At 35.6% G+C, this 72089-nt stretch overlaps 1 long non-coding RNA gene across 1 annotated transcript; it reads left to right on the top strand.

The window, feature by feature from the left end:
• The first annotated feature begins 6252 nt into the window (after positions 1 to 6252).
• Positions 6253 to 41762, top strand: LOC147584714 (uncharacterized). The gene is made up of 4 exons (XR_015255868.1): positions 6253 to 6338; positions 7773 to 7868; positions 11999 to 12104; positions 41164 to 41762. It is a non-coding gene; the product is annotated as an uncharacterized LOC147584714 (long non-coding RNA).
• Positions 41763 to 72089: the final 30327 nt, after the last annotated feature.

The following is a 72089-nucleotide window of genomic DNA, read 5'->3' on the forward strand; positions in this document are numbered from 1 at the left end:
GATGGGTTGCATCCCCTCCAAAATACTTATGTTGAAACCCTACCCTCGGGTGTTAGGAGGGGTGGGACCTTTGGAATGTTATTAGGATCTGATCAGGTCATGCCAGTGGAGCCCTCATGAGTGGGACCAGTATCTTTATTAGAGTCACACACGAGAGAGCTTCCTTCTTCTCTCTACTCTGCCTTGTGGAGATCCTACAAGAAGTCAGCAATCTCTAACCTGGAAGAGGTTTCTCGCCAGAGCTTGACCATGCTAGCACCCTGATCGTGAACTCACAGCCTCCAGAACTGTGAGATATAAATTTCTGTTGTTAATAAGCCCCCCAGTCTATGGTATTTTTGTTAGAGCAGCTCAGTCTGACTGCAACAAATACCATTTACAGTTATCTCTAAGTGCATTTGACTTCAGGGAACGCCTATAAGACAAAATTGCCCTCAACAGTATCTCTGATGAAAAGATGTGGCCAGAATTTCAAAAAACAAAGAATCTTATCATTAATAGTGGTCCCTCCTTACATAGGGCTAACTTTGGACTCAGAGATATTTCAAAACATTTACAAAAGCTTCTTTCAAATGTTTAAATATGAAATCATGTAAGAAAATATTTTTTGTTCTAGCTATTTATCTTTTTCTTTGGATGAGGGTATATAAAGGAAAAATGAAAAGAAAAAGAAAAAGAAATAAGACCTGCAAATCCTGCTACTTCTACACTTCAAAAGACAGGTACCACACTTTACTCTCCTCTAAGGTCACAGAGATGGCCATTCGTTTATTTCAAAATCAGTTCTATGCCTCAAAACTGGTGTTTTACAATGTGGGTCCTTAGTGATACCAATTTACTGTTTTCAACTGTGGCAGAGAACTTTATCTACCTATCGCAAACTCTTTTATCCTGTTTCAATTAATAACAGACTCATTTTTAACTCAGTACTTTACCTCTCAGAATGAAAGACTGCATTTTCCAACTTCTTCCTAGGATAATTGTGGCCGTGTGTCTAATGAGATATAAATGGGAATGTAGCTCCCATTAGACAAAGGTTTAAAGGGAAATTATTCAACTGAAGAGTCCATTTTTTTCCTTCTGTTTTGCTTCCTTTGCCTACTCAGCATCAAGACTCTGAGAGCTGTATTTCCAGCAGTCATATTGGAGCACGAGGAATCTGGAAATCCAGCCATACACCAGCATTGTACATCGTGATACAACCAAGATGGGAGCTGGTATCTGTCAAACATGTTGGATATGCCATACCTCACTTGGACTCAATCTCTCAATTTCTTCTTTAATGAGAGAGAAATACATTTTTATCTTAAACTATGCTGATTCATTTGCTCTTTTTTTCTTTTCTTTCTTTTTTTTTTTTCTTTTTGCTGTGTTATTTTTAGTTAAACTGCATTCTAACAGGTACTACTATCGAGATGAATTACAGGGAATTACTCCTATACTTTTTTCAAGACTCCATTTAATCTTCATATTTTCCACAAGCCCTTGCTCGACTTCTCTGGGATTAAGTGAACCCTTCTGTAAACTCATGTAGAAGTTGCCATTTTTATTTTTTTTCAAAAAGTTTATTTACCTATTTTGAGAGACAGTGCACCCATGCAAGCGGGGGAGGGGCATAGAGAGAGGGTGAGAGAGAATCCCAAGCAGGCTCTACCCTCAGCTTGGATACTGACACGGGGCTTGATCCCACGACCATGAATCATGACCTGAACCAAAATCAAGAGCCGGCCACTTAACCAACTGAACCACCCAGGCGCCCTTAGAAGTTGCCTTTTTTAATATTTCACTTTGTGACTGTTTTTCTGATTCAGGTAAACTATTCATTGAAGGATAGCATAAAACCTGAAAGGTGAAGATATCATCATTGCACAGTTCCGTGAATTTTCAGAAAGCAAATATACTCGTGTAACTATTATCAATCCTCTAGAAGAATTTTTTGTAATCAATTTCAATATCTACATGCCACCAAAGGATAATCATTATCCTGTCTTTTAACAAAATAGATTGGTTTTGTCTGAACTTTATATAAATAGATCTATACTGTACATACTCTTTCTTAGACCTACGTTTTTTCCCTCAATATTACATAAGTGAAGCATATTTATATTTTTGAATGTTGCATTTATTTTTTTATCATTACTTTATAGTATTTTCTAGTATATTATGTTCCAGTTTATTATTTTTTAAAAAAATTTACTCTGGGGGCGCCTGGGTGGCGCAGTCAGTTAAGCGTCCGACTTCAGCCAGGTCACGATCTCGCGTTCCGGGAGTTCGAGCCCCGCGTCGGGCTCTGGGCTGATGGCTCAGAGCCTGGACCCTGTTTCTGATTCTGTGTCTCCCTCTCTCTCTGCCCCTCCCCCGTTCATGCTCTGTCTCTCTCTGTCCCAAAAAAATAAATAAACGTTAAAAAAAAAAAAAAATTTTTTTTTAAATTTACTCTGATAATCCATTGTGGTTGTTTCCAGTTTGGAGGTATTATAGTGCTGCTACTTACATTCTTTCACCAATCTTTGGCATATGTGTTAATTTTTTTTGTTGTTGTGTAGCCAGAAGTGGAATTGGGGTTCATAGGATATAGGAATGTCTATCTTTAGTAGTAATGCTAAATAGTGTTTCAAATTGGTTATGCCAATTTACACGCCTACCAGCAGTCGCTAAGTAGTCCTCTGTTACTTGTTTATCATGAAGTCCTACAGCAAGCTAACTTAGATATTATTTGTGTTTATTCCTTATTACTTAAAATGTATTGAGAAAGGGTACATCGTTTCTATTTACATGTTTCTAACCTACCACTTTTGGGGTATTCCACTGTGATGATGATAGCCACAATGTTACAGTGAAAAAAATGTATTAGTTAAACTCTTAAAGATATTTCCAAATTTCATAAGTTAAAATGAATTAGGTAATTTTCTGGATGCTCTGAGGCTATTTAGTTTGGTCTGTTATTGTCTAGCAGATATTTTATTATTTTTAAAAATTTTCTTAATGTTTAATTATTTTTGAGAGAGAGAGAGAGAGACAGAGTGTGAGCAGGGGAGGAGCAGGGAGAGAGAGGGAGACACAGAATTCAAAGCAGGCTCCAGGCTCCAAGCTGTCAGCACACAGCCTGATGCAGGGCTCAAACCCATGAATAATGAGATCATGATCCGAGCCAAAGGCAAACGTTCAGCCAACTGAGCCACCCAGGTGCCCCTGTCTAGCACATATTTTAGCTTTTTTTGTTATAAGTAAATATATTTTTACAAATAAATATACAACTTGACTAAAAGACATTTAGAGTTTAGAGAAATTTAGAGAAATTTCAGAGTACTAGATAATAGATGTTTCAACACATCATACATGCTAACTGGAAAGATGTTGCAAACACTAGGAAAGTTGGTTTGGTGAAAAGATATTTCTAAAAGTATATGCTAAAAGTAAAGGAGAATGTCCTACAACCTAAGCCACCTTTACTGAGTACAATTGTAAGTGATCTGACACTTATAAATTGTCACTGGCAACTTTCTAGGCTTTTCCTCAGCCTTTGAGAAACATGTTGGCTTTATATTACTGAGCCGTCTTTGACCTCAACACTTCTAGCTTTACATGTGTTATGAATTCATGGCTTTGTGACAAAAACATGGCCTTCTGAGGTATGTGTAGTGCTGTGTGTTAGGGAGAGGATTTGCTCTCTGGAGCAGGAAGTGTCATCTTGGGGCTAGCAGGAAGGAATACAGCTTGACAGTGGAAGTGATCAGTCATTAGTAATCAAGTATAACAGGTCCACAGTAGAGATTCATAGTAGTTCTTTGCTGGGAATTTAGAATCAAAGGCAAGGTGATCTTTGTGGAACATATCAAGGGCAATGAATATTGGAGAGAAATGAGCTATAGATGCAAAGCTGAGTTATAGCAGAGACTCCATACAAAATCCAGACCAGTGAGAAGAGATCACCTCATGAAAGAGCACCTGTGAGAGTTAAGTAGGGGGCAGTCTCAGGTCACGGGAAAATAAGCAAATATGTTTTTTGTTTGGGTGACAATATTCTGTGGAGGTAAGGAAACTTTGGGAGCCAGGAGACTGAGTCCAAATCATTTCCAGTAGATTGTATGACCCTTTGGCATAGGTATTTGACCTGGGAAAGGGAGGACAGAAGAGAAGGAAGGAAAAGTGTTGGGGGAGAGGGAAGAAGAACAAGTACATTGCTAAGTACTTCGTTTAGCAAAATGAATTTAGTATAGTTACCATCCTCACAAGATTTATCATCTAGCAGAAGAAATGGACTTTTATATAATAAACAATAATATAATGAAATGAGTTTCATATTAACATTATGAGAGGTAGCCTCATAAAAGGGAAAGAACACAATAATCAGATTCAAAGAAACCTGGAATTCAGTGCCAGGACTATGACTGTAATCAGTGTTCTTATCTGTGAAATGAAAACACTGAAAACAACTGCTATGGATTTTTGTTATGATTAAAAGTCATAATAAATTTTAGTGGCCTTGATAAAACCTAATATTATTTTATTATTGTTGTAATTATCTTGTGCCAGCTACTGGTCTAAGTTCTTTACATATATTAACTCATTTCTCTTCATAACATTCCCATGCATCAGGTATACTTATTACCTAATTTAATATAAGGGGACTGAATCACAGAGAAGTTTAGACATTTGACTGAGATCTATCTGGGAAACGGTTAAGTCATATTCAAATGCAAGTTCTAGGCATCTTAGGCAATTAATATAAAATAGCTTAACAACAACAACAAAGTCCAATGGGAACACAGATGTGTTTCCCACATTTTCTTTGTTTATGGGTATAAAAAACCCAAAGTATCATAAACCAAAAGGAGTTGGTAATTAGTGCACCAAACTCAACTCCAGAAAAGTCAGTGGTAGATATGCCCTTAAGGATGTTGGAAACTTTAATACCACCAGTTTCCCATTGTTTGCTCTTGTCTTTGCTTTCCTCTGTGCATTCATTTCTCAGCAATACTTAAACCTCAGCATTACCAGCCCAGTGCTTGTATCCTCATTGCCTTATGGCCAGAGAGGAACAAGACACTTCTTCTCCCTAAGTTGTGTTTGAACAATACCAGAAAAGGGCTCTGGTTGGCAAAGACTGGGTGAATGTGGGAGAGAAATTGTGCCTAGGAAAGAGCAGATGGGAGGAGCAACCCAAACAAGGTTACCAGGTTTACAGGTGTGAGGTACACAGCTATTGAAATTCTTGTCTCTTCTAAAGGAGGAACTGAGTAAATTTGTGTGGGGAGAGAGAAAGGGGCTGGTGATGTCTACGATGGCTTTAATTTCCTGAAAATTATGCAAGCTTCATTTTATTCTACCATGTAACTTCAAATGAATTCATTATATCCCTAATTATAGTTTTATTTGATACATTTTGGAAGCCTTCGATATATTATATATGGCATTTGATGGCAGGAATTTGACTAAAATAAAGATTTCTGCTTAGAAGATAGGCACAAAAATGTAAAATACCTTCAAAGGAAGTCTTAATTCTTCACAAAAGGTTATCCGAATGATTTCCTGAGTATTTCTATCTTTTAAAAAGGTACATATTATGTGGTAATTGTTCTTTTAACTACTGACACAATTAACGCCTAATGCATGAGAAATATAATTTATGGTTTTATTTGGCATGTACTTACGCACCTGCATAGCAATTACTGATGTGACATTTTTGTCTGCACTATAAAGCATTGCACATCCTCCCTTTCATCAGTTTAAAATTGAAGCAAAGAGGCTCGCTCCTTGGGGAGTACCTGCCCTGATCTTATCTGGTAGAATGAAAATATGATTGCCTTACTGACACTATAAATTATGCTTTCCCAACTGGAGGACCCTTCTGCAATAGTAATCTACACCATTAGTGTGACTTTTTTGCTCTATAGGAAGTTGTTTTACCTTTACAGTACTTAAATAGAAAATCTTTCTTTTTTTTTCATCTCAAATTATATGGCAATTGAACACCACAAAGAAGTATTTCCTATGAAACACACGATGTAACGTTTCTCTTTATTTTAATGATGAACATAAGGATCTGATTCAAATGGTGAGTAAGTATCAAAACTGTAAAGTTAAGCGAAACTATATCAATTTCTTCCTTTGAAATAAGTGGTTAAATGGCTCTCTTGGGTGAACTTTTTCTTTAATTTTTTCCATTTACAATGAATTGGAAACACAAATAGCCAATAACTGTCACTGCCTTGAAAGTGAAAGTGAAATCCTTGTTTGTGTGGTCTCTGTAGACATTTCATGCCAAAGGTGGTGATTTCTCCAAGGTTCTTGTTATATCCATAACCTCAAATGCTTTGGGATGAAACTCTGCTCAGGTATCTGTTTTTTTCTCTTTAACTGATAGCTTTCAACTTTTAAAATTTTATATATATATATATATATATATATATATATATATGTATATTTTTTTCTTTTTCTGTTTCTTGCCTTTCTGTAATGTCACTTGCTTTCCCTTCTATTCATTAATTTCTTTGGAACTAAAAGAGAAAAAAAGCATTTTTAAATGCACCTCAAAATACTTTCCCATCAAACTGCTCTTGAAAAACCTATTTTTCATGACACAATTGCAAAATAAACCTATGGTTAATACCTTATTTACACAAACTGAAGGCTGTTATATCTGTGTTTGGCGACCTTGAAACTATATTGTGCTCAGTGCCCTTTTTATAACCTTAATTACTGGGGAATACAGAGCTTTAAAGAAAGACTAACATTTCACTTTAACATCCACAATAATCTATTATAAAGCCAGCTAAGCCAGTCCCCAAATACAGAGAAATGTTATTACATGCTCAGCTAGCTGTCAAGGGGCCATGAGTCAGTGGCTTACAGTTATCAAAAGTAACAAGGTTGTTCAGAATTTCCTCCAACAAAGCCAGCCAGCTTATGGAAGGATTAAGCTCTCTTTGATTAGAACAACTGGAACATGTCCTACCCTTTTAATTAGCATTCCCTTTTGCTTGGTGGAGGCTGGTAATTTGACACTCACATTAGGCATCTCAAGATATGATTTGGTATTTTGTCCCACTCATGAACATTAGAGCCATGGTATATACTTCTGCATCAACTAAATTCGAGCTGCAGAAGGATTTATGTTCAAAACCCTGTAAAATCCCAAGGGCACTATGCCTTTAATAGACAAAATGTAATAACACTCCAATATAATGTGTGGCAGGAGACGCGGTTAGCCTTTAGGCATAGTATATTACCCTAAGGCCATGCTCTTTTTGCTTTCTATCTTTGGGAACAAAAAGTTTTATGTCAGCTTTATTGATACTTCACAGGTTTACATTTTAATTCATACCTTAAGGCAATTCAGTGAAGGAAGACCTCTACGTATGCTGCTGGATTACTTAGTTGGTAAGTAAATATAATTTGTCAGTGACCACACTAAATGGAACAGAGTGGAGGCTTCTAGAATGAAAAAGGGAGACGGCATCTGCTGCCACTCCTCAAGGACACATGATCTGTCTGTAAATAAATTTAGATGTAAATCTCTCCTTTCCCCAACTTCCAAGCTGACTCTACTTCCATTATTCTAGCATTTCTATGTTCTTTTATTTCCTCTACTTCCTTTTAATTTCCTTTTCCATTTTTCCTTATCTTATTTCTTTCCTCTGGTTCCTCTCTCACCCCCTTGCCACCCTTTAAGTAAGTCTTGAATAATAATGTTCCTGTTGTGAAAACTGCCTAGTGTTTTGTTTGTTTGTTTGTTTGTTTGTTTGTTTGTTTTTCTGATTGTTACCCAGAGCAAAAATGGCAGAATTCAGAAGGAATTTGTGGAAGTGGAGTTTTTGTTACTGTAATTGAAGAAAGAGTAATTCTCCCCATGTAATTGAGAAAGAGTAAGTAAAGTAAAAAAAAAAAAAAAAGTAACTCAACTGGACAAAGACAGACAACCTAATTCAATTTTTCTTTCATCTTTAGTACAGTCTTTTCTACAATTGAGTAGCTATTGCATCTCCTTTATGTCTAAGGGGACATGCGCTGTTTTAATTCTAAGCTACCCAGTTTAGATTTAAACTTCAGAATATTCTTTTTCAAGTCATTTTCAGAGAATTATGACTAAAGATTCTTGTAAATTTTTATCCTTCAAAATGTATCTAAGTATTTCTGGTGTTTATACTTGAATAGTAATCATTTCAGTCAAGCATTTATGAGGCACCATGATTGAGAGAAGCACAGAAGATATTAGAGAAACAAAATGAATTACTTGTCAAATGCAAGGGACAGATAGGACAAGGGTAATGTCTAATAAGAGGCATTTTACACAATTTGCAAATATGACCAGTTTATTTAGAAACCAGAGCCCTTCTTTATCGTTAGTTGTTTTTGTTGGGTTGTTTATGTCGTGAGGTGAGTTGGAGGGTACGTCAGGTGGGAAGAAGGAGCTCCATGAATTCTCCTAATTAAGGGTGAATGGAATTGACTATTCTTAGTACTTCTTTTTTCATTGTGAAGTAGAAGGTGAAAATCTTAAGTCAGAGTAGAGCAATGGGTTTGGAGATTTGATGAGAGCAGAGAGGTTTTGAAAAGGGTTTTGGATATAATGGCAAAGAAACTATGGAAGAGCTCCTGGGCCACACTGAGGGGCTAGTTTTTGAGTTGCGAGATCTCCCCCCACAGCTCTCAACTTACCCACTGTATGAAACAAAAGACTGATTGAAGATTAAAAAACTTCCAGGTTTATCCAGTAGAAGGAAAAGTTACTGGGGAGTTGATTAAATTAGAAATGGATCAGTTTAAGAAAACACTAGGGACAAACTCATTTTCCTATAATAAAGGCAACATCAAAAATTGTATTTTAATAGATAACCTACTTTTGATATTTGAGTAGTATATGGAGCATGATGTGTCCTCATCACAGGACAGGCATGTCTTTCTGCTGCTTTCCATGCTTTTTCCTTGGTCTTGAATTAGGGTTGACCTCAAAGAACCTTACAAATAATTCTTTGAAGTTACTAGTATATGGATTTCTCATATGTTTGTTTTGTTTTTAATTCCCACTGCAGAAAAAAAAAATGGTATAAGTCACCTACCAACAACAGTTATTCTAAAAGTTATTATGTGGATTTAGAATCACTATATGTGTGATTTCTGAAATTATTTTACAACCTCTAGGGCCACACATCTTTGAAGAATATACAATATAAGTTCTAACACATGGAAGCATTTTCCCTGGGCCAAAAAGGAAAATAAAATGCTATAGAGGACAAAGTTATTTGTTTTACACTCCAACTCCCTTATGCAACATGTTAAGCCACTTACAATGGGAACAATGGGCCAGATTAATCCTACAGATTTCATTTGTTTGGTCAAAGTAGCATTTAAAACTTTTTCAATTGGAAAAGATTCTCAATGGGCATACACTTTCCAGTTTACACATTCTTCATCTCTGTTTATATCATTTTGCACTTCAGATTCACCAGATTTATATTGCTTGCCTCTGTAGATATTTGAAATCAGAATACTGCATTCTTTCTCATTATATCATAAGAGAATAATAGAATTACATGGTGCTCTTAGCAATAGTAAGGATAGAAGAAAGCTGTTTTGTTTTAATTGAATAATAATACTGGTCATGGTTTAATAAGTACAGATGATTTACACACATTAAAAAAAAAGCCCAAAACATTCCTCACAATAACCATATAAGAAAGATGCTTTTATCTCTATTTCACAGGTGAAGAAATTGAAGTTCACTGGGGTTAGAACAACTTTCCACTGACATAGAGTTTATAAGGGACAGACCCGGATTTAAACACTTTGGAGTCTGTGTGCTTTTAGTGCTTATGACATTAATCTCATCTCTGTCACAAAACTTGGGTTTTTCAAAAGAAAATTTCTGCAATCTAATGAAAAGCACAGGCCCCAAGATTATTTTTTTTAACTTCTCATATAAGAGAAAATCAAGTCTTATTACATTCTAATAGACCTGAAAATGTTATCTTACTCAAATTTTCAGAAATCCATGGAACTTGAAGAGATTAAATAACTGGCTAAAATATATAGTACCTCAGGGTAGGAGAATTCGAACTTCAATGTAGCCAAGTTGCAAAATACACATCCCAATAAGTCCAGTAAGACAGGATAAAAGAAAGCTTACTTAGGCCTATCATCATTAAAATAAGATGTTCCATTGGCAGGTCGTCCATCAATCCACAAAGTTCCACTCTGGCCTTGTGGCATCTGTGGTACATGTATTAAGACTACAGATCAAGTGTTAATTACAGTTGGATGAAAGAAGAGGTATTAGCTAAATGTCAAATCCAACTATAACTAACCTGTTAGAAGAAAACTGCTAATCTCATAGTCATTGCGTATCTAGATAGTTTTAAGCTATCATTTTAGTTATTCTGTTAGTTTAAAAAGGCTTACCGAATCAGCAGCCTATAAGCTGACTAAGCTTAGTCTCGATGCTAGCTCGGGAAGGTCAGACATTTTGGAAGATCACATTATATGGATCTTTGTTCATATAATCTTTTTTCACATTAAATGTACTTTGTTAAAATTTTTTCTTGAGTTTGCATTTGCCTGTTATCTGGGCTCAGAAAATACAATTCTCTGTCTTCATGTTTCAGGCAAGTCTGGCTTTCTTTGTCCATTTCATGAAAATGGACATCATTAATATATGAGAGATTTATTATGAAATTTTAGATTGTTTATGAAACCATAATTATTGTTTTCTGATAGAACTTGATTGCAATTCTGGTTTAGCCACTTTTTAGGTATGTGATCATAGACAAACAGTTAACATTTCTTGGTCTTTGGACCCAAAACTGCAAAAAATAAACATGGAATATTGTGAGAGTAAATAAGATAATGAATATTAAGTCAGTAGCATAGTTGTCAGACTATATAAATAACTCAAAATAGTATCATTTCCCTATTGGCAAACTTTGCCTTCTTCACAAGGGCAAATTAAAGGTCAAGTGAGACGGTAAGAACTCATGTCCCTTCAGAAAGATGTGAAATAGGATGGAAAGGGTAGCCAACTGAATTAAAAAAAAAAAAGAGGAGAAACTAATGATTATTGAGTACCAGCTACGTGTACCGATTCTAGAGCTATACGACCATTTCGTAATCTAATCACAAGAAGGCTGTGGGGTACAACTATCATCCACAGTATACAGAGGATAAAGCTGAAACCTTCATCTCACACATAAAATTGGGAAATTTAAGCTGCAGAATTCTTAAGTCTGTGCACTTTCAGCAAAAATAGAGTTCTTTTGGGGCGCCTGGGTGGCGCAGTCGGTTAAGCGTCCGACTTCAGCCAGGTCACGATCTCGCGGTCCGTGAGTTCGAGCCCCGCATCGGGCTCTGGGCTGATGGCTCAGAGCCTGGAGCCTGTTTCCGATTCTGTGTCTCCCTCTCTCTCTGCCCCTCCCCCGTTCATGCTCTGTCTCTCTCTGTCCCAAAAATAAATAAAACGTTGAAAAAAAAAAAATTAAAAAAAAAAAAAAATAGAGTTCTTTTCCTTGTCCTTCCAGATTCATAAACATCTTCTCAATGAAAGAATGGTTGTAAAAAGAGAAAAAAGCATTTCTGTACCCCATTCCCCCCAATACAGGAATAACATACTCTTTGCTTATTCTTTTCAAAAAACTAGAGCATTCTTTTCTCTGCTTATTTATACATATATCATCAATCTAGATATGACTTTTCATTAATAGCTACTAATAGAATGACTCTCCTTAGCAGAAGTCTTTTAAGAAACTAATGCTACTTTAAACAGCAGAAAAGAAGTAAATGTTCCTACAAGAAGGAAGCTAAAGTTTAAGTGTTTCTTACAACCATCACCTCTAGGATGTATCTTTAAGAACTATAAAAGTCAGCAAAACATATTTAGCCTTGACACTGCATAAAATCAAAGACATGATATCAGCTACATCATGTAAACAGTTGGGATGCTGTCACTTCTATTCTTACAAATTGAAAAACGATCACTTTCTCCTTGACCCATATGAAAATTGAGGTTGCAGAGCAAACTGACACCCTGAAATTTGGAGAGACAGGCAAATCTTTGAAGTCACTGTCAAGATCTGCCTACCAGGAGTAGAAGCTGCTGAAGTCATGAACTGGTAAGAATGCTCAACGTTGATTTTCCATAAATGCACGAGGCTGAGTGCTTGACATTAGTTTAAGAGTGAGAAAATCCTGGGACTGCTTTGTGGGAGGTAACACACTCAAGAAACCAACCTGGTTCTCATGTACATGTTTTCCAACAGAAGGGTAAGAGTAATCATTGTGAAATATACCCTGAGCCCTCTCTCTAACAAAGGAGTCCTCTGCAAAGGAAAGAAGATTGCCTGAATAGGCATGAGAATTAAATGTAGTGTTGTGTCCTTCATCCTAGAAAAAAAAAAAAAAAAAAGGAGGTTAGGGCAAAACTAAAAATATCTGAATTAAGTAGTGACTTTAGTTAATGTGTAGTATCAATATTGGTTCATTAATTATGAGAAATGTACCATATATACAATACTAATATAAATGTTAATAATGGGGAAACTGAGTGTGGAGTACATGACATTTCTTTGTACCATCTTTGCAATTTTTCCATAAGTCCACAGCTATTCTAAAATAAAACATTGATGTAAAAAATCATTAAAGAAACATCAGGAACAGAAGTCAGATCTAGGTGGCTCAGAGGCCATGATAGTATTATTTTCCTGAAGGAACTGCTTAATTTCTATATAGATCCAAGCCCTTAACTCTTTAATAGTGGATGGTTTATTTTCTCCTTTATCTAAGAAAACTCCAGTAGTAAGAGAGAGAGAATGAAGAATATTTTCTCTTTGTCTCTTTCTTTCTCCCTCCCTTTTTAATTTTTTTTTTTAATTAATTTCATGTTGTAAAGACACTGGAATATTCGAAGCACTGACCATGTCTATCCATTCCATTGTTGCACCTTTGAGGTCAAGCAGAATGCTTCCTGCATGACAAGTATCCAAGCTTTCCTCAAATATTTGTTCCATGAAAAACTAAGTAATTATTTTTATTATTTTATTTTTTTTCGTTTATTCATTTTTTGAGAGACAGAGAGATAAAGAGAGAGAGAGAGAGAGAGAGAGAGAGAGAGAGTGTGGGGGAGGGGCAGACAGATAGAGGGATACACAGAACTAGAAGCAGGCTCCAGGGTCTGGGCTTTCAGCACAGAACCTGACGCAGCCTCGAACCCAGGAACTGAGAGATCATGACCTGAGCGAAGTTGGATGCTTAACCAACTAAGCTACCCAGGTACCGCCAAAACTAAGTACCTATTAACAAAATTAATAAAAACTAAAAAACTGAGGGTGACTATCTCTACAATAAGTGCATTGAATCTATAAAACGCATACTTTCTCCAGATAATTGTATTTGTCTTTAGGTACTTCCTTTTTCCCCCTGTTCTTTCTTTTCTTTCTTTCTTTCTTTCTTTCTTTCTTTCTTTCTTTCTTTCTTTCTTTCTTTCTTTCTTTCTTTTTCTTCCTTTTCTTTCTTTCTTTCTTTCTTTCTTTCTTTCTTTCTTTCTTTCTTTTTCTTCCTTTTCTTTCTTTCTTTCTTTCTTTCTTTCTTTCTTTCTTTTTTTTTATGTTCACTTATTTTTGAGAAAGAGAGAGAGAGCGAGTAGGGGAAGGGACAGAGAGAGAGGGAGACACAGAATCCGAAGCAGGCTCCATGCTCTGAGCTGTCAGCACAGAGCCCAACGTGGAGCTCTAACCCAAACTGTGAGATCATGACTAGTTTCATAACTAGTTACTGAAAGAATCTAAACTAGAATCGAGATATATTGACATTCAGAGATTTCCCCAGTTCTTTAACAGTATTTCTTCTTTAGAATTAGTTATATTGTATAATAAGAAAGTGGTGGTATCTAATGAAATACTTTGATACAAATTATTACGTGATAAAATAATTCAAGTATAGCTCTTGGAAAGAGACCTCAACTGACACCAGAGGCAGTTGTTAATGATATAGGACACTGATGCTAATATTAAAACATAATTATCATCAGGAGGGCTATAGAAATATTTTTCTCCTAAAATCTTTAAAAGAAAGATATCTTTTGTTTGTAGCATGATTTAGGTAAAATCATTAATATGAGTATATTGTTTGTACTTTTGTTAAAGAGAAATAAATATTATATATTTTCTGATAGAAAGTAATAAGCATTAATCATAATAATTTTAGCAGTTCAAAAAAGTGACAAACATTGAAAAATGTTTTATTAGAAATGTTTCAATTGTCTACTATACAGTATGGTATGTTCTGGCATGGAGTTAATACTAATTATTTTAGAAAAATATAAAATCCTGAGTCAAAATGAAGTAGATTGTTATAAATGAATACTGGGGATCTAAATAGTATATGGCATTAAATGCTTAATCTAAAATATCAGTTGAATTTACCTAAATGTTATCTGTAATATTTGTGTCTCCTGAGAATCTCCTATTATTGCCAGAAATTACAAAAGGGCGTAAATAAGGTGACTTTGTTTTGATGTTTTAGTCTGTGATATTTCACCTCTCAAGGCTAATGTTTTCTATCACTGTATTTAGTCATTCAGTAGCTATTAATTATGTCCCTACAACATACCACGTAATGGGTATACAAAAGTAAAAATAACTGGCAGATATCACTGACCTCGTGAATTTTAAAAGCTATGATAAGGACAAACAATAAACAATATAAAAATTTTAAATATATAGAATGTTAGATGCTGATATGTGCTAAGAAGGAAAAACAATGCAGGAAGGAGAACTGAAATTTTAGACAAGGACCCCACAGTAGCTCTGTATGAGAAAGTGCCTTTTAGAAAGAACTAATATGGAGATGAACAACTGAGGAGAAGAGAAGAGAAGAGAGAAGAAGAAAGAGAAGGGAGAGGAGGAAGGAAAAGAGAGGAGAGGAGAGGAGAGGAGAGGGGAGGGGAGGGGAGGGGAGGGGAGGGGAGGGAAGGGAAGGGAAGGGAAGGGAAGGGAAGGGAAGGGAAGAAGAGGTATGAAAGAAACTCTCAGTGGTTGGAGTGTGCATGGCTTGTTTGATATATTATGAAATAATCACAGTTTAGGGGAGTAAGCAAGAGAGACAGTAGTAGGAGATGGGATCCCAGAAGTAACAGGCAGCAGGAAAATCATGTAGGTACTCCAAAGTCATTGAAGAAATCTGTTCCTTCCTTTGAGTGATGTGGGAAGATGTGGGATGGTTTTGAGCAGAGACATAACATTAGCTATCTTATATTTAAATGGTATCACAGTGTCTGCCATTTTTAGAGGACACTGAAAAAGGCAGAAGATGAAAGACAATTTAGAAGGCTATCTCAGTAATCCACGTACGAGAAGTTGTTAGCTTGGATCAGAATATTGGCAGTTGTAATGTGAAAAGTGAGCTTATTCACTTGAAGTTCATTTGAAGAACTGTTAAGTGCTATCAGTTCCTGGGTTTGAGGAGCAAGTAAAAGGTGAGTCAAAAATGACTTAAATAGGGGCACCTGCATAGCTCAGTCAGCTAGGCGTCCGACTTGGGCTCAGGTCGTGGTCTCACAGTTTGTGGGTTCAAGCCCCGCGTTGGGGTCTGTGTGTGCTGACAGCTCAGAGCCTGGAGCCTGCTTCAGATTCTGTGTCTCCTCCTCTCTCTGCCCCTCCCATGCTCATGCTTTATCTCTCACTGTCTCTCAATAATAATAAACGTTTAAAAACATTCAAAAATGACTTAAATATTTTGGCCTACATAACTGGAAAAATAAAGTTGCCATTAGCTAAGATGTAGACTATTAGGAGGTAAGAAGAAATTAAGAATGAATATTAGAACTCAGCTTTGGACATGTTACAGTTAGCATAATTATTACACTTCTGAGTACAGGTATTAAGTAAAAGGTTTAATATATGGATTTGAAGTACAGAGTAGAGGACTGGAATAGAAATACAAATTAGAAATCAGCATATAGGTATTTTTTAAAACTGCAAAATTGGGTGAAATTACCCAAAGAGTTATATTAATATTTAAGATGAAATTCAAAGAGTAAGTCTTAGAGAAATTTAAATTGTAGATGTTGCAGTGACGGGAAGTAAGCAGCAAGAGTAAGGTTGATGGAAAACAGGTGAGTGAGATCCCCTGGAAGTAAGTGGAAAAATTATTTAAGGGAAGAGAGAGCGATCCTCTTTGTCAAAGGCTACTACTCATAGGTCAAGAAAGATAAGGGCTGAGAAACGAAAATTGGATTTAGAATCTATTAGTGAGGTCTTTGGTAACTTCAATAAGAACAGTTTCTTTGTAGTGATATGGGGGTGGGGGTGGGAACCTTATTGGAATGGGTTCATTAGAAAAAAGAGAAGAAAGAAATTAGAAGTACCAAGTAGAGACAATTCTTTCAAGGGCGTTCATAGTAAAAGGAAAGAAAATGGCATAGTAACTATAACAGAAAATGGGCTAAGATAAAGTTTGTCATTTTTGTATTTTTTTTCATGGGAGAAATAAATAACATATCTGGATACCATATTCATTTCCCCTAGCTTCTGAGACAAATAGTCACAAACAGGGTGGTCTAAAACATACAGAAATTTGTCCTCTCATGGTTCTGGAGGCCAGAAGTCTGAAATCAAGGTGTTAACAGAACTGTACTACCTTGGGAGGTTCTGGGGAAAATCCTTCCCCCACTTCTTCCAGCTTTTGGTGGCTCTAGGTGTTCCTTGGCCTCCTTGGCTCTGTTACTCCAATCTCTGCCTCCCTGGTCATATTGCCTGTTCCCATTCCTGTATCTACATCCTGTCTTCAGAAAACTTGCCATTGGATTTAGGGCATATCTGGTGAACCCATGATGCTTTCAGGTGAAGATCCCTAACTTAATTACATCAGCTTAGACTCTTTTTCCAAATAAAGTAACATTCTCAGTGTCTGGGTATTAGGATATGGACATATCTGTCTGGATGGCATCATTCAACCCACAACAGATACTGATGGAAATGGTGCATCAGGGAGGGAAAAACTGCTGATGCAGGAGATATCTGCTAAAAATTGATATTCTTGAGGAAGCAAGAGGAGATGAGAATTAGTGCATGAGTTGAGTACATGATAGTCCTCCCATTTTAATGGGAAAAATCCTAAGATATACTGGTGGATAGATAAGTAGATGGGGTGATAGCTTGTAGAACTCCTCTGAGTTCTTCAAAGCCATTGTCTTAGGTTTGTTTGTTTGTTTGTTGTTTTCCAGAAGAAGACTTGAGCTGAAGATTTTTGTGAAAGCAACTTATTAAGGAAGTATTCTCAGGAGAGACCATTAAGAGATAGCTGGGAGGAGGCCAGGGAAAGAGCGAAAGTAAAAAAAAAAAAAAAAAAAAAGAATCAATCAGTATAGTCCCATAAATATTCAGCCCGATCTTGTAGGGGAATTCTGGAGTGTAAATTAGGCCTAAGACTTGTCCTGATCAAAGGCAAGTGAGCTGGACTTTCATACAACAGTATTCATCACTGTTTAAATGATTTCCAAGGGTGGCAAATTCCCGGTACTTTTGTTACCAAACAGGCTCCATTATTCTCAGGTAGTCCTCTGGAAAAACAAAAACAAAAACAAAAACAAAAACAAAAAAACCAGGTGCTTGTTGTGTGACATGAAAGCATTCTGCAGTTAAGGGCCTACAAACAAACAAAATGGATCAGAATGTTTCTCAGAGAAGCACGACATTGTTCAATATAATCATTGACTGAGAATGAAAATGAGAAAGAAGATATTGGAAATCGAGAGAAGAGAAGAAAGAATGAAAGAGTTGTCTCAGTGGGTAGGTGTGAAACTGGACTAGGATGGTAGAGACCCTTGGAGAGACCGAAAGACATGCTACATTCAAAGTGAGACCACTCATCACAGTGTGAATTTCCTCAACCACATTCAGCATGGAGTATGGAGAAAGATGGATTTAGCTAGGGTTGTGGTTTCACCAAAAGAGGATGACAAAGACAGGAGTGATGAAGTGGATAGTATATGCGAAAGAGATTTACTGTGGAATTTAAGTTGGGTAAAGTGAGAAGACAGGCCATGTGGAGAATGAGGCATCATGAATAAGTTAGATAAGTTGACTGAGTGGGTTCAAAGTTGTTGGTGTTGGAGTGTTAGTGGAAATAATCTAGAAAGACATGAAATGGCAACAGAAGAGCTGAATATTTTAAATTGTGCTTAGAAAGGTAAAGGGGCGCCTGGGTGGCGCAGTCGGTTAAGCGTCCGACTTCAGCCAGGTCACGATCTCACGGTCCGTGAGTTCGAGCCCCGCGTCAGGCTCTGGGCTGATGGCTCGGAGCCTGGAGCCTGTTTCCGATTCTGTGTCTCCCTCTCTCTCTGCCCCTCCCCCGTTCATGCTCTGTCTCTCTCTGTCCCAAAAATAAATAAAAACTTTGAAAATGAAAAAAAAAAAAAAAAGAAAGGTATTGAGGGGCGCCAGGGTGGCTCAGTCAGTTAAGTGTCTGACTCTTGATTTTGATTTTGGCTCAGGTCATGATCTCACAGTTTGTAAGACTGAGCCCCATGTGGGGGTCTGCTCTGACAGGACAGAGCCTGCTTAGGATTCTCCCTCTCCCTTCCCCTCCCCTGCTGTCTCTCTCTCTCTCTCTCTCTCTCTCTCTCTCTCAAAATAAATAAATAAACATTAAAAAAGATAGTAAGATAATGGTAAGACAGAGTCAGAGACAGGATCAAAGAAAGAAATGGCTGAGATAGAATGGAAAACAGAGCAAGAAAAAGACAGAAGATCAAGAAATCAGGTTGTGAAGACATCAACAGGAAGATGTATGTGGATTGAAATCACCAAATATTATATAATAAGAGTAGTATTGGAGAATATGACGTTAAGCCTGGAGCTAAAATCTAGGAACGTGAGGCAGTAACTCAGTTAGCTATTCAAGAAGCTGTAATGGGAGGTGTAGTTTGATTATTTGAGGTTTAGGCTGGATATTCTGAGGAAGCAAAAACCAAAATATTCTAGATACTATAATGGAGAATAAGAACCGTAATTACTTGACCTGCAACCTAGCCTTGTGAGAGCTTTGGGAGAGTAATAAATTCTATCTTGGATAGGCTCGAGGAGAAACAGCAGCATCAGAGGGAGCCAAACTTCAGTTACTCCAAGAAGAAAAAGAGAAGGAAGAGAAGAAAAGAGGAGTTTGGTGACGATTTGCTTTGAGTTTCAGAGAATATAGAGAGCGTTTTAGGAGATCGGAGGGGCAGTTGTATAGAAATAGTAGAATTAAAGTTTGGGAGATGAAGGGAAATCTGAGGGTCTTGAGCTACTTGTGTGATGGTCATAAACAAGGAGGAGCGGCATGATTACTTTAGACAAAAGGGACACAGACAGTGATGAAGGGAGTATGAGTGCTGAGTTGGGGAAGGCTCTTAGAATAAGTAAGAGATACAGGCTTCCACTTGGCTTCTGCTAATGTTGATGTAGACAGATGTGCAAAGGAAGTATTGATTTTGCAGAGAGGTGACCCCATCTAGCATGAGGGGTCCTTTTTGATGCCTGCAGAGAGGGCTCTTACTCTGAACACTAACTCTCTCTTGGACTTGGCCATCATCTATAATTTGGAAAAATTGGATCAGATTCAACCACAGAAACTTTGTTTCCTGAGAAAATGGCACATTCTTTAATATGTCATTACAAGAGGCTACTTAAATTTTATTCTTGCTAACCAATTTCATATATATATGTATATGTATATGTATAAATATATACATATATTTATACTTAAAATATATATATTACCATGAAATTGATTGATTGTATATACTGACATTTCCAAATCCTGATTCTGAGTGTTTCTTCTATAACTAGAACATTACCCAACGTCATTAATTCCTCTAAGTACTGTAATTTGAGGAAATCATCATCTTTTCTGCTTGCTCTATTAATTTTGATTCCTCAAGTGTTAGTTCTTGTGTTGGTTGAGTTGTTTCTCAGTGCTGGCTATCGGGTATTCTCATTTTCCTAGGTGAGATTTCCATTTATTAGACTGCTTTGCCTGTAGTATCCTTTACACAGCTTGCTTGCAGGTAAAGACCTGGCAGCAGGAACTATAGCTTTCACTTGATCTGTTTTCCAGGAAAGTGACAGAGGGGTGGGAGAGGCAGTGGGCACCACAGGTTAGGACCAAATCTTCTGGGAGTGAGTACCCCATTTCTGCTCAAATTCCTAAACCCTGTTCTTTTGCCTGTAGGTGTCTGCCTCCATGGCTATTGCCTGACACAAGTCAGCAATGGACAGGGGAGATTTTTCCTGGCCACCTCTGTGGGCGTAATCAAACTAATGACAGCTTTGGCTGCCACTGCATCACCTCCTGTCTTCTTTGCAGTTTCTGTCCACTAGCCTTTACTTACAGAAGTAATACATTGGCACACATTTTAAGCTTTGGATTTCTTCTTCATATTAATTTTGCCTATTTTCTCTGTATGAATGATCATGCATAGTTTATGAGACACTAACTTCTCTTCTTGTTTCCCAACGCACTTCGGTGTTTTTGAATTTTTTTTAATTATTTTTAGAAATTTGGTGTTGGGTAGGCAGGCTTAACAAGTGCTTGCTTAATCTTTGCATACAGCTGGAGATTGTCCTTCAAGAAAAAGGGTGAGCACTTTTGTGAAGCTAGAAAGGGGAAAGGTTTTCTATACAGGGAGAAATTCTGTAACTGATGTGCACAATTTGAGCTGTTCATACAGATTTGGAGGGATCGCTATCATAACTAATTTTAAACAGAGCTTTGTAGACATCACTGTCTAACAACCTCCACCAATATTCTTTGTAGTATAATTTAGCAGAATTTCCCTTTTTTTGTAAATATTTATTAAACAAGTGCAGGATAGATAAGAAAGAAGGCATTTGTGATCATTGCCAGCCACTATGTAAGTTGCTGAGGCCATACTGAATAAAAGAAAATTGTGGTCTTTATTTTAAGTAGTTATTTTATTTTAGAAAATTTGTTTTTATTATTTTTAGAGAGATAGAGAGAAAGCAGGGGAGGGACAGAGAGGTAGACAGAATTTTAAGCAAGCTATGCGCCATCAGCATAGAGCAGGGCTCCAACTCATGAACCATGAGATCATGACCTGAGCCAAAATCAAGAGTTGAATGCTTTAACCAACTGAGCCACCCAGGTGCCCCTTAAGTAGTTGTTTTAAAAATATAAGTAATAGTAGTAAAATGTAAAATTATAGATTCAACTCTTTGTTTCTTAACCAGCATGGAGATGTGATGAAAAGCAGACTGTTCAACATTGTATGCCGTATTAATCTTAGGAAATGATTTTATTGCATAAAAGTCACACTGGGGTATGTTTCTGGTGTCTGTTACCCATCAAGGAACAGCAACAACAACAACAAAATAAGTCAGAGAAGCAAGTATATTTAAGGAGCTGTCATATGGAATAGAATTTTTAAAAAGTGGTCACCTTTCCCTAAAATAGAAGCAGACTTGAGAAAAGGATATCTCTAAGGTTTATCTGTTTATTTGCAGTGTTCTTAGAAGTCCAGACCACTTACATTCCAGAGAAGGTAATAAATATTAGATTGAAGAAGTCAACCATAGAAGTGAATGTTGTGGAGGTCAGAGCCAAGCGGAAAGGGTCTAAGTGGGAAGAACAGGATGAGAAGAAAGAAGAAAAAAAAAATCGACTGAGCACATAGTTTGTGACATGGCACTTACATATATTTTCTCATATAATTTGCACAGCATCCCTGAATAGCAGATACAACTGTTATGAGTTTGTCTTTCTAGCAATATCTCTCATTTGGCAGGCCACTTTTTAATGTTGATGACAGCTTTTCCTATATGAAGAGAAGGTATAGGGATTTTGAAAAATTCTATGACAGCAAGAAAAATTGCTTCTTTTAGAAGCTATCTACATTTTGAGCTGGTTGGCTTAGGGAAAAAATACTTCTGTGGGAGAATGTCTCTTTTTGCCTCAGAAAAATATTAATGGTTCTATTTATTTAACAAAGGCATGGTTGTGAGAACAAAGGGTAGATGGGAAATGTGTAAGCAAAAATAAGAGTTAAAATAATTTGCAAAATATGGTTACATGAGTTTTGGAAGTAGCTGCTGGTGTTGTAGGGAGGTGTAAGAAGGTAAAAAAGAAAAAGGTCCTAAAAATATGAGGGGGAACCAGGGTTCACAAAATTCTATATAAAATTGAGAGCCTTATTTTATGGAATAATGTTATCTAATATTAAATTCTCCCGTTTCATGTATTTACTATAGTTACTTTCCAGGGCATATTCTAGTTGGATGCTTATCAATCTTGTTTTTCTTCCTGGGAACACATGGTAACTACATTTTTCAGCCTTCTTTGGATGGAAGATGAGGATGGCACTGGTTGTATAATGTAGTTGCAAGTCAAATACACCCCTTCTTGTCCTGGCTATAAAGTGCCTTATGGCATCCTCCATACTTAACTTGCTTTCTTGGACAGTTGAATGCAAAGGTTCCCTGAATCGTGGATGGTGCTCCAGGGGGCAATGGAACAATGATGTAAATGGAACTTGACTTTCAGAGTTACTTCTTGGAGAGCCACTCAGAAGAGTCACCCAACTCATACAATTGTGAAGAGAACTGAGGCTTATTGTGTAAAATCACTGAGATTTGGAGGCTGTCACAACAATAAGAGTTAACGTCATAACTTACAGTTTTAATATATTTGCCATTATCCCAAGTCTTCAGTCAAATATGTTTTTCCCCAAATTCTTATTTTTGTGGTACTTCGGGGAATAGCAAAAGAAGTTGGTAGCCTGGGAATTCGATGTCGTTATCATCAGGAAAGAAAGCGGAAGTCTAAGCTGGTATACAGAGTAGTAACAAGGGACAAGTTAGCAGGAAAACAAACAAACAAAAGACAACTAAAATTTGGGACCTGTAAAGAGCCAGAAAAGAAAACAATCCTTTTTTTGCCAAACTGTATTGACAGAAGATAATCCTTAAAAGATGATAGTGAGTGGAGGTAGGGAAGGATATTTACTCCTGCTTTTAGATGGGATGAGGACTCAATCCATTTTACATCTGAGTTTTAAATCAAACTGTGACCCATGAATTCCCAAGGCATTCTGACTTTTAGATAGGCAGAAGTTTTATAGTAGCTTTTCTACCTACACTTCTGGGATCTTCATAGAAAGTGGGTTACATGATGCAACGACTTGTCTCATTTCGATCTTTATAAAGTATTCATTCCAACATGCCACACTCCATGTGACTCAGAACTTTTACTAAGATGTCAGACTCCTAAGGTTTCAAGGTTTATCTTTTGTGTGAGGCATGAGAGCTAGCACCAGGTTCATGCTTATGTGATCTTATACTCAGGATACCAGCTATATTGGACCGTAGTGATGTACCAAGAAATGGTAGATGGTCAGTGTCTTGGCAGAAGGAATTATATCACAGCATCAGAGATGCCACATGGCCCAGAATATATGATACAGATATATTGCTGATTCCTCCAGGTGGAAGAACACTCCATTTGATGTTTCTTCTTTTGTAATAAGGTAAACATAATCTGTTAGATGAAGAAAATTTTTGGTTCTAGACACTCTGTGCTTTTACTCCAGAAAAGAAAAAAATAAATCACATCTCTAATGGTAGCTTCAGTAGAAATCACCACCTGATTAAGTTTATAATAATTTGCTGTCATTTTCTAAATTCATTTGTCTTTGGTATAAGTCAAGCCAAAGTTTTATATAAAATGTGATAGGTATCAGCACTACTATTTATTTCAAATCTTCAAGGGTGACATGAACTTTAATTGTCTTACCAAGGTTATTACATTGCTTTTAGTTTACTGTTCAGTGTGAAAAGTCAAATCTACTCTTTTCACCATGCTAATGTTCACTCACAGATCAGGAAGGTAAAAGTGAGAACTCTTTCAGTGTTTGTGTGTGTGTATAATTTACTATTCACTTGGAATTTGGGGAGAACAAAAGCACAAGATTGTTTTATAGACCCTGTGAGACTGAGTTAATAACCTGACATCCAGAAGTCCCCACTTTGATCAAAAGATCAACATAGGCATTTGTGATCCTGATTGATTAGGATAAACTCAGAGCAAGTATCCAACAATCTTGCAGAGTTCTGGATATTTTCTTTTCCCAATGCACAGTTACTCTTAACATATAGCTAAAGATTCTTTGGGAGACTACTAGAAGTGAGATTTTTAAGATATTCTTGAGAGGTTATTACTGAGACCTACCTCAAGACACCTTAACATTCATTTCATTTAATATACTCTGTGTATTTGAACTCAAATATTGTAATTGCATGGAGGTCCTTGTCTTTGTATTTTGGGGGTCAAGTAAGGCTGTCATTCTTTCTAGTCTTAACAGTTTTTTCCCAAGAAAATCAAATCTTAATGAGTTAGCTACCACCGAAGATCTTTACTTAACCAATCGTCCCAAATAACACTCCAGTTCTGCCACTAATTTTGCTCTGGTGATTAGGTACTGTTTTTTTGATCATTGTGAATTCATAATACTACCAAAAACATTGAAATTGAGACTATCAATGGCAGCTTTTCTTATTTTCATCCATGTTTACACAAAATAGCCACTTAATCAAATGGTTAAAACTATTCTTATATAATTTATTTAATATGTGAAATCCAGAACCTCTAAGTGTACTCATATCAAGAAATTCATCCAGGTCTAAATTTATATTCTTTATTTCCTAATTTAACATCGGCATCCTTAGAATATATACCCATGCATTTCCTCATGTTTTTAACAATATTAATAAATAAGAAGAGTGTATACATATTATACCCACATATAATATGTAGATGCATACATATGTATATATTTGTATATAATGTATATGCAGATATATAATATATAAAGCATATTTACATATATTCTAAATATAAAATTTGGGGGGAAGGGATAAGTAAGATTCTCCTGGGGAACATTTAAAAGAGACAGATACCTGAGCTTTGCCTCAGAGAATCTGGTTTAACTGGTCAAGACAGCAGGATATTTTAAATTGCTGCAGGTAATTCTGATGTGCAGCCAGGTATGGTTATGAGCTTGGTGACTATGCACAGCAGTATAAGTGGGATGTGAGGAAAACTTATATTCTTTTGTGAAATAACAGGTATGGTCATTACAGAGTTTTCAGCAAGAGAATCATCCAATAATTGAAGAAGGACCATTTCTACAGAGAAGGGAAGCTCAGTAAATTTGTTCATTTAGTGTATCCAGAGGCAAATGAATGTCTCCAGTGTATTTTTTAATTTCCCACTCATTCCTAGGCAATGTTTCCATTTTCCTGTAAAAACTCTGGAGACGCTGGGGTGCCTGGGTGGCTCAGTCAGTTAAGCCTCCAACTTCAGCTCAGGTCATGACCTCACACTCCATGAGTTCCAGACCCCCATCGGGCTCTGTGCTGACAGCTCAGAGCTTGGATCCTGCTTTAGATTCTGTCTCCCTCTCTCTCTGCCCCTCCTCTGCTCATGCTCTCTGTCTCAAAAATAAATAAAAACATTTAAAAAAAAATTTAAAAAAACCCTCTGGAAATGCTGTGAGTATATCTCATAGTATATTTCAGTACCACTGAAGTGCAGATTCAACATCTGATATTCAGCCATTGAGCTCTGCTTCTACAAGAAGAAACCCAGTGGCTCTCTGACCATGATTTTGTTCAACAATTTAATTAAGTGAGTCATTTTCTTTAAGTTCTCCATCAAGCTTAGAAGCAGTCAGCTCACATCACAGCCTTTCAAAAGTGTCTATTGTAAGAGTCACTCAAAGTTTTGCTTTCAATAGACTTTTCATTCCAACTACCCATATTTAATCACTTAAATAATGTTTCATTATTGTGTGCCAGAGATTATCAGTGTTTCTTCAGATTATGTAAACCAGATTTTCATTGCCTTCAAACTCTAGGTCAGAAAAACCCTTTAGAGTCGCATGTATTTTAGCTTATTTTTCTTGCAACCATTTCTTTTACCAATTACTTATTGGTCACTGTTAGTTGTAGGCAACAGAATTCAATTTTGATAGATACAATTTTGAAGAAAATAATAGGCAGTACACAGAATTTCTAGGCGTGTCTTAGAACTTGAATGATAACATAAGATAATATACCTAGCATAAATGTCCATCCACAGCCCAGGGTTGTTCTTCTTGGGCAAGAAAAGAATTTGGCATCCCTCTGGAAGGTATCTTCCCATCTATACTGACATCTGCCCTCCTCTTTACATCAATGTCCTTAGGAAGTTGACAGTGGATCCTATTTCATTGATGTTTTATAATATCTTGAACTTGAGTGTAAAACTATATATATTCTTTTACATATATATTTTAACATATATACAATGGCTAAATGCCTCTTCCTTTGGCCTTGATTTCCTTAAAGAAGGTTCAAAACTTGCTCATTTTTGTCTCTTACATCTTGTGTGAATGACTGGTGGAACTTGGATCACATGGGGAAAAAAAACAACTGTTAGTGTGTCTAGAAAATGTAGAGCATTGTAGCATCCATAATATAAAAAGGATTTACTGAAAAGATGAATAGGAAGTTCACTGAATTGAAGAAAGTGATGAAAACCCCTGAAGAATAGAAAAAATACCCCTATTACACTTGATAGTTCCCTTAGCTAATACTTCAGCACTTTAAAAAATTATTTGCTGGGGCGCCTGGGTGGCGCAGTCGGTTAAGCGTCCGACTTCAGCCAGGTCACGATCTCGCGGTCCGTGAGTTCGAGCCCCGCGTCAGGCCCTGGGCTGATGGCTCGGAGCCTGGAGCCTGTTTCCGATTCTGTGTCTCCCTCTCTCTCTGCCCCTCCCCCGTTCATGCTCTGTCTCTCTCTGTACCAAAAATAAATAAAAAACGTTGAAAAAAAAATTTAAAAAATTATTTGCTTTAACAGTATGAAATACCTGAAGTACCCAGGTGCCTCTGAGGCCTCAGGTTCTGAGGGGCTAAGAAGGCCCTCCCTGTTCCTGCTCTCCATGTGACCACCACTGACACCATGGAAGGGACATGGCCTGGTTACTGCTAAGATGGTGAGAGTCCTAACTGTCTAGTCGGTCTCCTCTGACACCATACCTGCAGGCAGGAGAAGGGTTGCCTCAACACTAATGGGTGGCGTTGGAAGCCCGACCTTCTCGGGTGGTCTCCATTCATACCTTGAATGATGGGAAGGGAGCTTGTTAGCATTTGGAGGGGAAGAAGTTTTCCCAACTCTCTACTTAGCCTTCTTTGACACCATCATGGCAGATGTATTGGGGTACCTCCCCTATAGCCTCTGCAGGATGGAATTCTAGGCAACCATTCAGAATTTTCTGGTGTGGATGAGGGTGAGGCCACAGTTTTTTTGTTTTTTTTTTGTTGTTGTTGTTGTTGTTTGTGTTGTTTTTGTTTTATTTTTTTCCTGTGGCATTGGCTAAAGCAGAGTAGTTGCTGAAAGTTTACTGTCTTCTTTTTTTGTTTTTAACTTTATGTATTTATTTTGAGAGGGGGGTAGGGCAGCGAAAGAAGGAGAGAGAGAGAATCCCAAGCAGGCTCTATGTTGTCAGTGTGGAACCTGATGTGGAGTTTGAACTTACGAACTGTGAGATCATGACTTGAAGCAAAATCAAGAGCAGATGCGTAACTGGCTGAGCTACCTAGAAGCCCCAGTTTTCTGTCTTTTGAGGCTGCTCCTTTCCTTCCCCTTGGTTACAAAAAATAGTTGTTCTTCTGCTTCCATTGGCATTTCTGGGCTACCAGCTTTTCCAGTTTCCAGTCTAGGGTATTTGAGGCAAAAAATAAATAAATAAAACAAAACGAAACAAAAATCCTGGAAACTCACCTGTGTGATGTTTCTTTTTTTTATCACTTTTTAAAAATGTTTATTTATTTTTTGGAAAGCACAAGTTGGGGAGGGACAGAGGGAGAGGAGGGCAGAGGACCCAAAGCAGGCTCTGTGCTGACAGCAGAGAACCGAATGTGGGGCTCCAACTCATGAACTGCGAGATTATGACCTGAGCCAAAGTTGGACTCTCAAACAACTGAGCCATTCATGTGCCCTTTCTTCTTTTTTCAAATGTTTATTTATTTTTGAGAGAGAGAGAGAGAAGAGAGAACACAGAGAAGGGCAGAGAGAGAGGGAGAGAGACAGTCCCAAGCGGGCCCTGTGCTGACAGCACTGAGCCTGATGTGGGGCTCCATCTCACAAACCATGAGATCATGACCTGAGCTGAAATTAAGGTTTGGACACTTAACCAACTGAGCCATCCAGGAGCCCCAGGATGTTTCTCATACCAAGATCTCTAACTGGTCTACTTTCTTCTCTCTAGTTTTCAGTCTTCCTTTGTTTTATATATAATATCTAGGGGATTAGTTGTATTTGGCAGGAGGAATAGGAAAATTATGTTTTCTCATAATAAGTAATTATGTTTTTATCTTTCTATCATTTAAAATAGCAGTCTGGCTTCAAGGGGTTAAGTTGGGAATTTTATTTTATGTATTTTTGTTTATATTTATGGAATCCTTAAAAAATTTTAATGTGTATTTTTGAGGGGGGAGGGAGGGGCAGAGAGAGAAGGAGAAGAATCTGAGGCAGGCTTCAGGCTCTGAGCTGTCAGCACAGAGCCTGATGGGGGCTGGAATCCATGAACCATGAGATCATTCCCTGAGCCAAAGTTGGTCATTTAATGGACTGAGCCACCCGGGTGCCACTGGAATCCTTTTTTAAAGGGATACTCTTATATACCTATTGTTGACTAGCTCACTTAAACTTTCTAGTTGAAGAAACCAAGCAACAGAAAGTTTGCTTATTTGCCCTAAATCAGACAGCTAGTATGTATCAGGAGCAGATGTGAAATTGGAAAATTTGGCTTCAGAGCCTTTTAAATTATTTCTCTGTACTGTCTCTCCCATCATGAGATGGATTACTTTTGGTCTAGTGAGGGACAGGTGCCCACCTTATACTAGTAAATATTACTTGAAGGGTCACATCTGTTAACAAAAGAAGAGAAAAAGGAGTTCCTAAGAAACCAAAACAAAGCAGGACAACAGGTTTCATGTGTAATTGGTGCCATGATTGGTTCGCAAACTTCTATATTCTTAATCTATTACTCAACTTATAATGTCTTCTACATTCCTTGGTGCACATTTACTCCTATAATTTACTGTCTTTTATTTAATTTACTCTTCAATTTATCAGTGCATTAATCTCTAACACAAAGTTTAAAATCTTTTTCATGTATGTCTAATATCACCATCTGTTTTATATTTTAAAAAGTGGCTGTATCCTACTGTACTATTTTCTTTAAGAATTTTTGGAACAAATTTCAAAAAAAAAAAAAAAAAAGAGAACATTTGAACATTTGGAAGACCACTATGAGTTTTCAACAGTGATGATATCCTTCTGTTATAGCTACTTATTTGTGGAACCAGCTGTCATTATTCCAGTATCATCTTTGGTGTTACACAGTACTCTATGTAACAAAAGCTAAACATTTACTACCTTTTACAGGTAATTGGCATTATTTTCTTCATAGTTTATTTTCTGAATTTTCATATAGGTTTATTTTTTATTCAAATTCGTTGTTACCTTTTCTTAATAATTATACTTAAATTGACCTTAATATTTCCTTAAAGATCCAATGATATCACTCAAATATGCCCTTAATTGAATACCCACTATATCAAGTACTGTGTTGTGTTCTAAGATAAAAGAAAAGAAGGCATATTTTCTTTGTGTGACCTAATGCTACTTTGATTATTTATTTTATTAACACAACCCACACACACACATGTATGAAATAAATAACCGGTATAGTATTAGCTTGCCATGAAGAGATACACACACAAACACATACCCACAGATGAATGTCTATGTGTGTGTGTGTGTGTGTGTGTGTGTGTATGTGTGTTTATCTATATCAGTATCTGTATATCTCCAATGGTAAATGGATAAACACACACATACATGCATATATATGTTTACTGTTCTTTAGATATATATGCACATAATACATGAAATATATATTAATTGAGATAGATATGAATATAGGTATAGATATATATGTGAAATAAAATAGTTGAAACAGTGTTAGTGTGTATATATATATATAGATTGATATGTAGATCTGTATAAATATATATATATATATATATATATATATATATATCTCCAAGGAACTGGATAGAGAGGTTACATCTTTATTGCAGATTATATAAAAATATTTATATTATTATATATTTATTTTAATATATATAATTATATATTTATTTTAATATATTATATTTCTTTATTTTAATATAAATATATATATATATATAGAGAGAGAGAGAGATAGTGTGTGTGTGTGATGGACGAAAAAATAACAGGGATAGTTTTAACATGCCATGAGGACACACACACACACACACACACACACACATGCATATATGTAAAACCAAAGAATAAAACAATTTTTCTTTTCTTCTATATTTGCTTTAGAAAGGATGAACTGGATGCTTCTAAAAACTTTGTCTGTGGCAATAAATTTATGAGAAATGTCTTGAAAAACACCTTTGCATTTTTCCTCACACCTTGCTTGTGTGTTTTTGTTTTTGTTTTTGTTTTTTAAGCTCAAAACACTGTTACTTATAGCTGTGGTTTCCCTGATGAACTTTGGTGTGAAGGGTGATGATAGGCCTTTGAATCAGTTTGGTGTGTTTGAGTGCAAAGAAAATCTAATGGTGTCTTAGATCCTGAGGGCACATGGTGCTATGCCACAAAAACTCTACAGGAAGCACTCCCAGGTTTCATTCAATGGCTCAAACACATTAAGGACACAGAAACAATTTTTCCACCCTGTGACAACTTGTTCTCCAGCATGTTGACTTTCAACAACATAGAAGCAGCCAGGCCCTCACAGTTCCTAGAGTCATGCCTTTATACCAGCGTCCCAAGCAGAAAGGAAGTGGGGAGACAGAAAAAGTGAGGTCTGATATTATCCGTTAAAAGAACCACATTCCCCATATGCCCTCAAGCAATTTTCCCTTACATCTGAAATATGCATTTCCTTTGGAAAATATTCAATTCTCTCAGATGAATAAGTCTGTAGTTTATAAACATAGGTAAAACTCTTTGAGGCATTTTCATTATAGATAAGTAACCAGTAAGCAGAGTTTGTTAGACATAGGCAGAATTCATAAGATATGTTACTTACAAGATAAATAGTTAATAAGTACAGCAGGTGTGTGTTAAACACAGATAGAAAAGGATGGAAGGACCAAGAGATACCTAATCTTCATGAGGCACCTGCATACTAAATATGTATGTGACTCGATATACAAGCGTCTCAAAATATTCAGACACTAAATATTCATGAGGTCTTATTTGGCCATCTACTGGTAAAACTCACTCTGGCCCCATGAGTTCTTTGCTAAAAGAAACACAAATACATCCTATGCTATTCTTCAAGAAGTTTGTCAAGCTATCACCTTGGCCCAGTGTCCAAGTGTACTTTTTCCCTAAGTCTCCAATGGAGCAAGTATCCCGGGCCCAGGACACCTTCTGTCTTTTGGTGAAGCTGCTAGAATATCCAGTCTGGTCCCTGTAGCTATACCATAGGCAGAGAAGATTGATGTGGTACAGAAAGAGACAAGACATACAAACTTTGCATATATAGGGTTCAGGTAATATGGTCCTCCTGTTTTGCTTGTGTTTGATAATCCCTGAGATTTAAGCATTTTGACTTGGTTTGTAAGTCTTTTGGCTCCAAGGCTTCCAGAGTAACGTACCTGGAGTGTATGTAGAGGCTACCATTGCATGAAGGCTATTTTCCACATGACAACATATAATGGACTGGGGATGGGTCCCAGAGCCATTCCAACTGGCAAGGGAGATTGAGAAAGTAAAGAGCTGTCAAAAAAAACCTATCGGCTAAGATTGGCTCATATCCAGTCAAGGCTTATTCCTTGCAACCAGTCAGAATGTTACAGAACAAACCTGGGGTTCTATTAGCGAGAAATTTGAGTGTGAAATGTCTGCTGATAGTCCATTTTAGTATCTGTCATAGAATTATTCTCTTCATTTGTACGTTTGTGCTTCTTCTTCTAGTTTACATTTTTTTCCATATGGAGTGAAATGAAAATTGAGTAGTAATCTCATGCTTTTGCAGATGAGGAAATACAAGCATGGAGATATATAAATAACTGAAGTCACACAACAGTTATTACCAAATTAAAACAGACATAATTTTGTTTATTTTGAGTTAGCTCTGTTACTCTACATTTTATTTTATATGTTTTTTTTCATAGAAAGTAATTTCCTGAAATTCTAACATTTATGATTAAGAAAATTTCCTGATACGTGATACCTTTACAATCCTTGAATGAGGTAGAGATAGTGCAGAGCAACTATAATAGACAGACATGTTCTATGCCTCCATAGAGTTTGTTGTGTATATGTTATGAATTTTGAAAGAAAATACGTAAAGGCACATTATTGTAGGAGATTCCTGATTTGTGTATAAGGTCTGAAGTTTAAAATAGGGATAAAATAGCTTACAGCCTTATTTTAAGAGCCAAATATGAGCTAATGTACAGAAAATCCCTAGCACAGCACCTGCCTCATACTAGGGACTAAATGAATGGGTAGTTATTGTTATCATTATTAATACAATTGTTGGCATTAATGAATTTCAATGTCATAAGAAGAATGCAATTTAGAAAGAAATACAGGTTTACTGTAGAATAAGAAATCTTAAAACTTACTAAATGTCATTTAAGTCGCGTTTATTAGCCACTTAGAAAAATTCACTTTAGCATTCCTTTCAAGTAAGCTACCCTGGTGCATTTAATATACTATTAATTTGCAAAGCTGATGAGAAAGAGCAAGTGATTTGGGTAGTAAAATCGTAAAAGAAGTGTGTGGACATTTAGTAATTGTGCTGAGGGATTAAGGCAATTATAGAAAAAATGCAGGCTAAAAGTGCCATTGAAGAGAATTTTTTTAAACATTTATTATTCAGATGACTCATCTAAAATGGATAACTGCTCTGACTGATTATTGCTCAAGACTGTTTAATTTCTTTAAATGACTTAATCACTGAAAAACTTCATGTAGAAGTTTGGATTTCAGGTAATTATTGAAGGAGAAAGAAAAGTTGCTTGGCAGTAGATCTCAGTCTGAAATTAGGAATAAAATGAGAACAATAAAACATGCACCATGAAATTTCTCTCAAGGTTAATGATAATTCAGTTTTAGGAACTATATATTCAGACAGGGCTGGCTCTTCGCAAGACTAAAGTAAGTGAAGTGTATCTTTGGTGCATCCAGTCATTACTCATTACCTTTTGTTTTCGTCTGTGGATACCCTCCTGTCCTCTCTCATGGCCATCTTACCAATGACAACCCATTGTAACCTTTTCTGAGAATGTGTGTACTAATCCATATGTTATCCAAGAGTATTTGCATTTTAAGTCTAAACTCCAATAGTGGAATGACAGTCTATAGTTTCAGCCAATATATTTTAAGAAAGGAAGAAAGTTCTTTTGTTGTTTAGTTTTCCAGGAGGAGGAAGGGGAGAGGGAGGTCGAAGGACCTTCTAGGGTTTGGAAATTGTTTCCAGGTAGGATGACCATATGTCCTAGTTTTCCCAGAAGAGTCCCAGTTTACATCCATTATTCTGGCATAATTATTAATTATGTCCTGTTTAACATTAAAAAATGTCAAGGTTTAGAGAATAAATTATATGGCCACTAATTATAGAAACATGTCTATGTATTTTAGCCTAAAATTAATGGATCATTCACACACACACACACACACACAAATTTAAACATCGCTTACTTAAATATTTTAAATGTTATCTAAGTAAGTAATAGATATATTTGTAAAGCTAATGTCCGAATTAATATATAATAATATATCCCAAGCTTGTGTGTAGAAGTTTCTTCCTCCTAACATCTTGTTCCCAGATATCAAGGCTTCTACAAGAATACCTCTTCTGATTTCTCATTCTGAAAACAAAACAAAACAAAAACAAAAACAAAGAAACAGTGAATCACCCAATTTACCAGTGCTTTCCATTGATCCATCTTTTTATATGTATAAGCTTAATTTTATTTAAATTATTATATATGTAATCTATGGATATATCAGGTAACATTTATAGCTATATAAGATAAATCTTATATAGATAAGATAAAATTAAATCACCAAATTTCAGGATTTTACCTAAACAGAGGTTTTTCATTCAAAGAAATTCTGAAAGAGTTTGAGGCTCTCTAGGACAGCTCCTAATTGCGATGAAAGAATTTGTCTGTCTTGTGCCTCCACAATGGTCCAGAGTTGTTACAGGAAAGGAACACAGAACCTGGTACATGGTGAAGTCTTTTCATTGCTTCAACCTGAAAGTGACACTTATTACTTCCACTCATGATCCATTGACCAGAACTAGTAACAATTCTGACCATCAGATATTCCTTTTCTACCTTATAACCATGAAAGAAAACACTCATCCCCTCTCCATGAGGGGGATTAGAACCAATTCTAAGGTTCTATCCCATCACTGCATCAGGCTCTGAAGTCCAGAATCTCTGATAATACACAGTGTTCTCTATGTCAAGTCGTATGTAGCTCCATCACTTTATCTCCCTTTGTACATACACCAAGCATTCGGTGGTGAAACAAGTATGGGAAGATTGCAACGAACACTCTCATTCAGGAAGAACAGAAAACATTCCACCGTCATAAATCCATAGTAACTTTTAAATCCCACTGGGAAAATATTGCACTAGGGATGAGGTAGGTGCTTTGAGTAAGCCCTGATTCTGCTCTCAGGGAGATACCCTCTTGCCCACTGTTCTCTGTGACCCTTGGCCCCAGGCTCCAGCAGGTTCTTTCTTTTCTACTATCTCTCTTGATAACAACTGAGAGGAGTTCTTAGAAATGTGCCTTTTTTGGGGGCTATCTAGCTTTCTATGCTTGTTTCATATCAGTCTCGATTTCTTGATTTAGTGGAGTTAACCTGTTAAAAGAGCAGATATGGTAGAATAATGGGTAAGAGTGTTTTCTGTAGAATGTGTTTTTGTATCGAGCCATCATCAAGCCATTTGAGCTACAGGTCTAAAGCCACACTTTCAAATGCACTTATCAGGTAAAAGTTGACATTTCCAACTCTGTTTGTGGATCTCCTATATGTCTTATTTTTCACTTAGTTCTAAACTGAAAATGAAAGAAATAGTAATTATTTATTTCCTAAAATCTCATCAACATTACTTATGTTATATTCTAAAGATATTAAATTTTACTAATGCATCTAATAAAGATGATTTTGTTAATCATGTCTTCTCAAGGCTGGTTAAACTACTTTGAATCATGTCTATCTTAATGGAATTTATTTGACAGGTAGAAATTTTTGAATGTTACAGTACATTAGGCTCATTATTTTCATTATTCACAAAGGGTATCAGAAAAGTAAAAATAATTTATACATGTTAAAGTAATTATTTTTTGCATTTAGGATGAATTACTATTATTAAATATAGTATAATTTTGATGAAAATGTATTTATATATAAAGAAAATGACATTCAAACAAAATTTAAATGAAGTAACATATAGTAAGTTTTTATGGGTTTTACCAGTCTTGATCTAGTACTTCAGTTAATTTTTTAATAAACATTTTCCAAGTCTGTTTCTGGAGACTATAGAGGATGAATATCTCACTTAGCTAATGGTATCATTTTCACCCCGGAGAATATTTATTTCTGACACAAACTAGCTTTTGCCAATAACGTTCTGCTAATTTTGTGACTCTTAATAATTATAATTATTCTCCCCTTTTCTGGTTTATATCATGAGTGAGAAATACCTTTTTTAAAATATGTATATTTTTTCTCCCTTAAAAGAAAGACCTAATTTCAGAGATTTAACTGTGTGTAGTTATCTGTCTCATTCAATGAACTCTACTCTTAAACATACTTTCCCATAAATGCTTCAATAGCATTGAAAATACCATCTAATAAAGGAATCATACAAGAATGTATTTATAAATTCTTTATCAACGTCAGTCCAAATTTGTAATCTATTTTAACATTACTAAGAAACTTTTGAGATACATTTCTCTGAATTTTTCCTTTGAAATATTTTAAGGACCTGTCAGGTAAGGAGAATAGTAATATCTATTTAACTGTGTCTTCACAGTTGATACTAAGAGATTCTTGATAGTTCAGTAATAGTAATGACTTGCATTCATCCAGTGCCTTTTCTAGAGTGATTACTTGGCCACTGGGCTGAGACCTTAAAATAGATTATAAAATTTAATCATCATAACCACTCAAGGAATTAGACAATATACCTCCACTTTATGCTAAAGACTCTAACTCCTAAGGAGATTATGTAATTTGGTAAAGGGAATGCAGCCAAAAGGCAGACAGGATTCTATTGCAATTCTTTCTAACTTCAAAGCTATTCATAAAAATTTATGTTGTGTAGACCCATTGGACCAAGCACAGTGCTCAGTGCATGCTGAGTGCCTAATAAATGGAGTTTGGTATACTAGAACTGAGAAAGTCATATATACCAGGAAGTAGGATTTTCAACCTAGAGTTTAGTAACATATTGACTAATTTGTCTTCTAAATTATATTAAAAATCAACGACACGTTTGCAAAAGTCTTTGGAATGAAAAGAACTGTATAAATGGGAGCTGATAATCTTCTGGATTCTCTAATGTCCTTCTTGTAACAGTCAAGGGAATAATTGATTTTACAGAGCTACTGTTCTAAAGCTTTCCTCTGCCTATAGACAGGCATCAACAGCTGATTGTCTGCAGGTATTTGCCTGGGGGAAGCTATTGAATGTCAATGCAAATCAGGGAAGTTTCCTCAACTGTAGAAAGTTACTGGCAGGAACCTTGAGGCATAGGTGTATTTTAAGACAGTAGAACGTCACATTATGTCAATAACTTTATATTACCAAATAACTAATTTTTTACATTGATATCAGTTGTTTTCTAATTTCTTTATCATACATATTATTTTAAAGCATATTACTAGCAAGCTAAAATGTTGATGATTGTGGATAAGGTTTAAAACATATTTATATGATTTTAAAAACATAACTTTCAAGTTGCCAGTATTATAGTTTTTGACCAAGGTGAATACACAGAATTTGAAATGATACTCATAATAATAATTATAGCTTAACATTGTGCTGTTTGCTAAATTTAGACAATCTTTTCATAAGATTACATTTTATAAGTACACTTTGATTTAAGAGAAACAAAATACCAGAAATGGAATACTAAACCGGCATTATTATTTGCATATTTTATCTGTTACTTTTTGTTCTCCAAAAGAAATGGTATAAGTTTCTAATGACTTGGGACCCAGCCACCTGTCATTCTAAAGAATGTTTTCCTCTTCACAAGTAACATGGTGTGCTAATTAACTGTTAAAATTTGGGGTAGGGGGTTGAGAAATAAAAGTGATAATATGTTAAAGTGATAAAATCCAAACAACATTTTTCTATTTAGATGCATTTATTTTACTATTCCTAGTAAGACAAAAATTGGTGGAATTGTTATACTAAGAAGAAACAATGTCACCTTTTAAATTACAATCTAGATGAGGATCTATGAAACACAGGCAGTCACACCAAAAATAGACTTTCTTATTCTTGAGGAAAATCAGTATTGATGCCAAATGAGCAGCATCAGAAATATATATATATATATATGTATATATATATATATATATATATATATATATACACACACACACACATACATATATATGTATATAAATATATAAATAAAAGTAATATATATATTCTATCAATATGGTAGAGATATTTGGATATTAGATTTAAACCCAAATGTTCAGTTTAAGATACTGTCTTAGTAGTTCTTAGACTTCATCTCTTCATGCTAAATAGTTATCAAGACATGGAAAGCATAAAACTCACAACATTGGAAACTGAGACTGGCTGATAACTCATTGCCAGGACATGAAAAATATTTTGGCTAATAACACTGCACATGTTTGAAAGCAGGTATGAGACATAGACAAAGGGAGAGATTAGATATATATCATTCCATTTCCCTGGAGTCATAGAAGGATGCACACAATATGATCAATGTCTCGGGCATTGAGAAATTACAAAGAAAGAATAGATCGTCCAGGATGACTAGACATGATGTAGTGAATCTTAGGATGTACAGATTTCACAGGAAAGGATGCTCTGATGCAAGTAAAGGGTTTTATAAGAGAAATTTATTTTCTAGGAAATGCAGCAGTTTTTTCTTTATCATTTTTCAAATCATCACAGAAACACACTGGTATTGGAGCAAAGGAAACTTACACTATTTAATTTTGTTCAATGCTGAGAGTTTTGTCAAGAGATGTATGTACTAATCAGTTTTCTAGATATGGATAAGGAATAGGATTCAACCAGCAACCCTTGGGCAATAAATACCACAAGGGCAGCCTCCATACCCTTTTGGTTGGCAAAGATCATGACTAGAGCTATCTCTCCTCATCCAAGAATGATTAATAATAAAAATCAACATGGGGCATATAGAAAGTTCTTCAGAGTAAAGAAAAGACAATGCCATACTAAAAATTCAAGGGGAGAATATGCCTCTGAAAGTTGTACAATAAATAGATTTGAATTTTAAAACAATTATTCAGAATCCTTAAAAGACCTCTTCCCTATAAACAGAAATAGGATCCTACCAGAAAGTAAAGGATTGATACTGAATGTGAGTTCATTGAGAGTTATATTGGAAGGAATCTAAAAACATAAATCAATAATATAAACTTCCAATAGAGGCAGTGAAAAATAAAATTCATCTCTTGGATCATCATAGCATTGTAAAAGACAAATCTGAGAAAGAATTTCATAATGTGGAAGAGGAAATCGAGATTGAAATATGAGAGAGAAGTTGGTAAGTATGGGAGACAAAGCCTGCAATCCAGTTTAAGAGTTCCAGGAGCTCAAAGAAAAAGAATCAATACCCATTAGAATTAAATAAAGAAAATATTCTGGAAAAGAAACAATAACATAGATCCACTATTTGAATGGTTTTATTGTGAATCAGGTACAATCAATCAATAGATTTTCACCCTAGTTCAAGCATGTACAATTTTTTAATTATAAGCATAAAGAAAGCCCTTCATTCAACTAAAAAAAGAAGCAAAATAATATATTTATGAAGAATTAAATTTCATTTTGGCTTATAATCTTTCCTGAAATACTGCATGCTAATATATATACATATAAATGTTATTTGAGAATTTTAAGTTCATGTAAGTTTAAATTAATATTTAAAGCCTACACATATTGATATTCTCAGAAACACAAGATGATCATTATAGCATGTGGTTACCATCCTGAAAAAAATATATAAACTGAATGCATATTTCGGTTTCCTGAAGAACAAATTAACATTAAAAACTCAAAATTTCGGAAAGGGCTTTACAAGGGGTGACCATGAAGTGCTGATACTCATAAGCTGTTGTAAATTACATGTAAAAAAATTTGTAAGTTTGAAAATAAAACAATAAGCTCAGTATAATCATTGAAATATTACATAATTCAGAAATAGGGTATATTATAAAGTTAAAAATATGTGAGTACCTAAGAGAGCTTGGAGGGGACTTCTCCTCCAGTTGATTCTTGAGATGTGGTAGCCACTACAGACACCCTGATTGTAGCCTCCTGAGGAACACAGAGCCAGAGGCACCCGCTAAACTGTTCCTGACCTGTGAAAACGGTGGGGTAACAAACAAACAATACATAAAATATTTGGGTATATATATATGCATATTTGTGTGTGTGTGTCTGTATACAGCCTCTATGTTTTGGGTACTTTGTTACACAGAGGCTAACATGCAAAAGAAAAAAAAGGCAAAAACTAAGTAGAGGGAAACTTAAATTACAAGTACCCTTAGAGTATAAGAGAGTGAAGCCATAAAGGAAAGCAGAAAGATATTTAAAAAAAAGTATTCATTAAATGAATGATATTGAATATTAATGTATACTATATAGGTGGCATATATTATATACATTTACATACACTGTACGTGCATGTATAAGGAACGGAGAATTGGAAAATAAAGTCGAAGCAAAATTCTAGAGATAACAAAAAGATAGAGGAAGGGATAATAGGAGGTGAATAATGAAATAAGCAAAAACTATAAAAGATCAGACCAGAAGGCCTGATTTCTGAATGAAAAGATTTGTAGGAAAGGAGAACTGGGGAAAAGTAAGGGAGAAAATCATCAAAGAAATATTTCAGAGAAGATCACCAGAAGTGAAGGAAATATATTACTAGATTAAAAAACCCCTTGAGGTCTCAGTAAAATAAATTAAGAATATCCACAGCAAGACAGATTATTCTGAAAATTCAGAGCTCTTGATAACTTAAGAACTCATAGAGAGGAGCGGCATCTGGGTGGCTCAGTCGGTTTAGTATCTGACTGGATCAGGTCATGATCTCACAGTTTGTGAGTTGGAATCCCACATCGGGCTGTCTGCTGTCAGCACAGAGCCTGCTTTGGATCCTCTGTCCCCTTCTCTTTCTGCCCCTACCCTGTTCGTGTTCTCTCTGTCTCTCTCTCTCAAAAGTAAATTAAAACAAACAAACAAACAAACAAAAAAACTTGTTGGGCCTGGCACTGACAGCTCAGAGCCTGAAGCCTGCTTCAGATTCTGTGTCTCCCTCTCTCTCTGCTCCTCCCCCACTCTCATTCTGTCTCTTTCTCTCTCTCTTTCTCAAAAATAAATATTTAAAAAATTAAATTTGAAGAAATAATGTGATTTTAAGCTAAAAATATGTACTTAGCTCAACTATAAATTAGGTCTGAGGGTAGCATAGAAACATTTTCAAATGCAAAACTTCCAAAACAACTTAATATCATTCCCCACCCTTAGGTTGTTGCAATGGTCAACAACTTGTTTTTGTCTAAAGGTCCACATAACAAATAATTTACATTTTGTATGGACCATCAGATCTGTGTTGCAACCACTGGATTCCGTCCTTGTAGTGTGAAACAACCTATAGACAATACACAAATGAGGACATATGGCTGTGTTCCAATTAGCTTTATTTATGGAAAATGAAATTTGAACTTCATAAACTGTCACATGTATGCTATGAAATATTATTCTCTTGTCCCTATACATTTGAAAATGTAAAAATTATTTCCACTTCTGTCTAGTACAAAATGGATGGAGAACCAGATTTGGCCTGAAAGCCCACAGGTTGCTGACTCCTGGTTATTTGAAGATAAGCTTCCCCCAGACAGAATTAACCAAGAAAGAGGAAGTTATAAATGCAAGAATATAGAGGATCCAACATAGAAAAGAGGCAAGTTGAATCCTCAGGATGATGGTGAAGACAGATCCTACGAAGATAAGATCCACCCCCATTGAGGCTGGAACAGAAGGACAGAGGGCTCCGGGGAGATTTGAGCCAGAAGACAAATTGAACCCAAGCAAAATAAAACAAAACAAAAATGACAGACTTTCCAATGTGTCCATTGTATTCAAAAGAATGTGAAAGGTTTGTTGGAGTCTTGGAGAGAAAGAATCATGATGGTTACAGAAGAAAAAAAGAACAAACAAATTAGATAATGATTCATAGGTTAAAACACACGAACAGAAAAAGAGAGGTCAGACAAGAAAAACATTTAAGCATCGTAACTGAGTTGTATAGATCTGAAGAATAGTTCCTGAATCATAACAAAAATCACAAGATACTGGTTTAACAAAAACCATAATACGACTATATTGGAGACACTGTTAGAAGTACATGTAAGGGTGGGAATGGGAGGAGGTTGTTAAGTAGCTAAAACTGAAAACTCGATAAATAGTACTAGAAGCCTATTATTTAGAAATATGGATGTAACCACCCAAAGAAATAGGTAACAGTGGTAAGTTCCTATTTCTGGAAGTGTAGAGGATAAGGAGGGCTGGGAAGAACCACCATTTTTACTTACCTATCATGCAAATGTATTTGAAATAGTGTTTTAATACCAAAGCATTTTATTTATTGAAAAAAAAATTTTTAATGTTTATTTATTTTTGACAGAGACAGAGAGAGCATGAGCGGGGAGGGGCAGAGAGAGAGGGAGACACAGAATCTGAAGCAGGCTCCAGGCTCTGAGCGGTCAGCACAGAGCCTGACGCAGGGCTCGAACTCAAGGACCGTGAGATCATGACCTGAGCCGAAGTTGGACGCTCAACTGACTGAGCCACCCAGGCGCCTCAATACCAATGCATTTTAATACACCCCCCAAAATAAATAGAAAGTAGTAAAAAATCAAGTTCTGTTCTATAAATGGCGGTAACCTAGAGGACGTAATAACGGTAATACTAATGATACAACAATTACATTTCTTAGCAATAAAAAATATAAAATACATTAAAATAGCTGCAAGAAAGGATTGGAGACCATCCAAAGAAGACAAAGCTTGTAGGAATGTTCCATTAAAAAGAAAAAAGTTTTAACTGGTTCCCTCTGCCTGGAATGCCTCCTCCCCAAATATTTGACTAACTTCTGCCTTTCCCAGCTTCACACCCCCAAGAAAATGCTGCCTCCTCACTGATGTGTCTCCTCTTCACCCAACACACAGTTTTTGTTTTATTTCCACAGGTTTTTACAAACATCTGGCATAGTATGTTTTAACTTTTTTCTTGTTGCTAGTTTTCTCACTGTCTTTCTGTTCTCTTTAGAATGTAAAACTCTCCATGGCAGAGATTTTAATCTGTTTTGCCGCTTCTGTATTCCCAAAATTTAGAGCAGTATCTGGCACATCGTAGGCATCCGTAGATATGTGTTCTAATGAAAATTGTCTTTTGATAAGTTAGACACAATAAGCAAAACTAAATAGTGTAAGAATTTCCAATTTTCCCAAATTAATTTATAGATGTAATGAAACATATATATCACTTCTCCACGGGTTTTTTTGTTGGAACTTGTCAAAATAATTCTCAACTTCAGAGTAATCAGTAATTATTGTAATAGAAGGAGCAGGGAACTGTCAGATGGATGGTGGCTAGTGTCGTTAAGGCAGTGAAAATAAAGATGAATTTGGAAAATAAGGAAATATGATTTCCCAACAAAATGTTAAAATATGGTATAAAATAGAATAATGTAAAAAAATCAGCTTGCGTAAAAATCTGCAAATACGTAAAGGGAGCAGAAAATGCAGCCTCAAAAACAACAGTAATCTGAGCAGTACTGATGGGTTAGTCATAAAAAGTTGCAGGAAATAGTAGGTATCTGGGGAGTTTTTGTTAGTTTATTTGCTTACCACATATACCCAAATAAATTCCAGAGGTTTAAAATAAGTTAAATAACACTTTTTATAAAAACAGAATAATACAAATACCAGAAAATACAGGTGAATATCCCAGACACACAGAAATTATTTGAGACATGTTTTACCTGGTCTTTTAACGCTGATATTTCAGAAGTCATCACAGATAAAACTAACAGACAATTGATTAATAAAAACATTTTCAAACTGTTTTCTTCTAAAAAGCTTGAAGAACTCTTCCAAAGTATAATGGCATTTAATTTTTTAAAAGAGAGCAAAAGACTAAAACAGAAATGTTTAGCTTCACCAATAATTTTTAAAATGCGAATTAAGAAAAAAAACCCAATAAGATGATATGTCCCCTGTTCCCAACTGGCTAACCCTAAAATTAGTAATTAATACACTTAAGTATTCTCATATCCTTGTGGGGGAAAATGAAAATTGGTTCAAGCTTTCTGGAGGGAAATTTGGCTCTCTGATCAATATTTTTACTTTCAATAGTAACCTAAATAAATAATCAAGAATCAAACTGTGTTTGATGCTCCAGAAATTTCTTCAAAGCATTAAGATTGAAAAATAATAGAACAACCTAACATTCAACAGTAGAGAAATAGTTTAATAAATTAAGTCATTTAATTCAGCTCAGGTAAATGATGGTATATTAATATGATAACATTTTTGTAGCTATTAATGTTCAAAGCATGCCTCAATATGTAGAAAACTCCTCATGATATGTGGAAAACCAAATAGATAACATTAACCTGATTTTTAGAATGATCCCAGTTTCTTTCTTCCCATTTATAATACACATATAATGCATTCTGTCAATCTACTCATCTATCTACCAATCTTCTAGTTTATCTATCTATATATCTATCATCTATCATATCTAATTTTAACCTAGTTGTACTGCATTAAACATAATGTGTAGTATGAATATAAACTCTCTTTCTCACAAACACACTACTTTTTAAGTGATTACATCTGGTTATAAAACTGCAGGTGACTTAATTCTTCCATCCACTCTTCTGCATTTTACATTTTGTGCAATGAAGATAAAACATTTTATCATTCAATGAAAGAATTGAATAAAAGTATCCATAAACTTTTCCTGAGACCTATTGAAGTACAATCCCCAAACTCTCATAGTTTAAATCGTGGCAGTTTCATGACTGTCTCAAATAAGGAAGTCAGAAAATAGAATGTGGCAACTAAGGGTTGGATGTCACTGCTTTCCTTTGCTGAAAAGCTCTTCTTTCATAGCTATTCACTGTTTATAAATGACAGCACAAAAGGATAATTGGGAAGAGGTGCCTGATACAAAGAAAAAGGAAAAATTCTCTGAAAGTCTTCTGCTAGAGAGTTATTTTTGGAGATCTTTAGTGGGCAGAATGGTCCTTCAGCAAGACTTGAGCTACTGAATGCATTTGTGTCTCTATCAGTTTTCTCAGAAAAGCTACAATAACTACCACCCACCCATCCAACCAAAACACACATAAGATTGTAACATTTTATTCTTTTACTGTGCAACAGTCCTAGTTTTAAAATGTCGCAATGTAACTACTGTGCTTGAAGGGATGGAGAACTGTAATCTGTTTTTTGGGGAAAATGCTTTTTGTGACCCAGAGGTGCCAGATTTTGGTAATACCGTCTCAAGAATAGTGTCAAGTTTTTGTCTACATTTTCTTTTCTCTTCTGCATAACCTGTCTAGTCTCTCCCTCTTTTGTCACCCCTTGTGATATGATACGCTTATGGTGGCTACTATTACAAGGTGTCCATAGATAAAATTGACCATGACAAACTTGTGAAATAAACCTATCCCAGAGTGAGAAAACTATGCATAGAACATTCACTGTTTGCAGGTGTTGGTTTTTTTACATCTTTAATTGACTAATTTATTTCATCTTCACGACAGCCTGTGTTATACTGTGAACACTCCTCTTGCTCTCAGATTAAGATACAAGACACAGAGAAGGCAAGGATCTTACCCAGGTTTACACAGCTAATAAATAGATGATGAGCTAAGATATAAACCAGGGATTCTGGCCCTTAAGCACGATAGTAAATTTTCCTGACATTTTTGCAATGATCTATTGAGTCCCTTTGTGAAAAATCCCCTCTAATGTGTTGGGTGCAGGGTTTTTGTTTTGTTTTGTTTTGTTTTGTTTTAATGCATGTAAACTCCTACTGTGAATCAATTTTGGGGATCATTTTCCTGAAGCCACACAAAAAAGTAACTTGATACTGGAAGGGAGAGGCTGTTTCTTTCCTCCCTTCTTATTCTGAAGGATGCGAAATTTATAGCAGGTTTGGTGGTGAGAGAGGCATCAGATCAGCAAGGGAAACAGTGGGCCCATAGAATACTTTTTTTCTTTTTGGCAATGGTGTCTGCAGTTGCAGCAAGGCCGTGTTTTAATTAATTTTCAGGAAAAGCAGTGATTCTTGGGAAGATAACATCCAGCTCCACTTTGAAACACATCTGAGTTCTAGACCCACTGGCAAAAGTCAGATAAATTCTTCCTGACATTTTGGATGTAAAGAAATTACAGGGGATTGGGGAAGACAATAGATTCTGGACATGCAGTCCAAGTCTTCTCCTCATTCCCTGTTCTCCCTGCACCTGCTCGCTGTTCCTCTGCCTTTGGGAAAATGGCTATGTGGAAATCCTAAGAGTTATTCCCTCTGACTTACTTTTTTTTTTTTTTTTTTTTTTTTCTGGCCCTGAGCCTTTGCTCTGGTTTTTCATAGATTGGGCTCAACACTGAAGGTTTATCCACTCTTTGGTGAGGAAGAAGCCACCTGGGTCAATCAGCAGAAATGTGCATCGGTGTTGGAGAAAGCTGTATACCAAGGGACCACAGGAGCTGGGGCCAGCCGTAGATTTTTTTTATTCAGGTCCAGCAGCATATGCTGACTTCCATGTGACAGATGGCACCGTGGCTGCTGTGGATGCAGCTTAAACAGTGGACTTTCCAGAGGCCAGCATTTACAAAATTTGGCGCAAGTGGTCACATAAGAATTTCTGCTTTCTTGGTACAGCAAAGCAAACTGTTTAAGGGGCCAAAGTAAATATCCTCGGGAGTACTTCAGAAAAGACATCTAGTCTTACAGTGGATTTCTTGTTTATCAGTCACCATGATTTGAATATCTTTATGTTGTAAATGAGATCTTATTATAAGACCACAGGCTAGGGACATCTCTGAGTTGACAAGGACAGCCAATCTAGAATTGTTTTGCACGATGTCCTTATTGCAAAGTCATCATATGTATCTTTCTACCAAACTCCTACTGCCCTCAGGGGTCTGACTCCCATTTTTTCTGCCATGATTATATTTCTCTCTTTTAAGACTACTGATTGATGAGTTTTACTTGCTGATTTCCACTGTTAAAATTACTTTCCTAATTTCCACTGGCAGGGACTATTTCTAAGCAAGGACTTGATGACAGAAGTGCTTTACAGAGAGGTAACAATAGGGAAGAGTCTCCATGGACTGACTGTCCCCCTGATCCACTCGGTTCTGCCCAAGTGTAAAATAATCTTGAATGAAGTTCAGTCAACTTGGGATTCACAGGTATTTTTCATTTTTCGTATCTATATAAAATTGCAGCTCTGCCCATCTGTATTCTCTCTTGTTAATCTTTATACAATAGAATTCCACAAATAACACTTGATAGTGGGTGGCGAGTAAAGCTATAGCTTTAGCACTGTACTAATTTGCTTTTATTTAAAATCTGCTTTTTGGAATGATTCTAACTCCCTCAAGGGCTTTAAGCAAAAATATCCTAGAGAAACTAGTTATTCCTCCTCCTCCTTCTCTTTTTACTTTGTAAAGAAATGAGCATTTCTGGTGAATTGCCTTTTTATTTGCAAAGTACACATATATTAACCCTTGAAAAACTTTCAAGGCAAGAATTACAACACACACGCAAGTAGGAACATCACCTTGCTTAAAATCACACAGAGGGGCCCCTGGCGGCTCAGTCGGTTGAGCTCCAGACTTCGACTCAGTTCATGATTTCACAGTTTGTGAGTTCGAGCCCTGCCATCAGGCTCTGTGGTGATAGCTTGGAGCTCAGAGCCTGGAGCCTGCTTCAAATTTTGTGTCTCCCTCTCTTCCTGCCTGTGCCCTTCTCACATTATGTCTCTCTCTCAAAAACAAATAAACTTAAAAAATAAAAATAAATAAAATCACAGAAATTTTAGCTATATGAGACAGGTAAAACTTGAAATTCTGACCCTCAATTTAGAAGGTTTTATTTGTTCTGCCTTGTTTGTTTGTATATAGGAATAGTCTCAAATATAAATAATAGTTATAAGTAAATAATTAAAATAATCCAGGGGCGCCTGGGTGGCGCAGTCGGTTAAGCGTCCGACTTCAGCCAGGTCACGATCTCGCGGTCCGTGAGTTCGAGCCCCGAGTCAGGCTCTGGGCTGATGGCTCAGAGCCTGGAGCCTGTTTCCGATTCTGTGTCTCCCTCTCTCTCTGCCCCTCCCCCGTTCCTGCTCTGTCTCTCTCTGTCCCAAAAATAAATAAACATTGAAAAAAAAATTTTAAAAAAATAAAAATAAAAAAAATAAAATAATCTGAAATTATTTAAAATAAAAATAAAGAGCTGTTTCTCCTCCTCCCAAACCCATGATTCATAACAGTAAAATGTTTGCACTTCCAGAAATTTTTAATGAATGTATAAAATGTATAAGAATACTCACATATAGATTTTTTTTTCAAAATTTGGTATGTACTAAATATATTGGTTTGTAAGTTGCCTTTCTCACTTAATATCTTAAGATTTTTAAGTTGTAGGCACGATGCTACTTTTGACAGTTACATAGTCTGCATTAAAGGGAATATTAATAACATATGTTTGAAATTCATGGGTCTACTTCTAGGTGAATTTGTTTTCAATAAACACAGTGCAGTGTTATAAATGTATTTTTTCTTCCTTACGATTTTTCTTAATAACATTTTCTCTTCTTTAGCTTACTTTATTGTTACACAGTATATAATACAAATAACATTTAAAAATATGTGTTAATCGATCGTTTCTATCATCAGTTTCTATCATCTATCTCCTTCTAGTAGACAGGAGGCTATCAATTAAGAAGTTTTGGGGGAGTCAAAAGTTATACTTGAATCTTCAACTGTGCAGATGAAGGGTCAGCAACCCTAACCTCCATATTATTCAAGGGTCAATTGTACATATGTATGCACATCCAAACTTGTATATTTCTTATAAGACATATGTACATGGTAAATATATGTATATATTTAAGTCAGAGAAGAATAAAAAGGCTTTTCACAAAATACTATAAAGTATAGGATTGCTAAATGAGACCCACAAGTCAGAAATCAAATTTTGCTAATAATTTATAAGGACACAGGTAATGGTGAGATACGGATAAATTATGGAGAACTCTGGGGAAGCCAGCACATTTCGTCAGGTTCTCTCTCATCATATTAAAACACACTGTATCCCTGATTCAACAAATACTTCAGCAATGCGTCATTTCAAATTTCCCTTTGATACACAAATTTATTCTTCAGGCATATCTTTCCACTGTATATTCTTTTTTTCTTCTTCTCCACTATTTATCTAACAAATGTCTTCTTTGATTCAATCATTACATTTTTCAGTCTAATGGTATGCTTGTCCTTTTTTTTCTGTTTTCTTTTTTTCTAGTTTCGTATTGCTGATATCTTTCTTGCCCCTTTTTTCATGTTTATTTGGCTTATTTTTGAATCATTAGTCCCTCTAATCCAATACTTATACTTTATATGCAATCAAACATAGTATGTTGTCTCTCATTTGAAATAGTTGTGCTCTGCAAATGCCTGGTTATTTTGACTTGTAAGATTTTACAGCTTATGAGCTTATATGCTTATTTAGTATTCAGTCAGGCAAGGCCCTAACCTGTGCCAAGTCCAGCGATCTCAAAGAGCAGCATAGTGGTTTGTATTCTGTCCATTTGGCTAAGTCAAACTTGCATTTCCCTGAACCTTCTTTGATTCTAGATTAGAGTTGGTCAAAAGAGGAATTTATGCAAGATTTGGAAGGTGGGAGTGAAGGAGCCACCATCACTCTCTGGACATCCTTACAGATAGACGTGAGAGACACACATGAGGTCACCAGGGGTCTAGCTTGCCCTTGCTCTCCCCAGCTCTGTTCTCAGATCTTCTACCAACACGTTGCTTCTGCTGAGCAACAATAGCTCTAGGCCTATCGCTGGACACTTGGCTGAGGATCCTCAGTAACAACATACGCCCAATATGCTTCTGAACTATGTTCCTCCTTTGCAGCCCCCCTTCAGAATGACTGACTCAGTCACTTTGACCCTCCAGTTCTTCCTTTCAGATCTTCACTTCCCGGCTCTTTCCACAACGGTTCTGGGTAGCTTTCCTAAAACAATTCCCTTGTTCCCCTGTGCCTTAACAACTGCTGACCTTTCCTACTTGAACCCCGACTGATCCAAGTTTGTGCTGAATAGGCTGAAGCACAGAAACACCAGAGAACCAGAGATAATAATTTCTTAGCAACTCCTCAGATCAAGGCGTTCTCCCAAGCTAAGCAAAGAGACACAGAATGAAAAGGATGCCCTCCTCACTCTGGCTTACCAGCCTTGGAGGTGTGTAGAAGACAGAGGTGGTACAGCCCGTGTCCAAGGCATGTTAGATCCCCAACACCCGCTTTTCTCAGCTCCCCATCCATCCATGGTTTTGTGTGGCTGTGATCTTACTCCAGAAAAAACTGGCCCAGAGACCTGAGTCACTGCTGGTATGGATTCTGGCATTGCTGGTCCCACGCAGAGTGGGAGGAAGCAGAAACCAAATTCCAACAACCCCTTTCCTATTTTTATTTTCTCACAAGGAGGCAGGGCTGCCTTCCGTTCACATACGTCCTCCCCTGTACACACGCCTGCCTACAACAGCCGTGGTGAGGTTTCTCTTAGTTCTCTCCATGTAGGGTGCTTTCTCTCCTTGTTCTCTGGGGCATAGCTTTGGAAATGCAGCCAGCACTTGGGCTTTCCTGCCACAGGTTTTGATATTTCTTGTGCGTGTGTGTGTGCGTGTGCACATGTGTGTGAATGTTTCCATTTTGGAAGGCATTTGAGGTAAATAAATGAATTTAATCTGCTATGTTTCATCGTAAACCTCTGGCTTTGTTTACACTTTGTGTTAGACGACTCTGGCTGCTATAACAAAATATAGACAAGGTGGCTTTGACGTCAGACATTTATTTTCACACAATCTGGAGGCTGTAATTCTAAGAGTTGGATGCCAGCATGTTTGGGTGTTAGAGCGTGCCCTCTAATAGGCCTGTAGGAGGCTGCCTTCTCACTGAGTCCTCACTCAGCAGAGAGATAGAAAGTCTCTGTTGTCTCTCCTTTTAAGGAGAGACAATTTAACTAATGCTATTGGATCAGAACCCTACCCTTAGGGCCTCTTTTAACCTTAATTACTTCTATAAAGGCCCTGTCTCCAAATATAGTCATACTAGGGGTTAGAGCTTCAACATATGGGTTTTGAATGGATGCAATTCAGTCCATAGCACAATTCTAATTTCAGTTTTCCCCTTTTACTCTCCATCTTCAAAATAGGAACCCAGCATCTTCCCACTGAATCAAAGCTACTCATTTCGTTCTCAGCCTCCCTTGCTTTGCTTTAAGGTTCCTCCACCCCAATATACGACCTCCTAGAAATTTCCATAATGTAGACCTGTCCCTCTTCTAACATTCACGAATTAGCTACCCTCTTTCGCAGTACCCTTGGCCAGGGAGGATATATTAGTTTCAAGTTTTACCAATGTAGGCAATAATGACTAAATCTAATTGAAATGCATATGCAGATTAAAAACACCTTAGGAGAATTTTATTAACAAATATGTGTTGGCTAAGTGCTATATGACAAATACTATGCAAGATCTGGGAACAGATAAATACGAAAACTAAAATTCCAGCTCACAATAAATGTGTACTAATCAAGGGAATTTGAAACTCTTCAGTGGTAAGATGTGGGATTAAATACTCATTAAATCACATCATATAGTCAGAGGCTCTTAAGTTTTTGGCAAGCAGGCCACGTATTTTCCAATTATAGTAAAGACTCTGAGCTCAGACTGTGTATTGTTGAGTGCGGATTGATCCCATTATCTGGGGCAGATAATAAGGATATCAAATACTTTCTCTCATACGTAATCTGTCTAGTAAATATGCTAATATCATTGGTAGTAGGCAAGCATTATTGAGTAGCTAGCTCATATCCATAAGAGAAATGACCCATAAAGGCAAAAAATCTTCATTTTTTCTGCACAATTGTTTTATATTTTTCCTGTGGATACTCGTGCAAAATGTCCTGATAGGTTTTATAAAAATTTGATATGGTTAGAAATATAAAAGATTCACAAAAATTGTATCTGGAATGTCTGTTTTTTGAGAAAGCAGGGTGACCTGAGGGTTTGTCTAATGGAGTGTGATGGAGTAAGTGTTAGAAGATTAGTTGGAGGCTGACTGTAGGGGGTCTTGGATTCTATGAGTTTGACTTATAGGGAAGATACGTTTGATATGAAACCATCACAATTTTTTGAGCAACGGATTAATGTAAGTAAAGCTTTTTTGTTTTTAGAGTAACTTGCTGACAAAGTTGACTTACTCATGGTAATTGTGGATGTATCAAGCTCATATAGGAAGTGAGATAGGAGTCTGTTACAAAAGATCTAGATTAGAAACTGAGTTCAGTAGAGAAAAAAATCTCAAATATGGCAAGGTCTCTGAAAAAGTTCAACAAAATATAGACTGTTGGTTGTCAGTTTAGACTTAAGTATGCACTCATAAAGTATATCTGTTTGTAAATGGAGTTATCAGCTTTTTTGTAACATACATATTAAGGAAGAGTTAACTCTGTGAGATGAATGAACTTCAATGAAAAGAAATCAACATTTTCCTACCATGCAGAACAGTTTCCTCATTGTTTCTCTGTCAATTTCTACAAGACTGAAAAATTTAAGGAGCTACATAAGACAGAAAGTTACATAGTATTTTTTTTAGTAGTTTATATGATATATTTTTTTATGAAAAAAGAGAGACAATTTGGGATACCTGGCTGGCTCAGTTGGTTCAACAGTAGACTCTTGATTTCTGCTCAGGTCATGATCTCATGGTTCATGGGTTTGAGCCCCGTGCCGGGCTCTGTGATGATAGCACGGAGCCTGCCTGTGATTCTCAATCTCTCTCTCTCTCTCTCCCTCCCTCTCTCTCTCTCCCTCCCTCTCTCTCTCTCTCTCTCTCTTTCTCTGGGACGCTCCCTTGCTCTTGCTCTCTGTCTCTCAAAAATAAATAATAAATAAACTTAAAAAAAGAGAGATAAAATTGTACTTACAGAAAATATTAATATAAAAATTCTGATTATTTTTAAACAAGACAAAAATGTCATTGCACACAAACAACTGTCAAAAGTTGTTTTTATGGTAAAGCCCACAAAACAAAGTAAGCTATATTTACATAAATACATAGGAAATTGAGGGAGTTTCCTACATTGCCATGAACACCAGAATTGGCTTAATCATTCCACTTCCATTTCCATTTTAGTTATTGAGCTTACAAGGTTAGGTTAGAAGAAGGTAGCTTTCAATAAATATTACACTCTAACATATTGGCAAAGTATCAGAAATGTCAGTCATTTGTATTCCAATGCCATGCAAGTGTATTTATTCAACTTTAAAGAATGTTCTGCATGGTATTAAAGAATAGTTCTGGGAATTTTTCATTTGAAATTCATAGGCACAAACTTCACATATATAAATTTGATGCAGGGGGGAAGAAGAGAAGGGTGAAAAAGGAAGGGAGAGAGAGAGAGGGAGATTGACAGAGAGAGATGGAGGGAGAGAAGGAGAGAGAATCAATTTGCCTTAAAAACAGGAAATTTCTTATCAAATGGTGTAACATATATAAAATCAAATAGCAAATTCTAAAGTGCTACAAAAATAAGATGGGATTTATTATTGCATTTTGTCAATGAGGACTTCATCTTTGTTTCTGTGAATGCTATAAGGATATTTGCATCAGAAGAAACTGAATATATTGAATACGATGAATGACAACTTGTGTCACTAAGTAGTGGCTGTAAAATTATTGGAAGAGATATATACTTAGAGGACTTTGGATGGTCTTTCCTGTATTATTATTTTTTTTTTTTGTGCATATGGCATTTCTGAAAAACCTAAATGGGATTTAATAAAATAAAAATCATATTTTTCTGTATCTACAATTTTTCATAAAACCAATATACCTTTGAAATTCTTTTTTTTTTTTTAATGTTTATTATTTTTGAGAGAGAGAGTCTAGTGGTGGAGAGGCAGAGAGAGGGAGACACAGAATCGGAAGCAGGCTCTAGTCTCTGAGCTGTTAGCACAGAGCCCGATGTGGGGCTGGAACCCACGAACCATGAGATCATGACCTAAGTCAAAGTTGGATGCTTAACCGATTGAACCACCCAGACACACCTGAAATTCTTTATTAACAGTGGAGACATTGCTTGTCTATGAACAAAAGCTAAGGAAGAATATACACTCCTTGGAAGAGGTGATTTTTGAAATACAGCTATTATAATGTTTACTTCTTACACACTAGTCTAAAAAAAATTAAGTTTAAAGGCACGGGATAAAATTAAAACGTGTTTATTGTTTTTAAATCCATATTTATTTTGGGGCGCCTGGGTGGCGCAGTCGGTTGAGCGGCCGACTTCAGCCAGGTCACGATCTTGCGGTCCGTGAGTTCGAGCCCCGCGTCAGGCTCTGGGCTGATGGCTCGGAGCCTGGAGCCTGTTTCCGATTCTGTGTCTCCCTCTCTCTCTGCCCCTCCCCCGTTCATGCTCTGTCTCTCTCTGTCCCAAAAATAAATGAATAAAAAAAAAAGTTGAAAAAAAAATAAATCCATATTTATTTTAAGGGAGGTACTAATCTTTGCAATGAATTTATAGTTTCCTAATCATAAGAATTAATCAGGGTGCCTGGCTGGCTTAGTCGGTAGACTTGTGACTCTTGATCTCGGGATTGTGAAATTGAGACACATTTTGGGTGAAGAGATTACTTTAAAAAAGGAATTGCTAGATAATGTTTTGGCACAAATTCTTCTTTTTTAATAAAAAAAAATGTGTGTTCATGAATTAAAGTCAGAATAGAAACTTGGACCTATGCTTCTATATCACAATGTCTAGCAGCATAACTGATAATAAACTTTACAGAAAAGACCAGTGACTTTACCCCAAAGTGTAGTATAGCCACCAAACTCTGGGACACATCCTAAAGTGTAGCCTAATCATAAGGCACAGTGTGAGGCCCCTCTTGAACAGAGTCAGGTCAGTAGAAACATTGGTCAGGGAGTTCAGCCCACCCAACCAGGAGTGATTACACAAATAGCACAGTCTGCAACCCTGCCAAATAGTTAATACAACCAGTGGTACTGCCCTACAAGGAAAGAGAGCCTGTGACCTTGCCTGACTGGAGGTAATTGCAGAATCCAGTCAGTGGCCCACTTGACTGTGAAACACAGCCACCAGCCCTGCCAGACCAGGGAGCTCTTCATCAAGAAGATATAATTGTAAATATGTGCATGTACCCCAACATCAAACCACCTAAATATATAAAGCAAATACTAACAGAACTGAAAGAAAAAATAAACAACAATAGAATAACAGTTGAGGACTTTATTGGCCAACTTTCAAAAATGAATAGATCATCCAGACAGAGAATCAATAAGGAAATAGTGGACTTGAATAATATTAAATTAACCAAACAGGGGTGCCCGGGTGGCTCAGTCAATTGAGGGTCGGATTCTTGATTTTGGCTCAGGTCACAATCTGGTGGACTGTGGGACAGAATCCTACATTGGGCTCTGTGCTGACAGTGTGGAGCCTGTTTGAGGTTCTGTCTCTCCCTGTGTCTACTCCTCCCCTCTTGTGCTCCCTCTGTCTCTCAAAATAAATAAACATAAACAAACAAACAAACAAACAAACAAGCACACATAAACAGACCTAACACACATATACAGAGAATTTTGTCCAAAAGCATGAGAATATGCATTCTTCTTAAGTGTACATGATATATTTTTTAAGATGGATCATATGAAAAGCAACAAAACCTGTCTCAATGAATTACAGAAGATAGAAATTATATCAAATATCTTGTTTAACCACAAGATATAAAATGAGAAACCAATATCAAGTGGGAAGCTAGAAAATTCACAAAATTCTTAATTGTATATTAGCAAACTAAATTCAACAGCACATAAAAAAGGATCAGACACCATTATCTAGCAGGATATGGCTCAGTGATGCAAGAATGGCTCAACATAGGCAAATCAATAAAAGTAATACATCACATTAATGGATGGTAGATGAAATCATATGATTATCTCAGTAAATGTAGAAAAAGCATTTGACAAAATTGAACATTTTTTCATGATAAAAATGTTGAACAAATTGGGTATATAAGGAATGTACCTCAACATAATTAAGACCATGTATGACCAACCTACAGCTAACATTACACTCAATACTAAAAGGCTCATTTTTTTCTCTAACATCAAGAGCAGGACTAAGATATCCAGTCTCACCACTCCTATTCAACATAGCACTGGATGTCCTTGCCAGAGCAATCATAAAAAAAAGCAAAACAAAAACAAAAACAAAGACAAAACCCAAAAACCAAAACCAAAACCAAAACATACAAGATAAATAAAAAAAAAACAAGAACCAAAGAATAGGAGGAAGAGGAGGAGAAGAAGCAGAAGCAGAAGAAGCAGAAGAGGAGGAAGAGGAAGAAGGATAAAAAGAAGAAAAAGAAAAAGGAGAAGAAAGAGGAGGAGGAGAAAGAGAAGAAAAAGCAGAAGCAGCAGCAGAAAAAGGAGGAGGAGGAGAAGAAGAAGAGCAGGAGGAGGTGGAGAAGGAGGAAGAAGAAGAATAGGAAGAAGAAGGAGGAGGAGAGGAAGGAAGGAAGGAAGGAAGGAATGAAGGAAGGAAGGAAGGAAGGGGAAGGAAGGGAAGGGAAGGGAAGGGAAGGGAAGGGAAGGGAAGGGAAAAAGAAAGGAAGGGCAAGCATCCAAATTGTAAAGGAAGAAGTAAAATTGTTTGCAGATGATAGTATATATAGAGAAAACCCTATAGACTCCATCAAAATTTCTTAGAAGTAATAAACTCAGTGAAGTTGAAGGATATAAAATGAACATACAAAGTCAGTTGCATTTTTATATACTAACAACAAAATATCTGAAAAAAATAAGGAAAACAATCCCACTCACAATAACATTAAAAACAATAAAATACTTAGGAATAAATTTAACCGAGGTGAAAGACCCATACAGTGAAAACTATGACAATGATAAAAAAAATTGAGGAAGAGACAAATAAATGGAAAGCTATTCCGTATCCATGGGTTGAAAGAATTAATATTGCTGAAATATCCATATTACCCAAAGCTACCTATAAATTCAATGCAAAATAAGAAAATTCTAATGGCATTTTTCTACAAAAATAGAAAAAAAATCTTATAATTTATATGGAACCATAAAGTGTCTGAATAACTAAAGCAATAATGAGATAGAACAAACCTGTATCATAAGTCTTGATTTCAAAATATAAAAACTATAGTAACCAAAACAGTTTCTCACTGACATAAAAACAGACTCATATACCAATGGACAAGGAGAAAAAGCCCAGAAGCAAACCTACACATATATGGTCAACTATATTTGAAAAATGAGCTAAGAACACTCAATATAATGTTAATAATATATGTACAAAATAAAAACAAAATTAAAATAATACAATAAATAAATAAGTCAGTAGCAGTATGTGTTCATTATTGTTTTCCCTCTAATAAAAGTCATGGATAATATTTTTGTGTTCCATTGTCCTAATTTTCCATCACAGTAGTATGAGGGAATAGTGTAGGATAATCTCTAAATGTTTTTTCTTTAAATGTAATCCTACTATCAGTTTAGACTCATGCTAGGAACTATAGAAAATTTAAAAGATGTAACTATATAAAGTAAATATTTTTGTAACAGAAAAAAAATTTTTACATTAAATTATTTTTTTGGTATGAAGTTGGTAAAAATCAGTATAGACCGATTTATTATTTAAAACATTTACTGCCACCTGGTAGATATTGCTCTAAGTTCTGAATTTGCATAATTTATTCCCTAATAGGCTAAAAAAATCCTAAAAACCCAGCATTAACTTTCATAAAATAGTAAATCTATTCATTTTCTACTGTTCCCCCTCCAAAAAAATATGATGATGATTTTATTAGTTATTTTGGGCCACTCTCCTAAAAAAATTTCTGGAACTTTACTTATGCAAATATTTATTAAACTACACATTTGTTAAGGTTCTTATTGCAATAGTGGAGCCTGGAAGCCTTTTATTGCAATAACTAATTGCAATATTTAATTGGGTTCTGTGGTGATTTCTTATCTGTTTATACACTTGAGAAAAAATGTTTTCAAAAGTCAGAATTTAATTTTCTTTTGACTACATTACACAATTGTAAAACAAGTAAAAAATAATAATAAAAATGGTAAAATTATTTGCCCAATTCAAAGTTTGTTGGAATAACTTAATGTTCTTGTTCAAGGGTCAACAAGATTTCTATCACTGAGGAAAAAAAAAAGCGACTGCCTTTGCCATATTTGAAAAGCAAAGACAAAGGAAAAGAGGAGAAAAGGAAATAGGGCAAGAACAAGAAATAGGATAGAGAGGAAAGAGATTTTGAAATAATGAAAGTTATATGAACAGTAAAGTGAAGTAACCCACAGCATATCTCCAGAATAGCAAATCTTAAGGCATTTATACTACAATTTGGCTTCTCCTCTCCTACCGTATTCAAACAACTTTGCTAAGAAATGTTAGAAGTAGAAATAGGAATATTTACTTCTTGGATTTTGAAAAGCTTCCTAGGAGATTCCATGTGGAATTTTTCTTAATGCAATTTATTTGTATCTCTATTTTAGCATATCATATTATGTTAATGGTGTTTACTTACTAGTCCCTTCTGGTTTGTGCACTTTTTAGGAAGAGAAAATAATTTATATTTTTATTTTTCTGCTTAGTATGTTGCATAGGAGGTGCTAATAAGTGGTAATATATGAATAGTTTACAATGCCAACGGCAACAAATAAGACAGGGTATGATTAAAATGTAATATTTGTTTTTTTGTTTTTTTTATTCTGAGACATGGATAATGACTTGAGCTATCATATTATCCAATAACTTCAACTTCAGCAGCATGTAAACAGGTACAGAGAGTATCACATCTATATTTTCACAATGAGGGGAAACACAAAAGCTAGATATACTGTGATGTCTTTAACGAATAAATTGAGGAATTGGGAGTACAATATCTTCTCATAATATTGCCTGTTGATTTAATAAGCCTAGCACTTAATTAATTTATTTTGTTTTTTATTTGAGTATAGTTGACACATCATTGGCGTCAGTTGTACGACATAGTGATGTGGAGAAAGGGGAGCCCCCTTGCATTGTTGGTGGGAATGCAAACTGATGCAGCCACTCTGGAAAACAGTATGGAAGTTCCACAAAAAGTTAAAAATAGAACTAAACTAAGATCCTTCAGTTACACTACTAGATATTTATCCAAAGAATATAAAAATACTAATTCAAAAAAAAAACTAATTTGAAGGGATACTTGCACCTCAATATTTATACAGCTTTATCCCCAATGGGCAAATTATGGAAAGAGCTCAAATGTTCATTGCCTTATGAATGAACAAAAAAGAGGTGGTACGTGTGTGTGTATATGTGCACACATAAATATGTAAAATGGAATATTACTCAGCCATAAAAAAGTGAAATCTTGCTATTTGCAACAACGTGGATGACATTAAAGTGTATTATACTAAGCAAAGTAAGTCAGAGAAAGACAAATACCATATAATTTCACTCATATGTGGAATTTAAGAAACAAAACAACCAGGCAAAGAGGAAAAGAGAGAGAGAGAGAAGCAAATCAAGAAACACTCTTAAGTATAGAGAACAGACTGATGGTTACAAGAGGGTAGGTAGGTGTGGGGATGGGTTCAATAGATGATGATATTAAAGAGTGTACTTGTTAAAGAGCACTGGCTGATGTATGGAAGTGGTAAATTACTATGTTGTGCACCTGAAACTAATACAATACTGTATGTTAACTAATTGGAATTAAAAACTTAAAAGAATCCAATGAAGGAGACTATGGTGACAGAAACACTATCATATCTGAGGAAGGAATTAATGAACTGATAACTAATGATTGATAAAATGGAATGTGGTATAATGACAAGAGTTGCCTAAAATTGCAAACACTAAATTGAAACTAAAATTATCAATGGTATTTGTTAAAAAATAAAAAAATATGGCAAAGAAAAACAAAGAAATAAAATGTTGGAAAAATACATTAGGCATACATTAATCATAAGAAGGCAAGTGTGTTTATTGTAATATTAGACAAAATGAAATTCAAACCAAAATACATTGCTGAAGATAAAGAGGGAGATCATAATTATAAAATGATTAATTCTTCAGAAAAACAAAATAGTTTAAAAGATGAATTTACCCAATATCACTTCATATACATAGCAAATATTGACAAAACTGAAAAAAGAATAGATGTCACAAGAATATTTTTCAGCCTCTTCCAACAGGGTGTATTTTTTTAAATTTAATTTTAAGTTAGTTAACTTACAGCGCATTATTGGTTTCAGGAGTAGAATTCACTGATACATCACTTACATACAACACCCAGTGCTCATCACAAGTGCCGTCATTAATACTCATCACCCATCTAGCCCATCTCCTATCCACCTCCCTCCATCAACCCTCAATTTTTTCTCTATTGTCAAGAGTCTCTTGCAATTTATTTCCCTCTCTCCTCTTCCCCCCCACCCCCATATGTTCATCTGTTTTGTTTCTTAAATTCCACATATGAATGAAATCATATGCTGTGTTTGTCTTTCTCTGATTGCCTTATTTCACTTAGCATAATACACTCTATTTCTATCCACATTATTACAAATGGCAAGATTTAATTGTTTTTTGATGGCTGAGTAACATTCCATGATCATACACATACATATAGATGATAGATAGATAGATAGATAGATAGATATAATGATTATATACATATATATGCCACATCATCTTTGTCCATTCATCAGTCAATGGACATTTGGGCTCATTTCACTGTTTGGCTATTGTTGTTTTTTTTTTTTTTTCCTTAAGTTTATCTATTTATTTTGAGAAAGAGAGAGAGCACACATGTGTCCGTGCAAGGGGGGAGGGCAGAGAGAGAGTAAGAGAAAGAATCTTAAGCAGGCCCCATGCACAGCACTGAGTCCAGTTTGGGGCTCAGACTTACAACCTGAGTCAAAACCAAAAGTTAGATGCTTAACAGACTGAGCCACCCAGGCACCCCTTTAGTTTGGCTATATTGTTGATAATGCTGCTATAAACATTGGAGTGCATGTACCCCTCAGAATTTGTATTTCTGTGTCCTTTGGGTAAATACCTAATAGAACAATTGCTGGATTGTAGGGTAGTTCTATTTTCAGTTTTTTGAGGAGCCTCCATACTGCCTTCCAGAGTGGCTGCACCAATTTGCATTCCAACCAACAGTGCAAGAGGGTTCCCCTTTCTCTGCTCAGCCTCAGCAGTCAGACAATAAAAGGAAATAAAAGGAATGCAAACCGGCAAAAAGGAGTCAAACTTTCAATGTTTGCAGACAACCTAATACTCCATGTAGACAACCTGAAAGACTTCCACCAAAAAATTACTAGAATACAGGAATTCAGCAAAACCGCAGGATATAAAATCAATGCACAGAAATCTTTTGTATTTTTATATACCAATAATGAAGCAGCAGAAAAAGAAATCAAGGAATCAATCCTTTTTGCAATTTCACCAAAACAATAAGATCCCTAGAAATCAACCTAACTAAAGAGGTAAAAGATCTATACTGTGAAAGCTATACAACATGTATGAAATAAATTGAAAAGGACACAAAGAAATGCAAAAACATTCCATGCACATGGATTGGAAGAACAAACATTGTTAAAATGTCTATACTACCCAAACAATCTACACATTTAATGCCACCACCATTTTTTGCAGAGCTAGAACAAACAATCCTAAAATTTGTATGGAACCACAAAAGACCCCAAATAGCCAAAGCAATCCTGAAAAAGAAAAACAAAACTGGGGCATCATGATTCTGGATTTCAAGGTATATTACAAAGCTGTAATAATCAAGACAGTTTGGTGTCCACTTTAAAAGAATAGGAATTCTTATAACAAGCCAATATGAATATGTCTGTCAAAGAGACCTCAGAGGTTTAAGAATGAGAAATTTATTTTAGGATGAAAAAGACAGAAATTATTAAGAAGTTCTGTATTATTTAGGTGTCTTTGATGGAATAGGGAAATGACCATTAGCTGTGTGAGGGGAGGGGACATTTTGTATTAATTTCTTAGTTTATTCCTAGTGATGACGGTGGACATAGCAAAAGGTAGAAATATTGATAAATAATTCTTGAATAAATGAATACACCTCTTAATCAATGCACTAGTTTCATAACCTTGTTAACTTCTCCAACAATCTAATCTTTTTTTAGTGGGTAATGTAACTATAAATGCATAACATGCAAATGTAACAAATCACAAGAATATAAATTATCTACTAAAGGCAATAGACAAAAGAGTATTTGTAGCCTGAAGTTATGCTGAAAGAGAAGCTTAATAATTGGAAAGAAAAAATAGAATAGTTAATAGAAATACATGTAAAACTAATGCATTATTGAGTTATATTCCATAGGGAGTTACATACTTCAAATTTAGCTCTTGAAAAGATTAAGTGCTTACTATGTAATTATCGTGCTGTTATATACACCATGATATTTTTGTGGCAGCACTAAGATAATATATATGAATATATGCAGATATATTCACACATATATGTGTATATATGTATAATATGTACATATATACACATATATGTGTATATGTGTATAATATAATATGTGACTTGAGATGAAATTATTTTTTTCTATGATGTCGGTGGTGTTAAGAATTTACCTCTAGTAAGGGAGAATTGGAGCTTTTCAAAATTTGGACTAAAAAGCAACTTAGACTAAATGAAATATAATAAGATCCCTCCCAATTAAAAATGAATGCATAATATTTTTCTTCTCTGTTGGTTTAAGAGAAAGAGACTTTCCAATATCCTACTTTTATTTTCCCACATAGCTAAGTGAGATGTTTTGGAAAACAGAAACAAACAAACAAATCAAGAACACCTTGCCCTTCTTTGTCTTACTTATTGCTTCCAGAATAGAATCATAGTATTAAGGACTCCTCATTACATCATCTCAACATTTCTTTAGGATGTCCAGTAAGGCTTAAAGAAATCAAATCCTTGGACAAAATGGCTATTAGAGGTGCAAAATCTTGGGATGCCTAGATGGCTCTGTCGGTTAAGTGTTCCACTCTTGATTTCGGCTCAAGTCATGATCTCACACTGTGGAATCGAGGCCCTGTGTCACGCTCTGTGCTAACAGTGTGGAGCCTGCTTGGGATTTTCTCTCTCCTTCTCTTTCTGCCCCTCCTTCACTCTCTCTTTGCCCTCCCTCCACACTCGCCCTCTCAAAATAAAAAAATAAACATTAAAAAAAAGACGTGCAAATTCTTGGGGCAGATGAAAGACTTCACTGGCCAAGAAAATACACATTAAATGATGTCCATTGAACAGAATGTTATCATACTGGATATTGACCCTTACATAAGGTCATTTCAGGTGATCATAAAGTTTCAGGAGAAGAATGGACTCTGAAACCAGATTGCTGTGTTTTACATTCTAGAAAGTTTATTAATTAGCTCTATTACCTTGAGCAATTCATCAACATATATGTAATGCAGAAATGTACCTATTTCATGTTTTAATTTTGAGAGTTTTAAAGGGGTGAGTTCAGATCTATAATCACCTACCTAAAATCTTCAGACGCAGAAGTGTTTTAGAATTCACAATTTTTCCAATTTCAGAAGAGTGAAATAGTATTTATACTGAAATATTCCCAATGAGTTACAAGGCAGCTTGACATTTTTGTAGTGAAAGCTGCCAATATTCACATCAGATGGGATTAATAAAGACCATAAAATACCTCTTCATGAGTCAAATCAGGTTTTGTGCAAACAAGTTTGCATCACATATGAAAGAGCTTTCATTTCTCAGAGGTTTATGGGTTGCAGAACTACAGAAGGGATCTATATACGGAAAGCACCCAGGACCATGTAGAGAGAATTGAATGTATTTATTAATACAAAAGGATATAGTAATCCTACTGCACTACATGGGAATCGGCTCACATTTGGAATATTCTATCTAGCTCTATATGCTTCATTTTCTGTGTAAAGTGACACACTAGCAAATGGCACATGGATATTTTTATACTAATGGGAGACCTTAGCTGAACAGGAGAAAGCACAAGTATGTTCATTCTATCACTGTCTCCTTAAACTAGGTTAATCCACATTTCTAGTTCCACCTGGCTACCTAGTCACAATGAATCCAAAATGTGTCTTGAGTTCTGTGGGAAACTGCCTGGAAACCTCCTTCCTCCCTATGATCCCAACTTTCTTGGGCTTCCTCCACATATAACTGCCAAATGTGGCTGTGCACCCGTCACTACCATCCCATCTGTCACCCCATGGAAGAGAATGGTCCTCATCCCTTACTGCCTAGTTTTTAGCTTTGCCTTCCACTATGCCTTCAGTTTCCATATCAAGGGAGGTAGGGTCCCTTGAAAACTGCCCCCACCTCTTCTTCCTCTTTCAGTAAGAGTTATCAGTTGTAACATGCAGTGCCTCAAACTGTGCTCAGGAGGGTAATACAGGCACCAGAGTTGACATCATAGTAATGAACAATGTGGATTTTACTTGATATAAATAAAGATTATAAAGCTGTTAATAATACTGCTCACCAGTTGAGGTGCCTCTTTCAATGGCTGTATGACCGTCAGAAATTTTGAATATTGGCTACGTCCTTGGTTATTAGAAAGGATATTTACTTTCAGATTTCCTATGAATATTCTATAGTTCTAATAATAAGCTACCACATTATATAATTTATTTTTTGATTAGCACTCCCTAAAATATTTCATTGAAATATTTGTAAATATGTCTAGTTAAAATGTATACATTTTCATATTTGCACAGACAGTTTAAGTTGAGCCAATGTGTAAAATTTAGGCTGAACCAAGCTTTTAGATTTTGTGGGAGGAACGAGAAAATACTATAGATAACTATGTATTCTAAAATATGGAATGGTGCTGTTTTGGCATGACTTCTGTACGTGTTCAGATAATTTGGGCCAGTCTTGATTTATTCAAGCACTAAATGCCTAAAACAATTATTTTGACCCCACTGAGAATATTAAGATTCCTGAGAAATGTAAATGCTGAACCTCTAGTGAGATCCCTGTGGGAGAAATAAAGTGAATTTCCCTCAATGAAGAAAGCCACTGCTGTGAACTTCTTTTCTGTCAACTTGGCTAAATGTATTAAGTAAAATTTAGTGAACAAGCTACAAAAATAGCATGTGGTTGAAAATTATGAAATTGTGGTTGAAAATAATGAATTGCATTTAATGCTGAAAACATGTTAATGTAATTAAATTTTGTTAATATTTGTACTCATTTAAATACGAGATTCTTGACAAATATAGTTTGTCTTTTTTGGTGTTAACTCAGAAAGTAAAGTAAAAGAATACTTAAAAAGGAGTCTAGATTAATGTTAAGTTTCTGTAACATAGGACTTTAAAAAAAAAAGTTTGTATTTATTTTTGAGAGAGAGAGAGAGTATGTGTGCAAGTGGGCGCAGAGAGAGGGAGGCAGAGGATCCAAAGTGGGCTGTGCCCTGTCAGCACAGAGCCCGACGCGGGGCTTGAACTCACCAACCATGAGATCATGACCTGAGCGGAAGTCAGACGCTTACCCGACTGAGCCACCCAAGCGCCCCTATAACATAGGATTCTTAAAGGAATTCTGTAAAGCGAATACTCATTATGCCTATTATGACATTTTGTGCCTAATCATTTGAAGTCTGTTTTTGAGAGGGGAGGTAAGATGTATCTCGTTACTTCTCAAAAGATCAGGGACAAATGCCTTTTCTTTACTCCCCAGATAGCATGACACTAGTATATCCACATTATTAGAAAAGTAACTGTGTCCTGTTTGCTACATTCCTCATGAAGAACGGGCCTGCTGATTGTCAGCCCACTAAGCGATTCAAATATTTAGTGATTGTGTTTCTCTAGATGTATATTTTAAATCAACTGTTTAATTCACGTTATCCCCTTTCCTCATGAGATAAGGGATGAATAGTGACTTTCCATGAATCTGATTATAAAACAATGTCTTATCTTTGTGAGATTCGTGCTACAAATCCTGTACTGCATAGTGCAAACTGCTCTACAACCTGATTTACTGTAGCCATCTGTTTCTAGTTCAATGAAACTCACCTAAAATGCAGTGGAATTTCATGTTAAAATCAGAGTGTGTATAACAGTCACTTGTTTTCATTCTATCTCTTTCTATATAAGATAATTAACTGGAGTGTTTTTAGATGGTTTGGATAAAGCAGTAAGAAATTATGTCATGATTGTTTGGGACCAATGAAAAGCCAGTCTCCTTTACAATGTAGACACCTTGGAGAAATGTCAGAGGAGAGAGAGAAGATTTAGAATGAACTAATCTACCCACAAATCAAGAGGAAAGAGTAGAGGAATAAGCCATTTCCACAGCAGAATTTTACATTTGTTGGGCTGTATCTTTATTACTTCTTTCAAAAAGTTAGAATGACAAAACCTATATAATGGCATCACTTTGTAGTTAATGATATTTTAAAAAATAAAGACAAAAATTCAAGTTAGGGTAATAAGATGGTCAACATAAGGTGTTTCATGTATGTTTTTTTAAGAGTAATGCAGCCATTATGATAGAAATTAACTATATATGTCATATATTTCATATTTAAGTATGAAAGCACTCATTGGAATTTCAAAATTAAATATCAAAATTCTAATAAATTACAAATTATGGAGTTTGTTTGAAACTAGTGGTATGTGTCTCCTAACAAAGCCAACATTGATAAAGACAATATTCACTATTTTCCCGTTTGTATATAAGTGAACATATTGTAAATTCCACAAGATCAGGAATAATTTCCTATTTCAGTTTCCTCACCAAACCCAGTATAATGTTATATACAGAATGACTAACACTAACTTAAGCTACTCTATTCTTGTGACCTTTTTTCTTGCATTTTGATTTAAAGATAAATTAAGAGTATTTTATTTAAAATTTTAGAATAAAACATTCTCTTACTTGCTGCATGTTACAGGAGGGCATTTGCTGGTTTTCCTCCATTCTATTCTTGTAATGTTGGATTGCCAGTACTCTACAAAGTTCAGTAAGCTTCCTTTTATACATCTAGTAAGTAGTAAGCAGAGGAACAACTAAAAGAAAATATCATTTTAGTTTATGCTGATCAACTCTGTGTTAGCAAACATTGTAATGCTTCTTATCCATATTCTCTTACTTATAGGTTCTCTTTCTCTCTTTTATTCTCTCTGCAATTATTTTTTTGGCCAAAAATAAGATTTGTGGCTAGATAGATCGAGAGGCAGACAGACAGACAGATGATAGCCAGACAGACATTTGGGTATGATTATGCTTTTGTTTTCTGCTTCTGGGTACCAAACCATCAGAGAATAGCTGAACTCACATGGTTTTACAATATTGCTATTTCCAGTTCCCTTAAACGTTTTGTTATACACTTCCACGGCTTTATTCATGTGGTATCAGGCTTACCTTTGTTTTTCTGGAAAATTCTTATTCATCCTTTATCATTAAGTTCAGATGTGTCTCCTCCAGGAGTCCTTTCCTGACAGCCAAGGTGAGTTGAATGAACTACTTGCACATCACACTACATGTACATCAATTCTATCACAACCTTTCCAAATGGCATTATCTCCTTGAAAAGTATCTTAAGGAAAAGGACTATATCTTCTTCACCTTTGGGACACATGTATACAGCAGAGCTTGAACATACCAGGAAGCTAACATATACACTGAATTCATTCATTTTGATCTCACTGTCTTGTAACATACTAATATTTATCTAAAAACTTAATGATACATTTTAAAGTTCTTTGTGTTCTCCTTTTATAAAGACGATTTAGTGTTCCATTACAGGATTTTAGTTATGTATAAGTGTTTCGTATTTATAAATGTTCTATCATAGGATTTTAGTCACATATTTATAAAAGTTTTGATATTCTATTTTGATGCTAATGATCTATAAATCATTGAAAATGAGTCAAGAAGAATGATAAAGTGTGAAAGTGCTAATAAACAAAGCAACTGGAAAATTAGAGGCAAGAGTAAAAAATAACATAAATGGCATTTAGATCATTCTGACAGTTTAGGGAAAAAAATAAAATCGCCAATTTATTCTTTTCACAAAAATAAATTTAAATAAATTAAATACTTTTTAGTTAAATAACATATTTTTAAAAACAGAAGAAAATATGGATGAATATATATATTTTGTCTATAAAAGAATAATATTTCTAAATATAAAATAAGAAAAGACATAGAAAAGGACAGGTCATCAAAAATAGACATTGTATAACAATAAAAAGGGATCCACCTAATGATACATGTTACTTCCAATTGATTAAAGTCTATGCTGACATTGAAAGAAATGTGACTTATCTTTCGAAATGTTAATGATAAGATAAAACAGCAGGCAGTAAAACAAAATTCCTAGGGTACTGCTAATTTGTGTCTACTTAAGTATGTACAAAATTAAATTGATAATAGTAATTAATGAGAATATTGGAGTTAGAGAAGATTTTAAAATTCGAATTTTTTCATAACTTTTATTTTAATGTTGATTTTATTATTTCTTTTGAGAGAGAGAGTCAGAGTGCGCACACATGAGCGGGGGCAAGGGAGAGAGGGAATCCTAAGCAGGATCCGTGCTGTCAGTGCAGAGCCCGACCTGGGTCTTCCCCTCAGGAGCCGTGAGACCACACCTGAGCCAAAATCAAGAGTGGGATGCTCAACCGAATGAGACCCTCAGGTGCCCCTTCATACCTTTATCTTTAAACTTCCTACAATAAATACTGATAACAAGAAAAAAGTGACTCAATTAAGAGCACATTTCAAAATATAAAAGTTCCTCTTCTCTATTAGACCTTGTTTACATCTAAGTTGTTATTAGACACTAACTGATGCATTAAAGTTTACTTTCTAGAGACAATAATCATTATTTTCATATGCTGTATATGATTTTGAAACACCCGGTCTTATAAACATATGGTCTTTCTGTGTCTACTCACGTCATCATTTCTTCACTATTTTAACACTAATTTAACTTCTCTTCCTGTAGTACACAAAAGCTAAAAACTTCTCAAAGCAGACGGTATCTCCAGAACAAGAAAGATCATACTCAGAACTCGTCGTTTCACTTGAAGATTCGACATCATAGAGAGTCAAAGATAAAATGCCTAACTGCGAACTGCGGTTTTGGTAAACAAGGTACCCTTCGGGTTATTTTAAAATTCAGCATCAGTTGCCTTACTTTCCTGCTCATGTGACATTTTCATGTCCCCTTTCACTAGCCAGGTTTTGAAAAACTTGTTTCAACAATGTTCAGCTAGATAATAGGTCCCTGAGCAAGTAACAGTGAAGTGGTACAAATATTAAAAGCATTCCGTGCCCTTTGAAAATATTATGAAAGTTACGGCACAGATGGGCTGAAAGTTTAATTACCTCGAAAGAAGAGTGTCAGAGTCATCATCGCTGCTGCAACAACTGGAAATGTAACAACCAAAATATCCATCAGGAAATGACTCTGAGAGTATATATCAAATGCACTGAAGAAACAGCTGCCATTCCATTTATGTCACCCAGACATGAGAATTGCAGGGATTGGAATAACATGAAGATGCCGCATTGGCTTTTTCTTAATTTGACATTTTCTAGGCATTTCTCAAATGTGCCAGACTGGGAGAAATGTATGAAGTAGAGTAACACGCACCGAGTGAAACAACTCAGGTTCATTTTCATGTATTTTTGGTGTGCAATTTTGTGTGTGTGTGTGTTCATAGTTCTATTACAGGATGTAAAATTTAATTTTTAGTACATTTTTATTACAGAGATAAGATAACTAATATTATCTACATAGAATTGCTAAGCTTTCTTTAAATGAAAATGTTATGCAATTTGGGTCTTCGTAAATGGTCTCTAATAATGTTTTCTACTGTTATATATTATTATATAAATACTTGATGTGAAATCCTATTTCAGCACCATAGCTGTATGGCAGATGTCAGAATGTGTGAGAAGAAATATTCAACAGAGGTTATTTTTTCAGAGTAAGTATTCGTTCCTCTACATCAAAGGAGAAAGTGCATAAGGAGATGGTAAGAATATTTAAAAACTGCTCTTCAGACAACTTACTGTAAGTCATATGGCCCACTATGGCATCTTGCCATTCTCTGCATTCTGTTGTTTCTGGCAATGTTTTAGCCAGAATTCTCTAAGCCTGATTTATTATTACAGATAATGGTAAACTATGTCGTTAGGAAGCACAATATAGTTGAGAGCTATAAAAGAGACGTGTGTTCATTTATATTTATCAGAGTAAGTTTTAAAAGTACAAGAAACAATACCGCATATTCTGGAAAATATTACAGAATCTAAGATAGTATAAAGAGATGCATATATTAATATCAATTTCTGAGAAGCATTATGATTTGCGGTTAATCAAACCTAAATATGCTGAATCCCAACTGAATTAGGGAGAACTAGTTTTTACTCCCAAACATGCATTTAATATATAAGCCAAGTCTTACCTGAGATCTTGGGAAATGAGAATAGAACTGGGAAGATAGTTACATATAGAGTAGTGGCTAAAAAATAATTAGTAGCTTCTGTAATTTGGACATGTATGTGAGCCTCTATGACCAAGAAGTTTTTGAAATTTTATGCTCAAGAGAACATGCAGAAAATCATAAAGTAGTTCTCAAGGCAGTTAACAACTTTGAAAGTGATATAATTATGTATTTATTCAAATAATTATTACGTCTTAAAATTTTGGCATGAACTAATGGAATCTCATTTCAATAGGTCAAAAAAATTAGATTCTAAAACATTGTTCTTTCAACCAACAAACTTGGATCTGAGATTTATAAGGAAGACATTATGTTAGGCATATAGATTCAAGACCGTTGGGTGAATAGATTTAGCATGCTAAAAAGACACTGACTTCTAGAAACTTCAGTTAAATGAAGAATACAGATACATATTCAGTGCTCATCCTGCATGACATAGCACCCCACTATTTGTCTGACCTTATGATCTATCACCTGATTCTGTTCCAGGCACTCTAGACTGCCATTCCTCCAGAACAGAGGTTCTCCTGTCTCAGGACCTCTGCACATGCTGATCCCTGCCTGGGATTCTCTTCCCCAGTAAGATACACATTTCACTTCCTCATTCCTTCCGTTCTTGACACCACACCATCTTCTCACAGAGACCTCTCCTGACCAATTTATTTAGATTTTATTTCCCCATCCTGGCCCTTGCCAACTTACTCTCTACTTTTCTTGCTTAATTTGTATTCTTCTTATTACTTAGTATCTAACATGCTATATTATGTATAGATAGATGTTACCTTACTTGAGTTTTTGTCTGTTTTCCTCAGTAGAATATAAATATCTCGGGAGCAGGGATGTTTGTCTGATTTGCTGTATATCAGGCCCAGAATAATATTTGTTGCATGAATAAATGAACAAACTGGATGCAATACAAAGCAAAGTGAATTTAGTGCTGAAAAAATTGATCCAAAGAATAACTATTCTAATTTTCTCAAAACAATAAGATGAAAGGGCAGATCAGCTAATGTTTTTTTTTTCAGACTTACAATCCTATGATTCTGTAAGAAATATATTTAAAAAGCTATTTTATGCACACACACACACACATTTTGTATCATTTCTCTGAAAGGGAATTAATATTCTCAATAATATAAACTGGGTTGGAGAGCAAGTAAACATACACATCTGGTGACACACTTGGGGGGGGGGAGAAAGATAAGTCATCCTGTCTAGTATCTGTGTAAGCACGCTGGTAATTGTACCTTCTTATAAATAGACTAATTCTATTTGCCAGGAGGGGAGCCCTTAGTCCTTGGTTTAGGATTGTTTACGGTAACCCATCCTAAAATCTATGGATTTATGAGTTGTGGCTCTCTGATGTCACATAAGTTATACAACTATCTGGGTTATACAATGGAAACATTGGTAATGTAAACACTTGTTGCTGTATGAGGTGACAAAAACCTCACTTAGAAATAATTTCTATTACTTGGCCCAGAGAAAGAATGTCAGACGCAGAAAGGAAAGACCTGGGAGCCATTGACTAATGTCTGTGTCTTCAGTTCTCACTGTTTTCTTGGGGCCTCCTTTCTGCTAGTTTCCTTGAAATTGTTAATACTGTCTGATAGCTCAGTATCAAACAGCCGTAATGTCTTTGGAGGTTGATGCTGGAGCATAGTTCAAAAGGACTTTTTAAGTAATAAAAAGCTTGAAATTAGGAGACGTGAGGCTCAGGTTTGTTCCCAAGCAGGATATCTTACAGAATTTCCTTAACATCTCACAGCTAAGATTCTTTATTTTTAAAATAAAGATAATACTTCAAAGGTTTGAGATGAGAC

Source organism: Puma concolor, chromosome A1 (genome assembly GCF_028749965.1).
Source record: "Puma concolor isolate L17-30 chromosome A1, mPumCon1.1.hap2, whole genome shotgun sequence".
NCBI lineage: Eukaryota > Metazoa > Chordata > Mammalia > Carnivora > Felidae > Puma > Puma concolor.